The 69,698-nt window shown below is 38.9% G+C and overlaps 7 protein-coding genes and 2 long non-coding RNA genes across 13 annotated transcripts; 2 read left to right on the top strand and 7 right to left on the bottom strand.

Moving 5' to 3' along the window:
- Positions 1 to 5,873: 5,873 nt before the first annotated feature.
- On the bottom strand, positions 5,874 to 6,399 carry LOC144715073 (uncharacterized). Its single transcript, XR_013584516.1, has 3 exons — positions 6,201 to 6,399; positions 6,023 to 6,130; positions 5,874 to 5,932 (listed from the first exon to the last, which is right to left on the bottom strand). It is a non-coding gene; the product is annotated as an uncharacterized LOC144715073 (long non-coding RNA).
- A 19,454-nt stretch (positions 6,400 to 25,853) lies between these two features.
- LOC144716680 (cytochrome P450 704C1-like) lies at positions 25,854 to 28,145 on the bottom strand. Its single transcript, XM_078591883.1, has 6 exons — positions 27,705 to 28,145; positions 27,408 to 27,623; positions 27,048 to 27,323; positions 26,630 to 26,962; positions 26,336 to 26,539; positions 25,854 to 26,265 (listed from the first exon to the last, which is right to left on the bottom strand). Exons 1-6 carry the CDS (start codon positions 28,011 to 28,013, stop codon positions 26,188 to 26,190), a joined length of 1,416 nt encoding a protein of 471 aa, XP_078448009.1. The 5' UTR covers positions 28,014 to 28,145; the 3' UTR covers positions 25,854 to 26,187.
- A 14,372-nt stretch (positions 28,146 to 42,517) lies between these two features.
- On the bottom strand, positions 42,518 to 48,366 carry LOC144716676 (Peptidase family M48 family protein). 4 transcript variants are annotated; one of them, XR_013584968.1, is made up of 6 exons: positions 47,602 to 48,366; positions 46,848 to 47,520; positions 44,642 to 44,793; positions 43,770 to 44,051; positions 43,454 to 43,500; positions 42,518 to 42,752 (listed from the first exon to the last, which is right to left on the bottom strand). XR_013584968.1 is itself a non-coding variant. In XM_078591881.1 (5 exons), the coding sequence occupies exons 1-4, from the start codon at positions 47,652 to 47,654 to the stop codon at positions 43,802 to 43,804; spliced, it is 1,128 nt and encodes a 375-aa protein (XP_078448007.1). In that variant the 5' UTR covers positions 47,655 to 48,366; the 3' UTR covers positions 42,518 to 42,752; positions 43,770 to 43,801. The 4 variants fall into 4 exon arrangements, 3 of the variants coding, with proteins under 3 accessions (XP_078448007.1, XP_078448006.1, XP_078448005.1); XM_078591881.1 differs by lacking the exon at positions 43,454 to 43,500; XM_078591880.1 differs by lacking the exons at positions 42,518 to 42,752; positions 43,454 to 43,500 and adding an exon at positions 43,549 to 43,694.
- Positions 48,367 to 48,494: 128 nt separating this feature from the next.
- NEET (2 iron, 2 sulfur cluster binding protein) lies at positions 48,495 to 49,087 on the bottom strand. The gene is made up of 2 exons (XM_078591882.1): positions 48,842 to 49,087; positions 48,495 to 48,755 (listed from the first exon to the last, which is right to left on the bottom strand). Exons 1-2 carry the CDS (start codon positions 49,060 to 49,062, stop codon positions 48,656 to 48,658), a joined length of 321 nt encoding a protein of 106 aa, XP_078448008.1. The 5' UTR covers positions 49,063 to 49,087; the 3' UTR covers positions 48,495 to 48,655.
- On the bottom strand, positions 49,004 to 50,543 carry LOC144716675 (fasciclin-like arabinogalactan protein 10). Its single transcript, XM_078591878.1, has 2 exons — positions 49,347 to 50,543; positions 49,004 to 49,131 (listed from the first exon to the last, which is right to left on the bottom strand). Exons 1-2 carry the CDS (start codon positions 50,535 to 50,537, stop codon positions 49,069 to 49,071), a joined length of 1,254 nt encoding a protein of 417 aa, XP_078448004.1. The 5' UTR covers positions 50,538 to 50,543; the 3' UTR covers positions 49,004 to 49,068.
- Positions 50,544 to 50,567: 24 nt separating this feature from the next.
- On the bottom strand, positions 50,568 to 56,292 carry LOC144716674 (muscle M-line assembly protein). Its single transcript, XM_078591877.1, has 7 exons — positions 56,139 to 56,292; positions 53,928 to 54,257; positions 53,749 to 53,801; positions 53,565 to 53,602; positions 52,957 to 53,275; positions 51,304 to 51,611; positions 50,568 to 51,234 (listed from the first exon to the last, which is right to left on the bottom strand). Exons 1-7 carry the CDS (start codon positions 56,149 to 56,151, stop codon positions 50,778 to 50,780), a joined length of 1,518 nt encoding a protein of 505 aa, XP_078448003.1. The 5' UTR covers positions 56,152 to 56,292; the 3' UTR covers positions 50,568 to 50,777.
- LOC144716679 (uncharacterized) lies at positions 51,529 to 53,944 on the top strand. Its single transcript, XR_013584969.1, has 3 exons — positions 51,529 to 51,667; positions 53,609 to 53,684; positions 53,900 to 53,944. It is a non-coding gene; the product is annotated as an uncharacterized LOC144716679 (long non-coding RNA).
- A 68-nt stretch (positions 56,293 to 56,360) lies between the features above and the next one.
- On the top strand, positions 56,361 to 60,830 carry LOC144716673 (SNF1-related protein kinase catalytic subunit alpha KIN10-like). The gene is made up of 11 exons (XM_078591876.1): positions 56,361 to 56,500; positions 57,031 to 57,227; positions 57,378 to 57,562; positions 57,638 to 57,820; positions 57,881 to 58,012; positions 58,091 to 58,276; positions 59,081 to 59,170; positions 59,263 to 59,346; positions 59,407 to 59,538; positions 59,623 to 59,844; positions 60,521 to 60,830. The coding sequence occupies exons 2-11, from the start codon at positions 57,038 to 57,040 to the stop codon at positions 60,632 to 60,634; spliced, it is 1,518 nt and encodes a 505-aa protein (XP_078448002.1). The 5' UTR covers positions 56,361 to 56,500; positions 57,031 to 57,037; the 3' UTR covers positions 60,635 to 60,830.
- A 2,209-nt stretch (positions 60,831 to 63,039) lies between these two features.
- On the bottom strand, positions 63,040 to 68,812 carry LOC144716672 (protein TPX2-like). 2 transcript variants are annotated; one of them, XM_078591874.1, is made up of 18 exons: positions 68,669 to 68,812; positions 67,523 to 68,554; positions 66,978 to 67,130; positions 66,586 to 66,763; positions 66,261 to 66,369; positions 66,071 to 66,121; positions 65,854 to 65,951; positions 65,698 to 65,770; positions 65,565 to 65,627; positions 64,768 to 64,821; positions 64,601 to 64,680; positions 64,219 to 64,300; positions 63,984 to 64,022; positions 63,827 to 63,889; positions 63,642 to 63,698; positions 63,501 to 63,545; positions 63,302 to 63,351; positions 63,040 to 63,230 (listed from the first exon to the last, which is right to left on the bottom strand). In XM_078591874.1, the coding sequence occupies exons 2-18, from the start codon at positions 67,722 to 67,724 to the stop codon at positions 63,212 to 63,214; spliced, it is 1,416 nt and encodes a 471-aa protein (XP_078448000.1). In that variant the 5' UTR covers positions 67,725 to 68,554; positions 68,669 to 68,812; the 3' UTR covers positions 63,040 to 63,211. The 2 variants fall into 2 exon arrangements, with proteins under 2 accessions (XP_078448000.1, XP_078448001.1); XM_078591875.1 differs by having other exon boundaries at positions 68,631 to 68,765.
- Positions 68,813 to 69,698: the final 886 nt, after the last annotated feature.

Genomic DNA, 69,698 nt, shown 5'->3' with positions numbered 1-69,698 from the left:
ATCAATGATACATATAAAAAATACAACTTAGGAAAATAGATCATAAATTTCTGATTTTATCCATAAATGATAAATAATGCTAGTGGAAATCTAAAAAATGTGGTAAAAAGAATAACAAAAGCATAATTTTATTGATCTAATTTGGCTATCAGTTGTGTGGTTGGTAAATAGTGGAGGATCCCAACAATTGTGTGTTATATTGTTGCATTATACGTGTTACAATTGGTCTTGTTATATATAGTGGAGGATCCCAACAATGGTGTGTTATATTGTTGCATTATACGTGTTACAATTGGTCTTGTTATATGTTGTGGAGGCAACCTGAGATGGAGAAGTAATGATTTTTCACTGCTTCATGTTAGCGACACAATAATATGAATGTATAGTGAGCTTACGTCAAGTACATACCTAATGACTGTGATAAAGTTGATTACCTAGGATGTGATGGGTTGGACCCCCGTTCCATTGTCAAAAGGCAATACCAAAGATGGAAAGGGTTCTCATGTTGGGGGTGTTTGAGCTATTGCCGGCAAAACCTGAGTGAAAAAAACCACGCGTGATGTGCTTTTTGAAGCCCCTAGGGTGATTTTTGGAGGAAGAAAATATGAGAGGATAACCTATAATATGTATATATATATATATAAATGCATTTGAAGTGTCAAGTTGTTGGATGTCCCATTAGTATGATGCTGTGAGAGGAAGAAGAATGCAGAGTGTCGTAATTTTGATAAGACATACTGTTACATTTTCCTGTTCCACTGTTGAACCATCACTATTTAGTTTAATTTTGTATATATATTTACACCTTAATAGTTGAGTGTTGCGAGGGGAAAGAACAATATCCCACAAGTGATTCTGGAATAGAGTATCATACTCCTCTTTTATGGCTCCACGTCATAAGAGATGTTGAGAGACTGAGACAGATCTAGGTTCAAATGGAATAATTGGTGATGTGTAGAAATAAGGGATGAGATCTTATATGTATACCTAATATGATTTGCATAAGAATAAAATAAGTTGGGATTTTTTACAAGAACTATTCCTCTTCTTTCTTCTTAAAAAATTTAATCTTTCGAATTAAAAAAATAAAACTTGAATACATATATCTATAGACTTCTTTTTAATGATTTCAGAATAACATACTTTTTCAACTTTCACTTCCACAGAACCAATAAATGGTTAATTGCATGTGTAGAACTATGGACCATTGCCATTGTTGAACTACTCAATAAAAGATAAGTATAGAGGATTGATCTTATATAGAAGGATATCATAAATACATGATATAATTTATAATTATATTCCTTAAAATACACAAAAAATCATTCTTCTTGATCATTATTGAAAATATTTTATTCAAGGAAAAAAAGAGGAGTAAATGCTTGGGCGTAATGTTGGATATGGATGAGTGAAGCAAAATACTTATTGGTATTGAATTGGTTGATTTAGTTTTAAAGACTATGTGATTTTTTGACATTCTCCATGCAAAATGTGAATAAAAGTATTAAATTTATCATTAAGAAAGTGTTAACTTAGATCTAAGTAAAGAATACAGTATTTCTACTGAATTCTAATGTTTAAATTATTATAATATTATAGAACACTCCAAGGTTGGGTTATTATTCTTTTGTATTAAACATTATTGACAATTTTAAGTTATTGAAGTATATTTGAAAGAAATACAAATAGACGATCAGGAATAAAGTGAAAGCTGAATAGAGATGTAAAATAAATTGGTAATGATTAGTTAGATAGATATATTTTAGAGATATAAATATTGATTCATAAGATGAAATTAATAACAAGTGTTCTAACACAAATAAATATGCTCGATAAATCGTGATAAACTTTAAATGAATACACCAGTGGTCACACAAACCTCACTGTGACTTTCCCAAGGGCTGAATGACGCATTTTTTACAAGATTATTGATTAGACTCGAACCCTATCTCATATCGGAAAAAAGATATATGATGGAATAGGCTGCTAGTGGCATATCGGAAATTGAAGATTTGAGACAAAGAGGGGTCAAATTAGTTTTAACAAAGGTGCTTTAACTCTCTGAGACCTCAAATTTCATTCACAGGTTTTGGAAGGATATTTTTCACCATCCGTGTTTTAAATTCTTGATGGTAAAAATTCAGAAGTCTACTTTAGAAAAAAAATTCTTTTTGTTAGATAACTCGTCTTTATGGAACTAATCCTTTGATATGCCTTAAATGGGCTCATAAAATTAAGCTTTTGTATATCGGGCCTCCATTAAAGAACTACGTCATGGCTTGGGTTTCTTGTTCTAATCAAGATAATGGCTTGGGCTTCTATTTTTTTTCTACTTTGCATCTATTCACCTATGTCCTGTATTTCATAAAAACATTAGGAAGATGTGAGAAAATCTACTGAACTCTAAGAAGTCAAATGTGGTCACAAAACAGAAAACTAGAATTTAATAAGAACTAATTTAAATTTTATATTTAAACATTAACTGGTGAAAATGCTAGCGTAAACCTAGAGATAATAGTAAAAGTCACTTGTAAAAGTATATTCTTATTTAGTTAATTTAATGTTGTCAATATTTGACCATGACCAAGGATTTGCTCCAAGAAGAAAGCCCTTCTATTTTTCCTTACAACTTCGATCGATGATTTTCACCATTAAAACTTGGATCTCAAAATCACATTCTTTCACTCTGTGTAAAAATATTGAAGCAACTCTATGATGAGCTTTACCTGGACACGTGTCTATTTTTAGATGGGAGGATATATTTGATAAACTAGAAGGATATATATATATATATATCTCCTTGAAACTCGTAATGGATTCTCAGCTATCATCTTTGAAGTTGGATTATTTGGACCCATCACTTTTTTCTATGTTCACCAATCTACGTGTCAGATTGCCCGCCTGTCAGAAGATTCTGATTTCCAAATCTTCTCCCATAATTTTTTTTGTTTCAATGATGATATAACTTACTATTGGATTCTAAAAAAAATCCACTCAGTTTGTGATATTAGCTGTTAACGATTTTTACTAATGCACATTTTATGTACTTTAAAACAACATTTTTCTGACCTGTGTTTCACTTTCAATTTGAATTCATTGCAATGCATTCAGTCACAGATATTGTGAATAGAATAAAAGGTTTTGATCATGACATCACATGTCCCTACACACTAAAAAATCAAAAGTTAACTTATAATTAGTCTATTATAACATCTTTTTTTTTCATCATGCAAACTTTTCATAATGATTAGTGCAGCTAATCAGTCACAAACCAATGATTTGTTCCCTACCAACTGAACTAGAGGTCGTCACATGGATGGCCAAGATTAATCACAAAAAAATTATTGACAGCTAAATATCAGCTTGATAATTTCAATAATATGTATTCAAAATTAAGGTTTTTCGTTCTTTACAAATTAAATGGTAAAAAATCAAAACAATATAATACAAATTAAACATTTATCTTCTTTATAAGTTACTTTGTGATAATCCACTAGTACCATAAACATGAATATCGTTATTAAACATGATTAACCATTTAAATAGTATTTTAATACAAGTAAAAATATATGGTGGTTTGAATCCGATATGAAAGGTTTGGTAACAGATATATAGGATTCTTATAATGCAACTTAAACTAGAAAATTCACAAGATTAAATTAATAATTTGAATGGCATTACTAAGTCTCTGAATTTTATTTGAATTGTATTTATTTCTCTTTACCTACCTATCTGAATAAGGTAGGTAAAGTTGGAATCCAGATATGTATAGTTAAATAGGTACCAACCTTAAATTTATGAATGGCAAAAATCAAATCTAAAGAGGAGGGAGGGAGATAATGAATTCTACAATCTGTTCCAATAAATGTTTGATACGTGTATAATACTTTGCAAGGAACTTTATTCTCATTTAGAATCAGTCCGAAAATATCTCTCTACAAAAATATATTTAAGGCCATTTGATTTAAAATATAAGAACAAAATTTCTTATTTTAAAATATTTACCTCTCTTTCAGGTGTTGTCCACCACTCCTAGATGAAAAATAATGAAACTGAATCCTGATGTTACCTGATCCAGTTATATTGACTATTCTCTTTCAAAACACTAAAATTCACCAAAATATAGCCATAATTGTTTTTTCAGCTTAGCTAGAGGTAATTCCCTTAGTTTAGGAGAGAGTATGTGGATCAAAAATAAGTAGATACATAAAACACATTTGTTCATCATGTTTTGATGATGTAACACGACATGTCGAGATCGAGCGGCTCGTGCTATACCATAGGGGATGTATGCAAATGTGTGATGCAACATGGTTAAATGATGTGTTTGCTTGAGAATCAATGAGAAGAACGTAGGACAACCTACTGTTCTGGGGGTAGCCCTAGGAAACGACATGAGGGATCAGGGCACGGACAAGCTCCGAATGACCCAAGTGTTTGTTTAAAAGTCCGACAGGTTGGGGAACGTTCACCATCCGCAAACGTCCACGGCCATCACTGCAAGCGAAGCTGACCTGACATCGATCAAGAAAACCTAACACGAGCGGGGTGGTTATCCTATCATGTGTGTAGAGTCTCTCCTGGCAGAGGAATACCCGAAGACCGGCACTGAGGGAAGTAATAATACTAATAAAAGAAGGCGGAGAGGAAAATGACCTGCAGTCTGGGGCCCGGCCGTCAAGGCAGTCAGACTATCGGTGGCAGCAGCGGAGACAAACTTAAAGAGGGAAGGCTAGGAAGGGCATGGATGCGCCGCAACTGGCTTAGTGATGAGGACTTTCCTAGGGATGTAGTCCCTAACGATAGCACCAATCCTGAAGCGATTGGAACAATATGAGTGGTTGAAGAGGCACCCAATAGGATGACTTTATGCAAGTCGGGATATGTGGGCAGGAGCTTGCAAGGGAAAAAAACAGAAAATGCATGAAGTGTTCAGGCAGTAATCAGCTCCTTGGTATAGGGTCACCAGTCGTTCGACTAGGAAGTAACGTTCATAATCACTGGCCATTACTAGGAAGGAGTCGACGTCAATGTTTGCTCCGCTACAACAAGACGTGGACGGCATTCACAGAGAGCTGCTGCAGCGGTGACAATGTGGCCATGGGTAAAAGGCACTGGCAGAGTTGGCTGGTAGGCGGACACGGCCGATTGATCAGTCGTTCATTGAGGAGTCCGTTATTGAGGCTGAAGAGATTGCATCACCGTTCGCTGGCGCGGAGAGCTGACCACTGTGTTCGTCAACCGTAGAGGGACCCACGTGAGTGCAAAAGAACAGACGAGATGCGGCAGACCGAGTCTTGGGTCGGGATGAAGTCCGTTGACCACTGCTTTCGTCGACTGTAGGGGCGCTCGCGTGAGTGCAAAGAGCAAACGAGATGTGGCGGATTGAGTCTTGAGTTGGGATGAGGTCCAACCTTTTGGATTGCGACCTAGGAGGAGAAGTCATCGTGAATGATCCCCAGGGTGTCCACGGCAAAGTGAAAGCCAACCAGGGCACACCTACTAACACGGGTGCTGCAATCCTAGAGTGGTTGAACATCACAACGAGTTCGACGAAGGCTGTAGAAGAATAGACAGGGATCCGAGTGATAGAAGCTCATTGATCCTTCTTAAAGCTGGAGGACGAAAATGAGCGACGGCTTTGAACAGACGGAATGGAACAGAACAAACTTATGTTCCCATATCCGTCCGGGGAAAGAATCTCTGTCATTTTCGTCATTCGTCACTATTCTGTCATCACCAGAAGTACGGCATTTGTCCATTCCTTCAATCATCCATTGAAGTAAACAAAACGGAACAGACATCATAGTGACGAAAAAGGAACATCCTTGAACCCCCCCTCATGAAGACTCTTCGTCTGTCCCCGCTCTCCCCCCCCCTCTTATGTCGTCGTCTCTTCCAGCCAGTGGTCCTTCTCATCCCGTGTCCAGTCCTACAGAGAACCAGAAGAACAACATCACTGTCACGATTAGAAATCCCCAAAATCATCTTGACAAGTTTATCTCAAGAGATAAATATTTACACTAGCAACAACATTGATCTTCTCCCGGACATTCTTCAACAGTAGAGAGAGATCATCATCCCACTTTTAGAACTCTAGCTCCTTGTTATCGAGTATCTTCTCTGCCACCTGAAAAACAAACAGGGCTCAGAGACGATTTGGGAGACACCCAGAACAATGGTTTTCGAGTTCACAATACCTTCTTGCCGATCATTCTCCCTCCGGCAGTGTGCTCAAAGTAGATGTTATAGAATCCAATAGGGTAAGGACTTAGCCGATTTGGCTAATTCCTGCATAGAGCACTCCTGTGCCCTGCAGTTGCGATCTTTGCCCGTTTGCAGACTGGCAGGCAAAGGGGCGTCCCTACTGCACAAGCACTATACAACCGCTGCACAGCACCGGATGGCAACGCTCGACGGTGAGGACAAAGGGGGGGAAAAATGAGTTTTATCAAAGGATAAAATTATTTTTTTAATGGAAATCTTTTGGGGTGTGAGATAGGAACTGATGGGGAATCCAGATAGAGATAGGGAGAGATTTTAAAGAGAGAAATAAACACGCTTTGAGAGAGAAAAGTTTGATATGAGGATAGAGAGAGAGAGAGAGAGAGAAAGTAAAGACGGGGGTAGACGGAGTTGAGATGGAATTTGAAGGTGCAAATGGAAAAGATTTTTTGTGAAATTTTTAGGGGAGTATCTAGGGATATGGATCAGGTCTAGAGAGAAAAAGAACTGGCTCTAGAGAGAGAAAGTAGGGAAAATGAGTGTTTAGAGTGAGAAAGTGATGGATTTTAAGGATAAATGGAGGGATAATGATTGGAAAATATAGATCTAGGTTCCTAAAACTCAATTCAAGTCTACTGAGCCCTCAATGCTTCCTCTCAAGTCTGGATCCTTATGGTTTTCCAGGATCAGGCATTTTTCAATGCAAACAAGAGATGAGATTAAGAGGACACTTCAATAAACTTACATTAAGCAGGTTGAACAACCTGGATTCTAAAATGTACTTTGTCCTGCTGGCCAGCCACTTGATGTAGTATTTCACAAATGTGTGGAAATGAGGGGAAATGAGGAATAAAATGAGTATTTATATATTGTAAGAATTACTAAAATGCCCCTTTTGGCATTTTCTATTATATTTTCTTGCTATTTTTTCCTCTTTTTTCTCCATGGGTTGAGAGCTTCCCCTTGTGATCTTCAGTTTCATTCTTGTAAGGATTTTGAGAGCCCAATAGGTAGGTTAGGTAGTGGTTCATTTTCCTTGGATTTCTCTTTTGAAGGTCCACAACTCCACTTGATCCTTTGAAGCCCCTTTACAGAATCACTAAGCTCCCAAATATTCTCCGATTCCCTAAAAATTGTTTCTCATTCCTATAAATTTCTTCATTCTTGGAACTATAAAATACTCATCAGTAATCAAGCCACTGGACTTAAGAGAAGTCAAGGAAGTTAGTGAAAATAACTATAATGTGAAAAAATTAGAATTTCTAGCTAATGCATAAATATTTGGTTAATTGAAATAATAACATGATAAATTCAGAATTAATAATACCAAAATCATCTAAATTTTATCTAAATATCCATGCATTTATTATGCTATCCTACTCCAACTTCAAAAGATGATAACAAACAATCTAGAAGAATTTTAAGGCTGAAGTTTTGAGGGTATATCCATCTTTAACTCTATCTATGCACCATCCCTATAAATGGACTCCTATCATTATAATAAGCACCCTTGGATATTGTGTCTAACTACGGTAAGCAAGCTGATTTGCTCGTTCAAAATCTCATTTGAGTCAATTCTTGCATTCCAAGAGTGGAGGATTGAATGAGTGATGCTCAGATCAAGACCCATAAAGAAAAAGTACCACTAGGACCATTGAGCACATGATAATGATATTAGGGTGCTATTCTTCACTTATTCAATACTTGCTATCTATGGATTTGACCCTTGCTTGCCTAATGCTGGTAAGGAAAATTATAAATGTCGTTGCATAAACCGGAAGCCTCGAAATATATTTATAGCATTAATCTTTGGTTCATCATGATGATATATTTCCACTTATATGATATATTTATCTAACACTGTCTTGTTTCTCTCAAATCTCAAAGTATCTAAAATTGATTTATGAGACCTGTACTGCATATCTGATGGACGAGGAAGGTAAGAAAATATCATCTAGCCCTAAGGGATGATAATCAATGCATTTAAATATGACGATTGGAAGACACATTAAAACATAACCTAGATGGTCAATGTCACAACTTATAAAGACTTTTAGAAACATTTGGTTAAACTTTTTGATGTAATGCGACTTGCTGGGATCAAACGACTTGTGTTACACCACAAGGGGAATATGATCCGGTATGCAGATATGCGGAATGATGCTAGTGTAATAAAACCAACAAGAAAATATACGTCGAAAGCCACAGACTTAGGGTGTAAGACCCAAAAATGCCACGAGGGGTCTAGGGTAGCTGGTAGGCTCCCAATGACCCGAATAATCAGCTGGAAGATTGACAGGGTAGGGGACAATCAGTGTCCGTATGCGTCGACCATCACCAAGAAAGACATGAATCCGACTCCAAGAAAAAATTTCACTATCTCTCGAGTCGATGGCTAAACCTATGGCTCAAGAATTCCGGCCAAGAGCAAACGAGGACTGCACTTACGAAGGTAATAATATTATAAATAAAAGGGGGCTACACAGTATGACTTGTTGGCCACAAATTTCACTATCTCAGTCGAGGTTGTTGTGGTCGACTGAGTAGCCGATGGACGATAGTCGATCCCTAGGTGTGGGCGTCCGGATGGAAGCCAAACGGTCAGCCGAATGGGCGTGATTGGCGGTTGGCTCAATGGTGCACCGGCAGCTAGTATGGTGCAACCGGTCGAGGGCATCCAGGTGGAGACCAAATGATCAACTGACCAAGCACGGTCGGCGATGGATGGCACGGAGCCACACTACGAGAGAGGTGCCCTCGTGTTGTCTTGATAGGGCGATGACAAGTTGCCAAACAGCTTCTGTCTAGGAAAATCCAGCTATGCAGCAAAGGACACGGAGGGGCATTGGGCAAACTGGTCGGCGGTCATGGATGACTCGGGCGGTGGACGACTACGGCGCGGCTGTAGTTCGGATTTTGCAGCATCAACAGAGGCGATACTCACAAACAGCAGTAGCGGATGACTTTTGGCAGCAGCTGCTCGGATCGGGCAGCTGCAACGATGGCGGGCAGTGGCATTGATCGTCGGCGGCAGTGGTGCAGCGTTGGCCGCAGAAGATAGTGTTGCCCAAGGGGAAACTCTCATACGCAAGGGTATTTTCATAACTTACTCAAACTAATAAAGACTAAGAAAAATAAGATAAAATTTATTCGATGTTTTTTCACTAACTCAAATTTTCATAATAAGACTTCCTAATAGTAGCGTTAATGGGCCATACCATCCCTTATACATGGCAGGGGGTTGCCCTAATGGGCTAAGACGTGGGGAGCCCAAAACACCAGGACCCTCCATAAAATCCATAAAACCGCATAAATAAAATGAATGATAGGGACTTGTCATCAAGACTGATATTTGAAGCTCGAGCTCTACGCGTCAGCTCATGCTCCATGATCTGGCTGCCAACAAGCTCGGGCCTGGTGTTCTGGATTTTCCTCCATCACTTTTCCTATTCCTATTTTTTTTGGAATAAACAGAGACAATGAAATTGATGATCTGGAATCAAGTGTACAAGGAGAAATTTTATTTTTAAAAGATCGAGCCATACTGAGACGTCGGGCCCATAACAGAGTTTACTTAAAATCTCTCCCTTAGGGGTTTGACAAGAATTGAGATATGCCAGCAAAACTGCCACATTTGTCACTCACTCTCAAAACCCCCTCACTCTTTCTCCATATATATCTCTATGTATCTTCTCTAATTCTTTACTACTATCAGTTGATATGCCAAGAAAGGGTATAAGTCATCCCTTATTTCTTGGTTAAACAACAGCTTTATAATGTTTCCTCACAAAGTATAGATTTCGATAAGGATCTAACCACATATGTTCCATTAAATTATATTTATATAGTTTATACAAATTAAAACAAAAACTAACACCGAGAGAAGCAACATTTTCTTCTTCTTTTTAAGTGAACACAATGAAGGAAAACCTAAATGAACAGAATAACTTTATAAATATATTTTAGAGACTTTATTTAAATATTGAAATTTTAAGCAATCAAAGAATAACTGCTTAAAATAGCTTTCAGTAGTTTTTTGGCTGAGGACACTAGGGTTTTCCCCCAAGAGCACCCCAAACTTGGCATGGCAGTGCCAAAAAATGTGTGGTGGAACTCTGGTTTTGTGGTTCAATAAAAATGCAGTAACTTGAGCTATAGAATAATTTTTTTAGTACCATTTACGCCATTAGAAAGCCCTAGGTTCTAGCTCTAAAAGTCCAAGCTAGAGAAAAGTCAATTTTTGATGATAGGGACCTCTGAGAAGGCACAAATCTCTGGTGTCACTCCCTTTTGGGCCAAGGATGCACTTTTCTTCAGTTTCCTCCAAATCGTATCAACTGATTACCTTCTTCACTCAACCTGACACTCAAACAAAGTGAATAAATGCCACTGCACTCAAGGCTTTGGAAACAGAGTTTGGATAAAAATTTAAAGATCGTCACAATGTGGGAAAAAAGGGGTATAAATAAAGATCCAAGTTTGAGAAAGCTATATGTGTGGACACGAATCGACAATCCAGCTAGTCAATTTTGTTAAATCCTTTAAGGGAAAGAACATCAACCTCTCAGTTGAATTTATGCTTAAAAATAGGCCTATCCTTCGATTGGGCTTAAGCTCCTTTTGGAATCAGAATTGGGCCTGCTCCATAAAGGCTTCATTGTGCTTTAGGTCCCATCTTCTCCACCATTCATACATTAATATTCCAATTACCTAAGTTGTTTCATAGAATGAAGTGTTCGGAAAAATTACAAAACTTTGTGAATAATTTTATCTCCAACATAAATATGTAATAATTTTTGTACATATTCTTGATATGAATAGTAAAATAAATTATAAAAGCATATATTTATCATTACATATTTGATGTCATCACCTTTTACTCAAAACAATCCTGTGAGGAGAAATCATCTTTTCATCGCCTTTTACTCAAAACTGTCCACCTAAAGAGGAATTATCTTTTTCTCATTCATTCTTCATTATCCCCTTGTCATTCTAGTTCCTTAATATTACCATAGTTATAAGTCTCAAAATTGTGTATGAGTTAATTATATTTTTATGATATAGACATGTAGATATATTTTTACACATCTTTTCTTAAAAATATAGAAAAGTATAGAATGAGAAAGTGGTTGATCCTTGATAAGCTCGAAAATATGTGTTTATATGTCGTTATTTAGGGGTTTTTTTGGACTTAATCACTAAATTTATATATCCCTTATGCTTGAGTAAGGGGTCGAACCCTATGGAGGCCATAGGAAATATTCAATTTTCTTTCTAACTAGGGTTTTGAATTCGAAACCTAAATGAAATGACGTTTTAATTTCTTATTTAAATGCTAATACTTGTAAACTTTAACTAACATTCTATCCTTTTGAACTTAAATGATTTTAATGATTATCTGTTATTGAATAACAGAGATATAAAATCACTTAAGTTTATCTTTGTATTTGATTTAAAATCTTTAATTGTTTTGAATTATATATATTTTTGTAACGTTCTTTTTAATGGATTTGAAATCTATTTCTAAAATTAATTCAACTCTAAGTTTCTTTATTTCTTTAATTTCTTTTATTTACCAGGGGATATTTTACTATTTTTAAAGAATCAGAAAACTAATTTTATGCTATTTTAAAGGCATTTTTATTATATTTTTATTTCGTCTTAATTAAATCCGAATTGTAAAAATGTCCTAAATTAGCAAATCGTGAATATGATTCATGATTTGCTAACTTAAGAAGTATTCGATCGTGAAAACGGTTCACGATTTTTATGCAGTTCAATGGACAGATAGGATTCAAAATCAGAAGTTTATAATCAATTAACACTAAATGATTCTAAAACGAACTAAAATCTACGAATTAAAACTACTAAAATCGGAAATTAACGAAAAACGGCGAACGGAGCTGAACCATGGTTTTTTGAAGATTTGAACCCGAAATTAACTGCAGATTGAATTCAAATTTTGCCTAGATATTCCAGGAGTTATCAGGAAATTGATTTGAGAAAATTTCGAACAACGAATACCGAATTTTTCCTCGGATTTGGCTTGAACTTGATGAAGAACAACGGCAACGGATCTACAAAATTCTTGCCCCAGTCGAGCTCCGAATCACTCCAGGAAGGGTCTTGAGTCTTCTAGGACAGTAGGCGATCCTTCATAGGGCTTCAAAATCAAGAACGAACTATAAAATCTCGTTTTCTCCTCTTTTATCGCCGCGAAATCGGAAGAACAGCTCTTCCGATTCCATTATATTTTATCTCTTAAGCGCATTGTACGCCGAGCGTAAAACGCATTTTTTTATTGGCTAACGTGGTATCGTGTACGGGTTTTCCTCCGTGCGCACCGTACTACGTGCGCGCGCGTTGCACGGGAGAATACCTGCTCAGCGCTGTGCATGCGCTTAACTCGCTGCGTCGCACGCAGCGAGTTAGACTGCATGCGATTGGTCATCGCGGGGCTGTGTGCAGTGCACGACACGCCCCACGTGATGCGCAACACGCACGACCGTGCGTGCGTGTGTGTCACGCACCAAAGCCCGAACGGGCGTCATGATTGGCCGTCGCTCTCTTCGGTGTCTTTCCCAGCACACTGAACACCCGTTAGCGCATAAACTGGCCCAATAAGGGCCAGTTTCATAAAAAAAACATTTTAAAATGGAAAAAACCCCTAAAAAATGATTTTTAATCTTTTCTAGAGTTCATTTTATTTATTTATTTTCTTTTTATTTATAGAAATAGGTCAATTAATCATTTAATTTCATTTAAATTTATTTTAAAAACATTTAAAATTGACCAAAATATTGATTGAAAGTATTATTTAACTTGAAATTCAAGGAATTTATTATTTTAACCTAAAATGATGACAACATGCATTAAAAATCCATGTTTTATGCATTAAAAGCCCAAAAATACGATGAAATTAGCACTTATTTAGCTCCTATTTGCGTGTTATCAATCCTCAAGGTTAAGACATAATGTATGAAATGTAACTTATGACTTTAGGTGATAGAAACTAATCACATAGAGATCAAACGCCTAAATAAGAGATAGGATACAAAAAAAGAAATGGTTCAAGCCATCTAAACTTTCTTCTGAAGATTTAGATCAACTGAAATATTGATGATGATTGTAATGGTGGTTAGGCTTGATTCCCCTTAAAAGAATCAAACCTAAGAGAAGAATTAGAGCAATATATATCTTATCTTTTTTTATATTTCTCTTTACTTCGTGGGGATGGGGGAAGAGATCCTGAAGGGAAATTTAACAGAAACTCCAAGTGATTGCATACATGATTTCTTTGATCCTCAACTGAAACATATTGAGCTGCTTAAAGGTGGAGCCTCAAGACGTATACATGGAGTCTATGGCCTATCAAATATCATATTTCACCTTGATGACCTCTGTTCATACTCCACCATCATGATTGCATAGGGAAAGGAGAGGACCGTAGGGGAAAAGCACGAAGAAGGGGAAGAGCTCTGAATAAATCTGGCGTAGGTAAAAAAATTTTAGGTCCTTGCCCTATTTATACTACTGAGTATGCTTTAATGAAAACTCCCAAAGTTTAGGTATATTTTCTGATGTCCCAAAGAGCATTTATATGGAACCCTTTTGGCTCATGTATTAGTTTAGTTTATGACTACAATGACCAAATAGCCTTTAGGCTATCCAAATTAATTAACTATACCATCATATATTAATTAATGATGGATTGATTTAATCTAATCAATAGGTCAATTTTTCAGCCCGTGGGGTGCAAATGTACATCTTGTTCTCAAGAAAATACAAACAACTTCGTACACCTCTCACATCACACATGTCTTTCATCAATTACTGTGTACACATAGTTTCTCATCTACTTGAGATTCCTAGGATGACATAGAGTATCATCAATTTTAAAACCCTAATTGATGATCTGAGTTAGTACTCATCAGTTTTAAAATAATCAAAGAACTCTTCCCTAATGTTCTAATGCCTTGGCCAAGGACTTCATTCCATCTTTTTCCTTGAATTGTCTACTTATAAGCCAGGATTTGGCAATCCCATCGTTATGACTCCATAGCGTCTACAAACTTCTTTATGCTCCCAAACATAGACTATTTAGAACTCACACATTAGAAGCTCGTAGCTCCTAGTCAAAGTACAACTTTCTATCCTCAAGACATGTAAAGTCAATCAATGATGCATGGAGGATTGAGACATATGGCCGCATGAGAAATGTATTAATGATTTAATGAAGCAAAATTTTTAATTTTGCCATCAAAAAATAATTTCACTCCATATTAGGCTTGGAAACATTCTACAAAATATAGAAACTATGTAGAAAAGTCAATAAAAAATTTAATAATATAAAACAGTATTTTATAAAATTTGAAAATCAGTATGAATATAACTACAGATTAATCAATAACAAGGCCAACAATTCTGGAAAATTCATAAAATCATATCAACTACTATTTTAAACATTATAGAATATCATATCATGTAAATATAGAATTTTTATTAGATATTTAAGAGTATGCATGATATTTCTCCTGTAATTTTGTGTCTTATCAACAAGAGACCTTTATTTCTCTCTCTCTCTCTTCTCTGCCTCCATGGTGATAAATGCTATTATTAATAGTCAACACATAGGCCCCATTGCGCATTATCTCACTTCGTATCAAAGCCTCATGTACACCATGAGTGCCACTTTGGCTCACTAGTCAAACAAATCAAGCAATGTTGCTTGCCCTCAAGCAGCAGATAATGGCATTCTTGATGTGATCCTTGGTAGGCCCACTTGCACCCAGTGCCATTGTCACCAGCACATTCCATCCTGGTACAAAGACTTCCAGAACGATATTTGATGCAAGATTGTTGTCCAGACGTTGAGGAAAATTGCATATTACCACTATAATTCTATCCATTAGAATAGTGAGCTAGAATGGTTACCAGCGTGAAAGTGGGTATAGTTGACCCCACCATCCAAACAAAGGCAAGGAAGTGTGCCCCATTCAAGTATCTCTTGGAGTGGGCCCTTCCTTTCTTGGCATGACATCAAATGGGTGGGTCCGTTATTTTGTCGTCAAGATCCCCTTAGGACTTATGTGTCATTTTTGGGTTCCCAAGTGTATCTGGGCCTCGGTCAGCTAGGGTGGGCCCATCCCTAAAGCCCATATAGCAGGCTTCTCTACACTTTGCACACATGGAATGGGATGGTTTGTCCCTCACATCCACACGAATACATTGGGACACAAAGACCCATGATGACCCAGTTGAGCCACATGTTGTGTCTTGATGGCTGTCACTATTACTCAACACCATGTCCACGATGATGAGATATGATGGGGGCATGATGATGATGATGCCTAAAATTTTGAATAATTAGTGGAAACCCCTGCCTTGATGAGGGTCATGCTATGGTCACTCATTTATTGCAGACAAGGCTATTATTTTAGTCTCTGTAAATTTCAAACTGCCCAAATAAAATAAAGTTTTGAATAATATAATACACTCACATATGTATAATGGAAGTGATATCTTGTCCATAGAGTCAGGCCCTTAAAGATATATCTAATAGTTGAGTTAGGGTTAGTTGAAATAAGATGATAAGGTGACTACTAAGTGGGTATAAGTATAAAATAAAATAAGGGATGATACAATAATAATGAGATGACAGTGATTAGTTACAATGTATTTTTAGCATTATTACTTACTTTAATTCATATAAAGGTTATATGTAAGATGAGAGTGATTGAAGTACTAAGTTAAGGAAGAGTAAGATGTAACAAATCAGTGAATTGTTCATTTTATTTTAGTATAGAATAGTGATGGGGATGATAATTAGAGGAATTAATTAAGTATACATCTATTAATGGGGTGTGGTAGTATATTTTTTCAGGATAGGATTTTAAGATCTAGACATACAGAGATGGAATAACTTTTCATTTTTGGAAGATTTTAAGGAATAAGCTATGGAGAGAGCTCTAGAAGATAATGTATATTAATATGCATTAATTAGGATTTAATTATAGGTATAGGAATATATATGTAGGATGTAAATAAATAATAGAATCTGATTTATATATTTACATATTTATAAATATTTAAGAAGTATTTTTTAGTATATTTTATAAGATAAAATCTAAATAAAATAGGATAAAGATATCGGTCACAGGTAGGTGTTTGAAAAAATGCTTCAAAGAGATTGATCAAGAAACACAAATCAAAACGGAATTTCAGTGTGTATTTGGATAAAAAATAAGAAGCAAAGTGTAAATTTCTACCCGAGAGATTGAGAACCATCATCGAAAACTCTATGATTTGGACACTGAGAATGAGAGCGTTGTTCGCCACCCAATGACTTCAGTGTACATTCAGCCATCTTCCTGCTTGATGCCATGCTTTCAAGGTGCTCTAGATCTCCTAAGGCATCATTATAAGTGTTCTAAGTGGTCGGAGAGGTGTCACGCCTCTTCCCTAGTTTGTGCCACAACCAGATTGGTCTGCTGTGGGTGCTTTGGAATTATGTCAAATGATGAAGAAATTGGCAAAGAATGGATCCCTTTGTGGGTCAAGGATGGGACCTCAAATGTTGTGTATGCAATGGTCCAGCACTCGGGATCCTCTTGATATCCCTTGGATTGGGTATCATGCTCCCATCATTAAAATCCATCATCTGGTTGATGTCAACAATGGCCACGAGTGGAGATTCACATCTCTATCCTTGATCATCTGATCTTAGTAAGATAGGCAACTGCTAGGACTAAGTTGCAGCTGTGGATTCTATGTTACCAAGTTTCAGCTGTCCATTTCAGACCTGCATCATTGCCTGACATCATCTCGCTGCATTTCCCCTTCTTCCACATGATTCATCCGTCAAAGGACCCCATCTTCCTAGCCAACATTCCCAAACAATGAAGACCTGTGAAATAAAAATACATCATTAAAATCATGTAACTAAATCTCAACATTTGATTAGAAAAGTGGTAAAGTTTAGATTATATCAACATAGTGAAAAATAGGCCTGTTGTGACACAAACTTTGGATAAATTGGCTTAATGTCAGGTTACATTTTATTCGATTTTAATTTTTGTGATTATGACACATTGGAGATCATCATTATATTCTCTTGTTTTCATTGCTTAGCACAGAGAAAAAATAAAAAAATCCTTAATCCCACATCAGAAAAAGTACAAAACAACAACTACCATATAATTTTATATCGTTAAAGTGAATTGAGTAAAAAAATGACTATTACACTCTCCCACGCACATTCCCATACTGCCTTTATTATTTGTTCCCACTATGGGCCCATGGACCTTTGTTATTGGGCCTTCCTTGTGCTATTGATGCTTCCTTGCACCATTTCTGCTTGGGTAAACGTCCTCGTCAGTGGCTAGCTGGCTTGAACATTGTTCGATCACTAGCATGTGGTTGGCATGAGTGTTGTTTCACCTAGCTGACCTGGCCGCCTTGTGTTTTGGCCAAAACCCTTATTGTTTTCTCTCCTTTTTTATTAAATCCAGCCATATTAAAATTGATAATTTGAAAAAATATTTTTTGAATGAGAATTATTGGACCTGTTAATTGTGTTATAAAAAAAATGCGTGTTATAAAAAAAATGGCCCAATTAATGCACAAAATGTAAAATGATATTAAAATGAGGACAATACTAACAAAATCATGCCAAAACGAGCTTCAGGGTACATATAAATTTCATGCATCAAAATAGAGGCATCAGTACTTTCATGTTAAGGATTAACATATTCCTTTTGATCGTTCATAAGGTGTTCCCATTAAAAAATTAGCCAATTTTTTGCAAATCCCAGAACAGGGCAAGATTACCTCGACTAGGGCTTCACCATCCTTAACTATACCAGCCTAGACTGGGTGAATAGACTTATGTACCCAACTCCAAATGCCCACCAGCAGCTGCTACGGTGTGTACTATCAGCTCTCCTACAGACAGGTAGAGAAGTAATATGGGGTATTAAATTAATATAAAATTTGAAAAAAAGGAAAATCATAAAACTAATATGATAATTATCTACTCTTTCTAGCCTTTGAAAATATTTTTTCAATTTATCTAAGCACCAAATTATCATTTCTAGTAATTTTATATAAAAATCCAATATTTACAAATATATGTTACATCTTTCCAATAAAAAAGCAGGAAAATCATTCAATTTATTTTTGTGATTTTATTTGGATTTTTGTCAAAAATATGTGCTAGAAATTGTATAATTTTAGAAATTTTAAAATTACCTTAAAATATTTATTTCAACTGTGGACTCATCCCGTCCTTTCTCAAGCTCACGAATGTTGTGAAATTGAATTTATGTCTTTCTATAGATCGACCCCTTACTAACCATATATTTTTTCTACAGTATCTGAGTGTTAACATTTCATTAAATATTTTTTGTTAGGTCTAAAGGAAAACAGGGACATAAAATATTCATCTGCCAACTTCTGGCCCTCGAGCTTGGGCTTCCGTTTAGCAAGGAACCTTTGTTAGGATAAATGCATGCTGAAGTTCCAGGTTTAGGGTGTGGCACCTTGGAGGTTAACCCCAATCACACTCATGTTGGCAAGTCATGTCACCAATTGAGTTCCATCCCCAAGGATGCTGCACAGGATATACAACCCACCATGAAGTACTTTTTCTGCCTTCCTTGAAGACACTAGAGACACACTTGTTCCTAGAATGCGATTTTCCATGGGTCTTCCATCATCAATGGAGATAGATACCATGTCACACCCTCAACCACTAGATCATCCCTCTCTTAGGCATGAACCATATTAAATGTTCATCTGAGTGCTATTTGTATTTGTAGAATATTGAGCTTGAGCAGATAGTCTGTGAACAATTAGAAGCAAAAGTCATCCGGTTATTGTGCAGCCCTACTCAAGGCCCACCCTCTGGATCCATATAAAAGATTACAGGTGGCAGTTCTGCATCATTTTTTTATTCCTTACAAAATCTCTCGTTGAAACCATTTTCCCATAAGACATGGTTGTTCGGTTCGTTCTGTTCGAATCTGCGTGAATCAGGCGTTCTGTTCGGTTATCCGAACAGAACAAAATTGAATTCGCATAGAACTTCGCACAGACCCCTATGCGGTCCGTTTTGAGAGTTTGACTCAGAGAGGGAAGAACTGAGTTTGTTTTTTTAAAAAAACAAACTCAGTTCTTCCCTCTCTGAGTCAAACTCTCAGTCTCTCTTTGGCGCGTCCTTCTCTGAGTCAGAGCGACTTGCTACCTTAATCCCGTCTCTCTTTGTCTCTTTACTCTCAACCTATAGTCTCTATGGTTCCGGTTGGCAGACTCGCTGCTTTGGCGCTGGATTCGGATGAGGAGCATAGTGGAGGCAGAAATAGGAAGCAGATTTTTTTCAGATTGCTAAGTTTTCGTTAAGCTTTTTTTTATTTTGATTTCAGTTCGTGCTAATTTTGGTTGCTTTGATCTATCTCCCTTTCTCTCTATTGATTTCTCTCTCTCTGTCTTATTTTTTATCAATCCCTTGTTTTCTCTGTTGATTTGTTTCTCTCTCTATTTCGTTGTCTCTCTGTTGATCTATCTCTCTTGTACGTTTCTGTTGATTTCACTCTCCCTTTCTGTCTCTCTTTTGAACTATCTCCTGACGAGTCATAAATCAGGCATGTAAATCAACATTCATTAGGAGTTTAAGAAGTCATAAAATGAAAGAATTATGCATTTTTATGTTAAATCCCACTTTATGCAATTTTACAGTCATTATGTAAAACGTCACAATTTTAATAGGTTTTTGCGTGTATAACCATAGCATGAAATTTGATGGTTAATTATAAAGAATAAAAAAATTAGAGAAGAAAAATAATATTAATAATATAAATATAAAAAAAGGGTCCATATACGCCAAGGCGCAGCCAAGCCAGGCGCACCGCACGCGCCACCCGCAACCGCAAGCGGCACCCGCAGCCGCAAGCGGCACGCGCAGCGCAAGCCCAGCCCAAGGCCACGCATTAAGGTAGTCTAAGTAGCCTCACAATTGGCGCCCAAGGAAAGTATGCGTTTCATAATTCAATGGAGGAAGAATAGTGGACACCATATACCGCTTATAATGTTTAAAACAAGCAATATGGGATTGCGATCCCGTATCGTAGATGTGAGCGAGTCGGTCCAGAGATTCCAAGGGATAGATCGCGGCCCATCGGGCCGAGATCTAAAGAAAATGAACTAAAACTTTGAACGGGCTTCGAGCCGGCCCAGGCCCGAAGCCCGTATCAAAATGGGGCTACTTAAATAAAACTATATAATCTTGACCGTCGATCTTCTTTCAGAAGATCGAACGGTCAAGATCGTCTTTCCATTTTATTTCTTTTCTTTTCTTTTATTTCAGTTCAACAGCTCAGCGTGGGGCGCCATCATGGACGAATCGAAGGAGAACACGAGGCAGCTGAAGCTGACGTGGAGCCGCTAACGGAGCAGGGGTCTACCGGAGTTGAAGGGATCCACGACTACAATTTAATCGTAGCCGTTGGACCCTCTAAACAGAAGATCGGACGATCAGAAAGCTCTCTGATCGTCCTCTTCATTCCACCGCCGCCTCCATCGCCGGCGAAGTCAACCCGACGACGAGAAGGTAGATTTTCGCCAATTCATTGCCGGAAACTTCGCCGGAAAAGTCCCATATCGGTCAGGAAGGTCTTCGGACCACTCCTGACCTATAAAATAACCATAAGTCATGAAAAATCTATCTTTCACTGCCATACTCAAACGCTTCTTTGAAATAAAATTACGGGGGAAGATCCTCCTTTTTTCAGTTTCTTCTGTCGACGGCAGTGACAGTGCCGCGACCTGAAGGGAGAACGTGAAGAGAGTGATAGAAGAAGAGAGAATTAGGAAGATTTATCTGGAGGGAATACTTAGACCGAGAACGGAGTCTGAAGCCAATGGCGACTCCAAGATTGTAAGGAATTCCCGATCCTTCATCTTCTTCTCGTCTCTCCTTAGTCTCTCGGTCAACGGCGGTGACAGCACCGTGACCTGAAGAGAGATCAGGAAGAGATAAGAGCGGAAGAGTGGGCAGAGAGCTTACCTGAAGGACGACGCGGCCGGTGAAGAGTCTGGAGCCGTCGGCGACTCCGGGTCGGTGCAGAAATTCGGTAAGTACTTTGGTTTACGTTTATTTCAATTTCTAATTCATTTAGTTTCAAGAAAGAACGAATAATCCCATCAAACGTTTTCCTCGAAATCGAATGAAATCGATTTTGAGTAAAAACATAAAAAAACTTCCGAAAACTCTCTCAGACATTTCTTCAAGCACTTGAATGCAAGTTCTTTAAATTCGATCTTTTAAAAACCTTTTAAATATTTTTTGACCAATTAAAAATCTCTAAAAAATATAATAAAATATGGAAAGATGTTTTTCCTACTTTACCCATACCTTAATATAAAATACTTAAAAATTCTATCTCGTTCCTTCTAAAAATCCATAACAAGGGATATTTTCTCTAAGACATTTCAACAAACACTTAAAATTCAATATTGTCCTTTGTATTTTCTCATATTATTCGACCTCTAAAAATTCTAGAAAAATTTCCTAAAATCACTAATCTTCTTCCCTTGCCTATATAGAAAATTTGAGGTTGAAATAAAATCGATAGAGAGAACTTCCTTTCTAAATCATCATTCAATTCTTCTTTACCTTTCTTTAGAGATGAAAACAAACACCTAGTGGTGTGTGTTGACCATCCTACTCATTAGTGAATTCTATCTCCAAGTGCCAATCCCTGTGGAGACGACCTTGCTCATCTCTATACGATTTTGAGTAAGTTTACATATACAAAGTTTTATTTGATCGAAGCGAAAATAACAACGACAAATTAAAACCCCATTTTTGCCGTCATCATCTCCCTTTCTCTCTGTTGATTTCCCTCTTTCTCTCTGTCTAATTATTGATCAATTCCTTGTTTTCTCTGTTGAGTTCTCTCTCTCTCTCTTTCTTTGTCTCTCTGTTGATCCATCTTGAGTGTACGTTTCTGTTGATTTCTCTCCCTCTTTGTCTCTGTTGATCTATCTCCCTTTCCCTCTATTGATTTCACTCTCTCTCTTTGCCTCTTTGTCGATCTCTCTCTTTCTCTCTGTTGATTTTCCTCTCTATCCCTGTCTAATTGTTGATCACCGGGAAGTCATCTCTGGGAATCTGTAATCATTTCTGCCTTTAGATATAAAGCTCTACGCGGTGTTCTCTGTCTTCTCCATGAAGATAAGAGAAATTCCTGAATTTTCCTTGGAGGTATTTTATAAGGTGTATAGATATGTGAAAAATGAGACGGATAGGAGAATCTTTTTTGTCAATTAATTGTCATATATTTCATTCATTTTGCTTCTTTATCTATCCGGAGGAGGATGAATCTACATTTCAACATTATAGTTGTCATATATTTCATATATTTCAATTTATGACTCTGCTTGAATATTTCTACTTTATAAGAGCACATAAAACCTTGTCAGAAATTAGTTTGGCATTGGATGAATTATTTGAGAAATTTAAATTTTCAATTGTAATTTAGGATGCCTAGAGCACCTCTCGCATGCTTCTGGTCCTATGCGAGCTCTGCATCGTTTGAGGAGAGTGTTGGCCACAGCCAAAAGAAGAGAAAGAGAAAGAATGAATGCACTGCACGGATACACTTCACAGAGGTGGCACCAAAGGTTTTCACATGCAAGCGTTTGATGAAACGCAAATTTTCCATAATACCAACTGTAAATGAAGGAATATATGATTTGTTCCTTGGGGTTTTCCCCTTTTTCTTCATTATGCTGCAGGTGATGTGCTAAACCTATTTTATTTCATCTTCATTTTTCTGATTTTCAACTCCTGCATTTCCTTGCTCTTCTTGGGGAAATTTCTGTTTATTTTTCCTCTGCCCTTCTCAGAATTACTTAATTAGTTTGTATTTTCACATTCAGATAAATTCTTGGAATTTGGTTAGGAAAGTTATTTTTGTCGCAGATTGACTAATTCTAAGGAGTCATTTAAGCCAGCTCTAGATACATTCACAAGTTGTCTCGGATTAGACTTGTGAATCTCAAAGAATAACAAGTATTAGAGCTTCAAGAAAGAACATAGACTGAGACCTTCGTGTTACCACAAGATTATGTTAATTAGACCTTCATGAAATTAGATGTTAAAAAATGTACATAACTGGCATATCTGCTGTCAAAAGAATATATGTGAAAAAATGGCGTAGTTGGCATCGAAAGGCTGAAATCATATTTTCATGGTCCACAGACTTTGACATTAATTATTCAAGGATCTCTTTTTGAAACTTTGAAATCATATTTTCATGGTCTACAAACTTCGACAGTAATAGTTGAATGATCTAAGAAATTTTTAAAAGGGAGTGGATTAGTTTTAAAATAGTTTTGTGTTTTTCCCTTTTTTGTGTAACGCGGTCCATAAAGTTTTAACTCATGTTCAAATAAAGGAGTTAACACTTGTTTTTATTCAGGTTCTTGGAAATCCTTTCTCTTTTCACTGGGCCCTCAATCACAATCCTACCAAATTAAGAGTCTAGGACAATAAATTAGCTTACATAAGCACCTTTAGTTTCCTGCAAAGGTTGACCTCAGGTCAATCTATTTTCATGGACAGCTGATATCATATCTCAAGATATCAGGATGGATATTGAAAAGTGAACACTGCCTTCATGTCAATCTCAGAAGTTCTTGCACAGTAATTCTTACACTGTTCATAATAGAATTATAAATATTTAGAAAGCTTTGATGTATGTATAAGAATTATAAATCACATCATTCTCCCTCTTGCGTATTGATAAACCATAAATTGGTGTAAATTATGTTGTCTAAGGCTCCGAGTGTATACAACAGTATTTATAATTCTCCTTGCAAGCATAGAGGAATGGAAGAATACATACACAAAGAGAACGTATAAAACAAGTGGATTTCAAATTTAATATTTTTCCAGAATATTATGTTTATTTTAGTAATGAAGTCTAATTAAAGGAATTAAATAGTGCAAATTAATTCAAAATAACTGTAGGAAGTGGAATTTTAAAGTCTAATTAACCCATTTTATCATAAACTTATTGTATATGTAACTTTGTGAATTTATAATTAAATAATTTGGTAACACCAGGTTGTAGAGTAAGACGAGATGCAGATTTTTACCATTTTTTGTGGCAATGGAGATGGAGGCAAATGTGCGTTGATGAGTGATGGAGTTAGAGTTGGCATGTATGTTTGTAAACACCTAGAATATCGATGATGATAACCTAGGAAAAGGGACAATAACAGGAGTCAAACAAAGAGGAAGATCACACTTACATCGTCATCACATAACCCACAAGCCAATTAGCATTTTTCTCTTCACGACTCTTGATCTGAACATCATTCTTTAAATCTTTCATTCTTTGGATGGAAGAACTGATCCGAAGGATATATTAAATGAGAAATTTGACGGAAATATGTGTGTCTGACAAGTCAATCACACATTTCACATCACGTTACATGCCCATTAAAAACTTGTTATTAGGATCATTTGAATTACCAATATTATTTATTCAATGTTAATGTTCCTCAATTCAGTGCAACTCTGCCGCAGCTTGTATGGATTTTATTAATTTTGAGAATTTTGTGCAATTTTTGACTCTTTAAGAGAATTTGGTACACTTTGTGCGAATTTTGTTTGGTTTGTGTGAATTGTTCGAATTGTGAGAATTGTTCTAATTGTGCAAATTGTGCGAATTTTTTTCGGTTTGTGCAAATTCTTTGAACATCTGTTCTAATTTTTGCACAAAAAAGGAACAAAACAACGAACAGACCCCTGTGCGGTTTGTTTGTGCGAATTTTTTGTTCGTTTTAAAAAACAGAACAGATCGACCATATCTATTTCCCATGTTGGTAATAAAAGAATTGCTGGAGGAGATACACATGATCCCTTTTTCTTACTAGCTGGACCTAAAACCGGGAGACCATCAGATTTTGATGCATGGGCGCGACATCAAAAGATATAATTTCATTTATGAGTATAATGTCTGATGGTTGGGGCTTTGATAAACCTCATGTTCCAACCACTTCTTTGACTACATTTATATTGATAGATACATGTAACGCAGGTCTTGCAGCTCCTCGAGGACCACTCTTTCCACATCAACATCAAGAACTGATGTTTCCTACATCCCCGAATAAAATATGTCGGGCATTAGAACCCTTTGGTGGGGTTCGAACGAATTTCAAAATGGTCTGAGCGGTGAAAAAGTGGCTGCCAACCCTCACCCTTCATTAGCTTTGAAGATCGTCAGGTTTGGTTGCCTATTTTTGATAGTTTGTGGGGGGGCTATGCATCGACATGTTCGCTGTTACAAAATCCTAAAAAGGGGCATCGCCTAATATAGAGATGCACAATAATCATTTGACTGTTTAAAATTGGCTATCTCCACCTTGACAGTACTGATCCTTCCTGCCTTCTCACAATAATTTGAGTTGGAAACGAACGCTTCAGGGGTAGGTGCGGGTTTTGGACCTTGGCTGTCTCACCAGCGTTTGACGATATCGGATCGAAGCGATTATCATATTCAAAGTTTAGCGCTACTACTACAAATACAGAGACAATCTCCATCAGTATCGTATTGCAAACATTGAAAAGCGACAGCCAAACATATTGGATCTTGATTATCTCACAAGCATTACACGATATTGGACCGAAGCGATTATCTTTATCAAAGCTTTGCGCTATTACTATAACTTCAGAGACAATCCCCATCCGTATCGTATTCTGAACCTTGAAAGCTACAGCTAACCATACAAAATATTCACGCAAGAAAAACACAGGTTTATCTCTACTGTTGGATGTCAGTCTAGCTCAAGCCATCATCGTCTAAATGCATGCAGGCTAAGGCCTCCCTCAATGTGGAGCGCCAGCATGGGCTTATACGACACGGCCTTTCCCTTTTCACCAAGCTCAAAGACAAATTAGCGGACGAGCACCGCCGCGAAAATCATCATCTGTCTGTACGCGAAATCCTTCCCCAGGCACATACGGGGTCCCGCCTGGATTATTTCGTCCAAAATTTCAGGGCAAACATAAATAATCAGTTTTATTATGACATGTTTTATCTACCTGGAAGGCGGTGAACTTGTATGGGCTCTCTTGGCGATAAACGCCCTGTTCGTCGAGCCATCTTTCAGGCCGGAATTCCTCTGCGTCTTCACCCCAGATGTACTTCATCCTGCCCATGGCGTAGGGCTGGTATGAGATGGATTCCCCCTTCCAAATGTCGAGCCCATCGGGAAGCCGGTCGTCCTCAAAGCACATCTTGCCGTCCTGCAGACCGAAAACGGGAAGAGTTCAGGCCCCAAATTGGCTCAACTATCCGGATAATACACGATGAATTCTGCCTGATTTTTCTCTAACCAAGGGGACCGCTGGATAGAGCCGGAGAGTCTCAGATAGAGAAGCTCGGAGATAGTTCATCTCAGCCAGTGCGGCCTCCGTAATACCCATGGCGAAGTCCTCGAACGAATCGGCCTTGCCTACGAGGACTTCAACTTCTCGGTCAACCTTCTTCTGCACAGACGGGTGCATACAGAGCATGAAGAAGAACCAGGATAGAGTGCCCGCCGTTGTATCCTTGCCGGCGATCACGAAGTTGAGCATTATATCTCTCAAGTATTTGAGGCTCAACTCGTTGGAGTCTTCCGCCCTCTCTAGAAGAAACCGCGATAGAATGTCCTCTCCCTGCGTAATCTGCAGTCCCGTCGTCCACTCTCAGAGAGAGAGAGAGAGAGAGAGAGAGAGAGAGAGAGAGGAGATAACGAGCTCGAAGAAAGACCTTGTTCAGACCGAGGGAGATTTTCTTGTTTATTATCTTGTAGACGTATTCATCCACTCTGTAGATGTTCTTTCGCAACTTGCCCTCCGAGCCAACGTTAAGAAACCTTTCCAGCTTCCAGAAGGGATTAACATACCGCCACATGATTAGTTCGTTCGATTCGTCAAACGCCCGCACAAACTCGCGCCCTTCTTTGTCAGAACCATGCACGCAGTTGAGCTCGATACCAAACGCCACCTCAAAAATTGAGTCCATTGTTGATCTCATGAACAGATCCTGAGAACAAACGACGGGGATTTCTCCTTTAATAATTGTTCATAAAATTAAAAAAAGAAAAAAAGAAAAGACAACGAGGCGTGCCTGAACGTCTAACACCTCGCCGGAGGTGGTAGCGCCTGAGACAACCTCAGCAATCTTGGCAGCGTTTTTCTTGAAATTTTTGCTGCTGTAGTCCTTCAAGAACCTCGTAGAGAACTGTCGACTCGACAGCTTCCTCTGATGGAGCCACTTGCCTGCGTCGACGGTGAAAATCCCGTCCCCAAAGAGATCCTCCATGACATCGTAGTTGTAAGAACCCTAATTTTTCTTCCCTCGTCAGCACTCAGCAGCTATACAACGCAACTAAAGAGAACATCCAGTCTTCAGATAGTCTCTCACCTTCCCGTAAATATGGAACTTGGAGGACAGGATGTGCTCTACAACGGCGGGATCGCAGGTGTAGATCTCGTAGCAGTTAAGTCCCATGAGGATGCGAAATGTCTTGTGGCGGCGAGAGATCTCCGTAAGATGGTCGTATATCCGATGGTAGCGCAAAACAAGCCCAAGTACCGAGCCTACAGTGGGAGGGTATTTATAATAACTTCGTCGGCGCCACCATCTCCGGCTCCAGAGAGCGACGAAGGTCGCGAGCACCGCCGCTACTGCGATGGAGGACGTCAGTACGAGCGATTCAGTGACTTTCTCCATTAGCTAAGCGTAGATCGTGAGTGGAGAAGGGAAGGCCAGTCGGCGTTCATACCCTCAGAAACGCTTGCCCTGCGGTGGCTTAGAGCTTATCCCTTACCCGCTAACGAACAAGCTCCTTGGACTGATGCCAGTCGTGATGATCATGTGGGCTTCATCCATGGCCGTATAATGATTCAAATCGACGACTATGAATATCAAAATAAGTCTTTGGTTTTAAAAATATTCATACACAGGGTACACCATGAAAATTTTTAAAAGAGTTTCCTTGCGTGTCGTAGGGAAGGAAAAAATATCAAACATAAATGAGGCGCATGTCCTGTGGCGACGTCGCCAAAGTTGTTCCGTGCCATTTTCTCTTACTGGGTTAAAAAGTTAAATGGGGGGACCCGAAATGTTCCGCAGCATGCTAAAGTACAGTCATTATACTTGAGCAACGAAGAAAGTGACAAAACCTAGCCCACAGGAAGAAACTTGACCAACTTGTATACAAACTGTGGTGACAGTGCTTAGGGACAAGGATATCTGAGAAGATTGCAAGCTCATATTTCCTGTATTTTCTGAACATTAGTGAAAATCGAAGTTTACAGAGTGGTATCAGAAGTCGGGGTCTGTTGCATCCTTACTCGACCCTAGGAATGAATTGTTCGTCAGAATTCGTACAGGAAATATGTGTAATCATAAATTCTTTCTTTCAAAAGAATCGAATGAAATATTCATGAATGCAGCACACGCATTTGATGTGTAATCAATCAATATGTGTAATCATAAATACAACTTCATGTGCTTATCCCTATATCTGACCTAAGAGATATTTGAATCTCATGATTAGAAACTCATGCATCTTAGTCAAAACATAGTCCTTCATGTACAATATGTCATTGGTGTCTCGGGTTAATAGATCAGTTATACGATCGTGCCATGAATCAACCTAATTGCTGTTTCGGTATAATATCAGTCAAAGATTCATACAGGTCTCTTCAATCTACCCTTTCTCTAAGTAGTACGTACCATCTATTCCTAGTGCCTCCACACTAATGGTCACAGGATCTGACTCACTTATCATATAAATAGAATCATATAGCGTTTTATCCGGATAGCCAGATGTGTATCATGAGCATCCATCGAGTAGGAGTATTCAGAATGTATACTTAAACAATGGTAATCAGTATATGATGATCTCATCACAATAATGGTAATTCACTGTCACTGAATGTACCCCTATTTCATCTGGATCCCCATACAAATGATTACATTATTAACCTTACTCGTGATATGAGGAGACCCGATAGAGTTGTTCTACCTAGATATTTTGATGTCTTTCTCCAATATTTTGAACTATAATATTTTGAGAATTTATTAAATATCTGAGTTAATCTATTTTTTGTTATATATTCAAATTTTATTTCTCTATCTATCATGTTTGATAACTACCATAATTACATTTTCTATAGTCTTACATCAAAATAATATAATTTCTAATCTGACATTTGATCTATTTTGAAATATGTATTTCTTCTATTATCTTATTACTTATCATAATATATGATTTATGTAATACCTTGGCCATTTATTATTAACATGTGAGATCGTAATCTGATTCTATCCTAGATGCTTCCTAGTTTTTAACTTTTATTATGAATATTAAGACAGATTATAAATTACTTTTACTTCCCTATATATTGGAATATTAATAAAACCATAAAAGTCTTCCCCCCTATGTGTAAGATGATTTAGTTTGCAATACCCATTACAGATCTTAAATATTAAAGTGTCCTCATTTATCTTTAAATATGGAGAAAAATATTTGTTTTTGAAACTTGAGAATATAATACTGTGTCATAAAAAAATTTGATGAAAAAATGAACCATATTGAGAAATTCAGATGTTTGGCATGGCATGAGTTGGAAATTCACAGGTTCTTGGAAACAAACAACGATGAGCATTTTATACTGAGAATATTAAATATGATGACCTTCATAAGTTTAATTGTTTTTGGAAGAGTGAGTAAGGAAATCAATTAATTTTTTATCCTCTGAGAGAAACCTAGAAAGACGTAAGAGTGTTTATCAATAATAAAAGAGATAAAATTTAATATGTCTCTGTAAATCTTAATATGATTTCCTTGTCAAAATTACTTTTAGATTATAATGCATTATTAAAATAATATTTCACTACAAAAAAATAGTAGAAACCTTGTGACAACCATTTCCCAACTATGCATCCAATTAATAATCTCATAATCAGGGGCCTTCATTAAGTTTTCATTGATATTTGAGTTATATAAAGAATAATAGTAAACATTTACTCATTGGAATGAGACTACATAGCAATGTGTAAGGTCATCTCGATTGGTAATGTTAATCACAAATTTATTTGTATTTAAGTGGTGATTAAGGTTTTAAGAAGTGATATTTCTACAATCACATCTAGAGAGAAGATATAAGTGTTGAGATAAGAGGGTGATAATTTATATTTGTACAAACTATGAAGATTAATATGAAATATGGAATAAAGATATTGTATACTTAAACAGATAATTTGAAATAAATGTATAAAAAATGGAGTGTAGGAAAGAATGGAGTGTAGGGAAATAAAAATATATAAAGAATGATGAAAAAAACATTTTAAATCTTAATTTTTGTGTTTTCTTCTAGTGGTATATGTGGCACTCTTGGATTCAAAAATTCACGGAAGATAAGGTGATTTTGCAAAACAAAAAAAGAATCTCTCAGGACTTTCAACCCCCAATGGCAAACAAGGAAGCATCAATGTCGATGATGAGGAGATAGAAAAATGGAGTCTCCAAAAGGCATATTGAGCTGAAGTTTTAAGGGATACTTTGTCCTCACCCTTTTTTTTCATCCATGCCCTCTGATATATAAAGGCATGGACCCTTCTCAAATTTATCCTTAAACTCACTTCGTAGTCATCTAGGCTGATTGAAAGCTAGTGAATTATGACATCCAACAAACTTGTTCTTGGTGTCCTTGGTGTGTGGGAGAATGCAGCAAAGAAGCGGGGGAGATTACATGCACTTAAAAATCCTCGTGACCCTGGCAGAAGGTAACGATCTACGATAAGTATCCTCACATGACATTGATTCTTCTCAACACTTATCCTTAACCTATATTGATTTCCCTATCCAATAGCATCTCTATATGCTCTAATCATATCTTACCAACTTTATGTTGACGTCTTGTTGTTATCTTACTCAACATTCACCTTGTACTGTCTGCTACAATCATCTTATTACAGTCTAACCTAGCACTTTTTTGTCACTTAACTCTTTATTTTATATGTAACTCGTCTCGTCATGCTCATAACTATTTTAAGAATATTAAATCCCTAATCACCATTCCATGTGGAAATGATCTGTACTCATCACTAGATCCATTTTCCTTAGTGCACATTTATATTTACATTGATTAAACTCAAAAATACCAACCAAGAAATTAAAGCCAAATTTTTTTGCTTATAAATCTGCAGTACATAATATGTGTCCTTACATTCAAATAAATCATAAACCTTATTCCTCTAGTGTTAAACGTGTGGTGTGGTGATGTCTCTTGTGAAAAAAATGTCAATTCATTATCCCATCTCTTCCAATAATTTCCCAAAATTTATTAGATAAATTGGAAAAATAATATATCACTATACTGGCTTCTACGATGAAAAATAAGGTTCAGGGCAAGAATATGTGTTCGCTTCCATCTAGATTGTGTGATAGACTTTCAGCTTGTACTACTCACTTCTAAATATTCACTACAACCTGATAACTCAGATTTTGGGGGTGTATCAGTGATAAAATAATCACTAATTATAGTCATTTAGTTAGGTAATGTGAATTCAAAAAACAATAGTTATAAACCTTACTTGACTGGGGAGAGTAAGAGTCGATCCTCCAAGAGCAAAGTAATAGTTAGAGAATTTTCAGTTTAAAATATATATATATATATATATTTTGGTAGATTTTTACTTATAATTTATTACCTATAAATCAAAGTAACTAGATTTACTAAAGATATAATTAAGAAATTTTATCTGTATTAAAATTAATCCTAAAATAAAAAAATAGATAAATAATGTTTTTTGGAAATTTTTAAGGATTGTGTGGAATTATTTGAAATTTAAAATAATATAAAATAAAATAAACTGTCTAAATGTATGAGCCATTGGAACGGTCTAGAAGTTGGCTAGCTGCTCCAAGACTAACCTGCAGACAAAGATGAACAGATAGGGATGAGGGGAAGAAATAGTGATCAAACCTCTTTGTCACACCCTCCAAGGCCCAAGATGATCAAGATTCTTCCACTTCTCCAGAAACTCTTGTTTTGGAACATTCCTGCTCTACCCAACTCTCACTTAAGGTAAGAGGACTCAAGAATAGTTGCACATAGCCACTAAATCTTGGGTTTAGATTGAAACAATAGTGAGTATTACATTGGATCGTGATAGTTTTATATACGGAAGAGAGGGAAATGATGACCCTTGGATCTCCCAAGGTTTTGAATAGTCCAGATCTTTTCAGAAGCCACAATCCTGGTGAAGAGGTGTCCTCCAATCAGGTTTGATTCCTTTGATTTCTCCTTATTATGGTCACTCACTTGGCTTGCCTTTTTTAAGATTTAGCCTTAATGAGATTAAAGACTCATTAAATTCATGCAAGTTGTAACTCTGGGCCACTCCTGGAGCTCTGACCGTGGTTGGGCCTTCTTGAACATCTTTTCTTTAGCCTAATAATGCTCAAATAAGACCTAAAGCTGATGTTTAAATGAAAGCCCTATATGTTGGAAATAGGGATTAAAAATTTCTCAAATTATCAGGAAGTACCAAAACAAAGGTTCTAATAACTTTGAATAAGAAATGAGTGTCTTGTTAATATTTTTTGTTTGAATTTAGTTCATATTATTAAGATATATCTTCATTAACCTCGTAAAATTTTATTTGTAAAGAATATAAAACTTAGCTTTGTTCTCACCTGTTAAGTCAATATAATGGAGCATTTTTGCTAGTAAAAAAGTATACACATTATTATAGTCTCTCTACAGTAATTGTATTTTCCTATCAGCTTTTTTTATGTCCTTCTCGTGTACCCTTTAAATAGGAAATATTTAGACTCAAAGTTCAAATATAACTAGTTACTCTATAATGATCTCATCATAATTTACTTAATCATTTCATGTATTCATGATCTTCATTTATAATCCCTTCATGTGCATTATAATGAATACATAACAATAAATATTGGATGTTATATGGCATGTGTGGTTGGTTTATAGGCCATATATGTTTCTAACATATCCAACTTTACACCATCCTTTAAGTGGATCAGCATGAGGACTGATAGAAGGTTATATTAAGTTGTCATCCACTTTGGATTGCACATGTTCCTGTTTTATATGGCTTCATATCCAATGATCTTTTAGATCTGAACATGTATAGAAGGTGGATGTTTAAGCATGTGCACAATATTGTGGATAACATGAATTTTTTTATCATCAAGGAGAAACTCACACTTCTTTATTAGGTCTAACATTATTGCAATGGGTATTGTATGCTTCAAATTCAAGCATTTTTTATAATACATCAACATCTTATTCATTATTATGTGCACGCTTTTAAGCATCCTTATTCATTGCTCATTATTACTCTCGGGAAACATTAAGAAGGATGTTCATGTGCATAAATAGCAAAATATATTTGATTTCATAAAATCTTTTGTGCACCTAAAATAATAGGTGTGTTATAAACCAAAAATAGTGGTGAATTATCCAATTAAAATCCCTTATCGTTGCTAATTTTAGCTTATATAATAAAATTCATAAAACCTTAAATTAAGGTGTATAGTGATAAGTATGTATAGTGATAAGTGATAAGGCAATTCAATTAGTGATCTACTTGAATAATTTAACCCTAATTAGGGTTAATTTCATCTTCAATGAAGTCAAATTACCCTAATAAGATGAAGAATTCAGAAAAGGAGGGTAGAAGAGATGGGAAATATAGAAGAAGTAAGGATCTATAAATTGGCTTCTTTGATCCAATAAAAAGGATCATGGGAGTCATGTACAGCGATTAAGAGAAAATTTTGGTTTTAGTTTATTTTGGTGAGACTGGCATCTAACTGAACTAACTTCTATCTCATAACTAAAATTCAATCTTTCCTAGAAATTATCCCCTTTTTTATTAAATGTTTTTCACTCTTAATTTTTCAAGTGGAATAGTTGGATCAATTCAATACTCACTCATCTTAATTCTAGTAAGGGCTTTTACATGCCACTCAAGCAAAGCGATTTAGAATTTCAAACCAAGATCGAGAAGAATAAACAAAAATTTCACTAACTAATAATCCCAATTACACAAAAATTCAAATACAAATATTATGAAGTAAAATAATACCAAATGTAGTTGATCCAAGCTGGTTCTTCTCTCTGTCTTGAAGCTGTGAAAGAGCCCCTTCCAGAGTGACCTCTTCAACTCAAACTTCGGATTTTATACTTGGGTTAAGTGGTAAAAATTACCGTTTTACCCCTTATAAATAATTGATTTTATTCATCGATGTAGGCTTTATCTGAATGATCCAACTATATCGATAGAAAGAGGAGGGGGATATGAGCTAGTCTATAAATTTTGAGCTCAATCTGACTTCAAGAATAAGAGTAATAAATGAATATTGACCAATCAGAACGTTGGATCAAATTTTGTTTTTTTATTCAAATTTCACTTTATAAAAAAAATGAACAAAATATGTGTGGACTTGCACTTACCCGCGTACTTTTACCTGGGGCAACCAATCCGGTGGCATCGCGACATCTCCTGTGCGTACATCTGTGTATGCACCTGGTGCATCGGCAGTGCACTTACCGCCCAAAAGAGGTTCTTCCGCTGATCACATTGAAGGTGTCAGATTCCTTTTCGACGGCCAAGATTCAGCCTTGTGGCGTCGCTAACTCAATTTCTTGACATTTTGCACAAAAGTCCCAGCTATAATTGAGCACACAAATGGACGCTACCCAAAAATAAATGGAGATATTGCCCTCCAATTCCCTAAGAAAAACCATATAAAAATCCAGATTAATTATACAAGACTCTACTGGTATACTTATTGGATTTTTACACCTGCAACGTGTGACTGAGAGCTGTTTTAAGGGAAGATTTGCAACCAAAATTTAAAAATAGTCCCACTGACTTTAAAAATTACTTTAAACTCCTATTTTCCTTATAATTATATCCTTTTTCTATTTAAAAATTCATTTCTTCCTCAAATATATTCCCAAAAATTCAATAAAATTCCATAAAAGTCAAGAAAATTTGTTAATTAACATTAATTAATACGTCCCTACATTAATTAACTTTAAAATAATTTCTAAACCTGTCATTTCCATTTGAATAGAGTTATTACAAGTTTAAATAATTTCCGTAAAATTCATGAATTAACAGAAAATTAGGCAAAAAATCAGAAATTACTTGGAATATTAATTAAAATGTAAATATATGATAACAAGCCTATTTTAAAGACTTTTAATGGATAAAATTGTGCTAATTATTCGAATTAAGCGCAGAATTTAGGGTGGTATCAGTGTGGTAGTTGTATGTGACAGTGAAAGAGGTTAGTAGCATCACTAAAACCTTCAAGTTGAGTATCATAGATGGACTATCATATTAAAAGATCCAACATATAAGCCTTGATGGAGTAGCTTACTTTGTTTGCATTAAAATAATCGATTACTATCTTGTCTAACACTTTTCTCTTCTCTGATGCCCCTTCAATCATTTCAAATTTTGATTTCCATGTCCTTGTTATAAGATAAAGTATGATAATGAATTGTTTATGGTGAAGCTCCATCTAAAATCAAATTTTTTATGTCTAAATATATCTTCTTTAAATAAATTTTGAACATCATTGGTGAAACCAATTCACTCATCATTGTCCACATAAATTAGGCTAGCCACCTCTTGAAGTTATGTCAAAGTGTACACTAAATAATTATGAATCACGTATAAAATTGAAGAAAAGTTTATAAAATACAATACCAAGCTCCTTCAAGCCTTGTTACCTAGAGATAAACTCAAGTTTTGAGTAAAAATTATGTCATTGAGAATTTGAGTTTTATCAATAAACTTCATAACGGACACTCATAAATAATTTAATTAGCTAGTGATGAGTACAGGTCGGCTAGACAAGGAATGAATATTAGGGAAAGTATGATCTCAATTTGGTGAAGCAAAGATGGGAGGATTTATGTAATATGGTAGTGAATGCATGATGAGAGTAGATAATAAGTTGATAAAAGGCTAATTAGGGTTTTACGAATTTGGGATTAAGATAGATGAGAATGGGGAGTGAGATGGGATCGTAACAGCGGTGCGATAAGTGGCGTAATTACGAGTGGACACGACGACAAAGATAGTGAGAATGAGGTAGAAGGATGGTAGAAATGAGAGACATAGTGATATGTGTTTGTTTAAATAGGAAGGAGAGAGATGTGTAACAAGATCACCAATGTGTAGGTAGCACGTGAAATGAAGGTAAATCAAGGATGGATAGAGTGGACAAGGATGGAGTGGATGAAGGATGGTAATGGATGAAGATGATGGATGGGGAAGATGGATAAACTAAGTGTGTTGGAAATGATTCAATGTAAAGAAAAAGGCTAACCTTAGATCCCTATATTTTGTTGGGATCACGACATCTTCCTGTTGCATATTAACCTCCACACTTCTTCTTTGAACCTCCCCAAGCACTAGAGACACCAAGGAGCACTTGATGGAACTTCAAAACTTTATTTTATTTCAATCAGCCTCACTAGGATGAAGTGAGCTTAAAGATATTTTTTACATAGATCAGGGGCTCAATTCATATATCCAACTGTATGGATGGATGGAGGATGAAAGGATGCAGCTCGATCCGAGTTATGGATCATCGGATATCAAGCCTAGAAGTTGGTTGGTTTCTAGTCATCAATTTAATTCATATATTTTTCTCTCCTTGTCCTCATTGGCATCGTCACGTCAATCGATTAGGCTGAGATTCCTCCTTGTCTTCTGTTATCAACGGCTCTTGTCGCGCCACGTGTAACCCTAGGAAAGAGACAAAAAGGAATAATGATTGATGTAACACGACCTGCCGGGATCGAGCGGCTCGCGTAAACATCACAAGGAGTGGAGGGCAGAGCGGTGGGGCGACGGCACGAGGCGGACGCTTCGACAGTGGTTGCAAAGTGGGCCCGACTTCGTTCTGCTATGGAGCGGCAGAGTTAGGCATCGCCGGTGGGGAGCGGCGGCTGTATATCCTACTGCGATCATCTACTTGCAGCGGTAAACTAGCGGCGGCGTGTCATCCAACGGCCGTCTCCTCTGAAGCTTCTCTAGGAGACCGGAGTGACAGGAAGTAGCTACGGACGGCACAGCGGCATAAGGCGGCTGCCTCTACATTTTATCATCGGACTACGAAGGCTCTAACTAACTACGAAGGCTGTAACTAAGAGGGATGTAACTAGCTATGAGACGTATCGGCGGCGACGGGTCATCCGACGGCTACTCTTCTCGAAACTACTCTAAGGGGCTAGAAGGCGCGTACGGCGCTGATAGGTATGGTGGGGCAGGTAGGCGCGGGTAAGGAAATCTAAAACGTGCATGGTATGGATGGGAAGGCGACGCACGATGATCTAGGATGACGGGGGCAGGCGATGGGAGTCGGGTCGGCTAAGGGCGGACGTGGCAGTGGAGGATAGTGGAGATGACCGAGGCAGCCGAGGAGGCAGAGGGTGGCGCAGGCGGCAAGGGACAGCGACTGGACGATGATGCTTGCGGCTGTAGCAGCCACTATCCGCCGTAGGTCGCTGGGCTCAGACGGGCGGCAGGAGGCGACAAGGGTCGTCGTTGGTGGCCGACGCGACCGGAAATGGCCAAAAATATCCATTGGATGTCGATGAGGGCAGCTGAGGGGCCTCATAAACGTCGAGGAAGCCAAGGTGGCCAGAGGCAGATCCCGATGGCCGGAGACGGTGGTCGTCGGCTCCGAGGCGAACGAGGGCCGGTGGCGACCAGAAGAGGAAGTCCCTATGAAGCCACAGTGGCGGACATGGCGGCACCGGCGAAGTTGGCGCCGGAGCTCCGGCGAGGTCGACGGGAACGGGAGAGAACCCTAACGACCTTTCTTGGATGGCATTTCCGTAATTTCCCTCAACTTCGAAAATACACTAAAATCTCTCAAAAATTTTAGGAAAAACGCCTAAAAACCCAAAAGAACAAAGGGCTACATTTTGGCAAAGCTTTCAATCTCGATTTTCAAGTCTGGTCTCTTCATACATGGGGCACCCTTCCTTTTATAGGGAAGGAGGGAGCCAAATCAATTATGGAAGATGAAACAACCCACAAACAAATAGAAAACAAACAAACAAAAAAAAAACAAGGAAGATAACTCAAGGCTTGATGGTCCCCCATCAATGATACTTTATTATTTAACTATGTATTTCCAATAGCTTTTGTCGCATCTGACATGGCGCCACCTCAGCGCATACCACGTCAAAAATTTTCCCTTCTAAACTAATAGAAATATAACATGTATGCGCCATGTGTGCATATGCGCTCCACATGTACACGTGGCCCTTTGTGTCGATGTCACGTTGTAGACCATCATTGTTGATTGTGATGGAAATATATGCGGTTGACAATCCAATCACGCATTCCATATCTTGTTTCATGTTCATTAATAGAACATGGTCATTATCGTGCACAAGTGATGCTTATGATGAAGTCTATGAAGACATGGTCGGATTTAGTGAATTATAATGAGATTGTAATATGGAGATCACTAGTCTTTAAGCATATGTTATAAATATTCATATTCGAAGGATATACGAGAAGGACATCACAGTATCTGGATAGAATAATACTATCTAGCCTTACTCATATGAGGAGTATAGCCGATCTCGTAGCCGTAAGTGTGGAGATACTAAGGATAGAAAGTAGGTGCTCTTTAGTGGAAAGAGTTTATTAAATTGATCTATATAAATTCCTGAATGTTATAATACCAAATTTTCATCACGTTGATTCATGTCATGGTTGTGTAAGTGGTTCTTAGGCCTGAGACACCAAAGATGTACTATGGAGGGGCATTTGTGCTTTGACTATGATGTATGTGTCCCTAATCATGGGATTCTATATAGTCTTAGTTCAGGTGCATCAAGAAGTTCATGAAGACAATCGGGTATCAAGATGGGATCGTCCACCTTCGGTATAAGAGATGACAGCGCGAGGAAGACGATGCGATGAAGTCCTTGGTCAAGGTAGTAAAATATCGGAGAAGAGTTCTCCAATGATTTCCGAACGCATCAGTATTAAGACCGATTAGGGTTTGATAGTTTACCATGCCTTAAGACATCATAGTAGAGTCAAATGGATGAGAGATTATACATACATGATAACCGATGATGAACAAGTTCCATGAGTGAGTTGATACACACTTCTTTGTATCTTCTAGAGCACGAGGTGTAGCTTGGCACCCAACGTGTTGGAGACTCAAAGTATCAATTGGGTTGAATCGATATAATGTTAATTAATCTATATGATTATATAGTTAATTAATTTGGAAGTCCAATAAAGGTTATTGGGCCATTCGAGTCCAACATAGGTCTAGAGGATCACACGCAAATATTTTTGGACGTCAGAAAATTTAGGAGTTTTATGAAAAATACCCACTTAGTATAAATAGGGGAATGCTCTATACGAAATTCACCCAGCCCAAAATTGTTCAGGGCCCTTCCACTTATTTTCCTTTCTCCCCACATTTCCTCTTCATTCATGATGCAATTTGAACGACGTAATGACGATGATGGAGAGTGGACAGAGCTCATCAACGAGGAGGAGGAGATGTCACGTGCTGAGGATAACAAACTTCTAGAGGCTGCACACTTGAGTAACTCCACGCTACTCATTCACGGATCAAAGGAATCACGGATGTGATACATACCGAGGTAATTCATTTCATAGTTTTATCGATGCCATTCTAAAATGTTTTGATTTTTTCATCCATATCTAGGCCTGTAGAATCCAACATACTATTCTAATGAGAGAGATAGAGGAGAGAGAAATAATAATATTTTTATCATCCCTTTACTGGTATGCAAAATGCATTTATTGCTAACAAATAGCTTCTTTTTCTGATTGCTCCATGTCACCTTTGCCAAAAAGAGTAAAATATATTATTAAAATTAATATATTATAAAATAAATGCCCGAAAAATAAAATTAATGTAATGTCAACTTAGAAAGATCTTATCTTTCTAAATTTAATGTTGAAAATTTCCAAAAAAATCATATTCTGAATCATAAAATTTTTTCTTTCAGAATCTGCTTTCATAAAAATCTCCCAAAATACAAAAAAATCAGAATATCATTCTAAAAATGAACTTATCATTTTAAGCTTGATAACATTTATATAAAATTAATTCAATGCAAATAAACATGTAAATATGGTCATATAAAGTGATAAGCCAAAAATAAGAGTAATTTATGTAATTTTATAATCCCTTGTAATTTTTTATTTTAGCTTACACAATAAAATTTATACTGACAAGTATGACAATCGCTAAGGGGAGCTAGTAAGGTATTCAATCAGTGATATTCTTAAATATCAATAATTGGAAATGAAGATCTTCAATAAAGATCAAATTACCCTAATTAGGTTAATAATTTAGAAAGGGGGGTAGAAAATATGGGAAGAGTAGAAGAATGAGGTCTAGATAGACTTCTTTGATCTAATAAGAAAATATAAAAGGGGTCAATTAGAGGGTTTAAGAAGGAGATTTTATTTTAATTTGTTAAGGGGAACTGGGTATCAAAATTCACTAGCTACTCTATCATAAACACAATCTAATTTATCCTAGAAATTAATTTTTTATGATTTTATTAATTTGCAAATGGAATAGCTAGGTAAATTTCACAATCTCTCTTCTCAATCCCAATAAGGGCTTGTGCATTCTGTTCAAGCCTAGCGATTTAGAAATTCAGATCAAGATTGAGAAGAACGATAAAGAAATTTACTAACAAATCATCCAAATTACACTAAAAACTCAAAAAAATGACTTACAAAGTACCGAATAGGTTTGATCTAGGCTGGCTCTCCTCTCTGTCTTACAGCTGAAGCCACTCGAAATCTATCTTGGAACTTTTGCCCTTAAGTCCCTGAAAAGCTTTCCGTGCACAAATTGATGTCACTCAAAAGTATTTATGTAAATGCCCAAAAATATATATTTAAATATCCTCAATACCCTGGTTAGTGTATAGCTTCATCATCTTCGTTGAGTCAATCTTTTCTCATACTAAGTCTGGACGATCTCATCTTCACTAGGCAATCATATATGCCGGCTTCTTAATATATGCGAGCTAAAACTTATTTGAATCTCAAGGTTAGAGACTCAAAACTCAGCCGTCCACCCACAATGTGTCCTTTGTGTCTCACAGCAACGGATCACTATAAACAACTGTGACATAAATCAACCTAATTGACACTTAAATATAATATCATTCAGGGATCCATACAAATCAATTTAGTGAACTCTTTCACCAAACAACATCCACTATATGTCCTTAGTGTCTTCAAACTAACAACCACGGGATCAACCGCACTTATAGTAAAAGAAGGATCAGATAGTCCCCATCTCGATAAGTTGGATAGATGTTTAATTCTATGAGGATAATTTGATGCCCATCTCGATAATCCATCGAATATGAATATTTAAAATACATATTTAAATACAAACAATAATTATACTATGATTTAAACATAATTCAATGGGTCATTGCATGAATTCATGGACTTTGTTATAAACATTACATTGGAATCAAAATAAACTAGTATTTTGTTCAATGAACTTAAGTTAAAACATGGTGGTGTGATTTGACTTGACAGCCACATAATATCCATTAGTCCATAGTTTGTAAATCAAGTGTTATCATGTATACTATAATATTTTTTAATAGTTAAATGAAATAGAAGGTGACATATACGTTGTCTTTACTCAACTGAATTCATCAAAAGCTGATTAGAGTTGGAGAGCAAGGATAGAGATTTCTAGCCAATATATTTTGTTGGTAAGACAAACTTTTGATGTTAAAACTTGGAACTAGAAGTTGAAATAAAGCCATAAATTTGGGATATATACGACTAATTCAAAAAAGATCACTTAAAGAAACTGAATCACCTTTTATCTACTTCATAAAAATATTTAAGAATGTCAAGAGCTGTCTCAAATTTCCTCCACTCTCTCTTTCATATTCCTCTCATCTACATTGTAAATCTAATTAATCAAAGCATATAAGATTCGACCATTAGAAGGTAAAATGATAATGAGGCAAAGAGACTGCTGCACAGAGACAACTAAGAAAAAAAGCAGTAAAAGGTCTGATGGACCAAATTCATTTTGTGATACTAAGTCAATCCCCCTGGAGGCATATCAGAATGACAAGATATGTGAGAAAGAGCAAATCATAGAGAGAAAATTAGGCAAAAATTAAGAGCTTCTTATAGTACGATAGGCCTATTTTACTTAATTTAATCCTGATTCCAGTCCTCAAGCCAGTTTGACCTATCATACACATGAGCAGCCAAGTGGCTGAAATTTTGGACCGAATAGAGCATTGATTTAACAGGTACTTTTATTGCTTTCCTTGCATTATATCTAGATGCAATTTAAATAATCCATTGATGTTTTTTCTTCCTTCTGGGATTCAACACCTGCAAAATGCAAACCCAATGTATTATTTATATTAGGTTGAATACATTAATTAGTAGAATAAGAGCTCTACTTGGGATTTGATAAAGGTAAAGTTAGAAACACTTGAAGGACTCAGCTGAAGATGATCAAATTTGAGAGTTATTCCGTCATTGGATAGAGATAGAGAGTTTGAGAACACAGCGTCAGTAGATTAAATTAGAGTGATGAAGACTTAACAGAATTGAATTAAAATTATTAGTCTCCAAGACCAAGCTTTTGACCATTTGCAGCATCTACTCCTTAGGAACTTGCATCAATCATTTGTCAATCTATCAACTGTTGATGAGTCCATCCATCTTCACTTAATAGATCACATTATATAAACGGCTTAGAATGAGAAAAGTGTGATCGGTAAGTTCCAATCCTCAATCCCCACAAAATCTTTGTCAGAGACATAGTACTTTAAGATGGCGTCAAATATTCTGGCAGCCCACTAATGCTTCAGAAATATCCTACTTAAATTTATACCAGAAGTACATTCATTGGGCCATCGATTGTCTTAACAGAAAGAAAAATAGTGTAAGCTAGACGGGCACATTTTCTTGGTAGACTATCTCTATTTTCCTAGTTAAGAATATAAACATCAAAAGATTACATATACTGGCAACTAGATATTCCATGCCTTAATTTACCAAAACAGGCATGCAAAAAAAAAACTTACGCAAGAGGATAAAGTTATCATTCACTTGAATTCCATGCCTCCGGACACTATCAAGACGTGCCAGAATTATTACTTTTCGAAGAACAGATGCGTCAGAAAATAACAATTCAAATATATACAATAAGTGAGAGCCAGCAAATAACAATGCAAATATATACACAAGTGAGAGCCAGAAAATAACAATGCAAATATATACACAAGTGAGAGCCAGAAAATAACTTCTTCAGGAGGAACGCCATACCTTTTATTAGAACAAAATGAGAAATTAATGACATCAAAAGAGTATAGGGAATCATAGGCTCACAGGATAGCGCACCTTGAAAAAACCAGCTAGGAAGAAGCACATCATCAAAGGAAGCCCTCCACGCCGCGGCCGGCTATGGCGTCCTGGTATATAACGAGAGCTTCGCCCATGACCTGGGCTCTAGACAGAAGCTCAGCTCTCTTCTTGCTTGACGGATGAGTGGAGACGTAGTCCCTCAATGACGAGTCTCCGGTGATCTTTCCCAGCTTCTCATAGACCATCGGCGCCACCCGCGGGTCGTACCCTGCCGCCGCCATAACTAGCAGCCCTATGTAGTCTGCCTCCATCTCCATTCTACCAGCACAACTCAGCAGTATTAAGAAATAAAGGAAAACGAAGATAAAAAATAATTAAAAATGAAAAAAGAGTAAACAGAAAAAGAAAAAAAAAGAAACGGAAAAGGAAAAGGAAAACTGAAATTAAAAAAAAAATTAGTTCAAATAAAAGTAAGAGCAAGCTAAAAATATATGAAAAAAGAGATGGGGAAAAAGAAAGCTTAAATTAAACGTAGAGTATTAATAAACAGAAGTAAAAAAAATAGGGAAAGAGGAAAAATTAAAGAAAAAAGAAAGATAAATAAGGAAAACATAGAAAAGAAGGAAAACTGAAAAGAAGAAAAAAATAACTAAAAAGAGATAGAAAGAGAAAAATAGAGAAAAAATACAATTTAAAGAAAAAAAAACATAAAATAGAAAAGGAAAAAAGAAAAAAAAGGAAAATTTGAGTGCAAAGGAAGAAAAAACAGAGGAAAATGAGACAAAGACAAAGAAAAATAGAAAGAGAGAAAAAGAAGAAAAGTAGACGAAAGAGAAAGTAAGAAAAGGAAGAAAAAAAGAAAAAATAAAGGACGAGAAAAAAGATTGCATGAATAATAAAAAGGATACCTGCGAGAGAAGGGAAGCTTGAGCAGAAGATTGGACATGGCGTTGATGAGGTCGGGCAGCGCAAAAAATTGGTACAGGATCAGCTGGAGCACTGCAACCCAGAGGTTCTTCGTGATCCCCTCCGCCGCATGCCGAGCAACTGCATGCCCAACCTGCAACACACGCAGACACGATCTAGATAGATAGATAACATAGCTATAGGCATGCATATATGGCTGGATGCACGCAGATACAACTGAGGGACAGATAAATAGATCATGTGTCCCCAGTTAGAGAAATAAATAGAGAGATAGATGGAGGCATTGATCAGCTAGACGGGTTAAAGATAGATCATATGACTCCACATAGACGAATAAATTGAAAGATAAATGGAGGCATAAATCAGCTAGATGGGGTATAGATAGGTAGATAGATAGATCGTTTAATTCAAAAAAAAAGATAAATAGATCATGAGACCAGATGATTAAATAAATAGAGAGATAGATGGACGCATAGATCAGCTTGACGGGATATAGATAGATAAATCATATGACAACACAGACAAATAAATAGAGAGATAGATAGACGCAAACATCAGCTAGACAGACTTCAAATAGATAGATAGCATTCACAGATGGACAAATAAATAGAGAAATAGATGGACGCATAGATCAGCAAGACGGACTTCAAATAGATAGATAGCATTCACAGATGGACAAACAAATAGAGAAATAGATGGACGCATAGATCAGCAAGACGGACTTCAAATAGATAGCTAGAATTCACATATGGACAAATAAGTAGAGAAATAGATGGACGCATAGACCAGCTAGACAGACTACACATAGATAGACCATAAGGCCAGATAGACTAATAAATAGAGAGATAGCTAGATCCCATGAATGTATCGATCGAGACATAGATGGTCATAAGATGGGCATAGATCCGCTGGAAAGACTACCCATAGATAGATCAAATGACCAGATGGACAAATAAATAGAGAGATAGATGGACGCGTATATCAGATAGATCATCTGACCCCAGATAGAAAAATAAACAGAGAGATAGATGAAGGCATAGATCAGCTAGACGGACAACACATAGATAAATCATATGACCCCAGATAGACAAATAAACAGAGAAATAGATAGAACCCACGTTTCCGTCAAAAGAAAAAAAAGACCCATGTTTCCGTCAAAAGAAAAAAGGAACCCATGTTTCTTTCAAAAAAAAAAAAATAGAACCCATGTTTCTTTCCCAAAAAAAATAGAACCCATGTTTCTGTCAAAAAAAAGATAGAACCCATGATTCTTTCAAGTAAAAAAATTTGATAGAACCCATGTTTCTTTCATAAATAAAAAGATAGAACCCATGTTTCTTTCAAATAAAAAGATATAACCCATGTTTCTTTAAAAAAAAAAAGATAGAACCCATGTTTCTTTCCAAAAAAAAATAGAACCCATGTTTATTTCAAATAAAAAAAATTGATAGAACCCATGTTTCTTTCATAAATAAAAAGATAGAACCCATGTTTCTTTCAAATAAAAAGATATAACCCATGTTTCTTTAAAAAAAAAAAAAGATAGAACGCATGTTTCTTTCCAAAAAAAAATAGAACCCATGTTTATTTCAAATAAAAAAAATTGATAGAACCCATGTTTCTTTCATAAATAAAAAGATAGAACCCATGTTTCTTTCAAATAAAAAAAAAGATAGAACCCATGTTTATTTCAAATAAAAAAAAAGATAGAACCCATGTTGCTTTCCTAAATAAAAAGATAGAAACCATGTTTCTTTCAAATAAAAAAAAAGATAGAACCCCCATGTTTCTTTCAAATAAAAAAAAGATAGAACCCCCATGTTTCTTTCAAATAAAAAAAAGATAGAACCCCCATGTTTCTTTCAAATAAAAAGATATAACCCATGTTTCTTTAAAAAAAAAAAAGATAGAACCCATGCTTCTTTCCAAAAAAAAATAGAACCCATGTTTATTTCAAATAAAAAAAATTGATAGAACCCATGTTTCTTTCATAAATAAAAAGATAGAACCCATGTTTCTTTCAAATAAAAAAAAAGATAGAACCCATGTTGCTTTCAAAAAAAAAAAGAGAAAAATCCATGTCTTTCAAAAAAAAAAAGTTAAAACCCATGTTTCTTTCAAAAAATAAATAAATAAAACCCATGAATGGATCTAATTGAATCATGGATTGAGAAAAGACGGGCATACCTCGTGGCTGATGACGGTGGCGATCTCCGCGTCGGATCGGAAATGGTCGAGAAGGCCGGTGAAAACAACGATTTTCCCCCCGGGAAGACACATAGCATTAGTCACCGGATTCCTCGCCACGACCACCTCCCACTTCAACCCCTGCAGATGCTCCGTCGCCGACCGCACCCCCCGCGCCTTCCCCTCCCGCCGGCTCCGCCGCACCCACCCTTCGTCCAGCACCTCCTCCCCCTCCCCCCTCCAATCACCGTCCGCCACGTACCCCAAAGACGGGTCCGCGTCGCGCCACACCGGCTCGTCCGTGGCGAGCCCGCGCTGCAGCGCGTTGACCACCTGTCTGGCAATCAGCCGGACTCGGACGCTGTCGGGGTGGGTCGGGGGGAGAAGCTGGTCTTTCAGAGCGGCCTTGAGCTGCTCGAACTGGCTCTCTCCCAGCTGCCTCTCCAGCCTCGGCGAGAGCAGGACCACGTGGGTGCGCTTCGTGTACGGCACGGCCTCCACGTTGCCGTAGTAGACGGTCGCCGTGGCCGCGCCGCCCACGGCCACGGCTACGACCACGGTCCGCGGGTTCTCGAACCACCGGTGCGCCCGCCGGCGCCGGAAGTGCTCCACCTGGTCTCGGCCCACGTAGAAGAATCTCCGCCCTTCGATCGGTGCCGATATCGCCGGCGACCTGAGACGATGAACGGGTCTGATGTTAGCTTTTTTGTTTATTTTTTTGATCGGTGAAGAGAGCTTCGATCGACCGTCTTACCCTTGCCATGGCGCTGATTTGATGCCCCGGAGGACCCTCCTGAAAGAGTTCATCGTCGCTTTACCCAAATCTCAGTCATGCGGCTATGGAAAAGCCGGATTTAGAGAAGGATATGGCTCGGACGGATGACGGATGACGGTGTGGGATGGACGGAGCGGAAAGTTTTTGAAATAATGAATTGATTGAATGTTTTTTTCATAATTTTATCGGCCATCAGGAGTGAGTGATCGTGTTTTAATCTCATGGCGCCGCGCGGATGATCGCAGCGATCAAAGCCCTTGCGCTGTATACCAGCATGATTTGGAATTTCGAACAAAGTCGAATGGTTAACAGAATAGAAATTTAAAGGGCGTGACAATCAGGAGGGAGTGATCATGATTTTAATCTCGTGGCGTCGCGAGGTTGATCGCGACGATCAAAGCCCTTGCGCAATATCCCAACATCATTTGGAATTTTGAGCAAAATCGAATTGTTTAGGGAAAGAAAATTCCGACAGCGTGACCATCAGGAGGGAGTGATCATGATTTTCATCTCATGGCGTCGCGAGGTTGATCGCGACGATCAAAGCCCTGGCGCAATATCCCAACATCATTTGGAAATTTGAACAAAATCGAATGGTTTAGAGAAAGAAATTTTCAACCGGGCAACCATCGGGAGAGAGTGAATATAATCTTAATCTCATGGCGCCGCGAGAGTGATCGCGGTGATCAAAGCCCTTGCGCAATATCCCAACATCATTTGAAATTTTGAAAAGAATCGAATGATTAAAAAAAAATCAACAGGATAGCATCAGGAGGGAGTGATCATGATTTTATTCTCACGGCGTCGCGAGGTTGATCGCGACGATCAAAGCCCTTGCGCAATATCCCAACATCATTTGGAAATTGGAAATATCGACGAAATACAAAGAACACGTAGAACTATAAAATAAATTAGACATCCGCCAGTTCCGATCTCCATCCACAATGATCAAAACACAGTAAACGATAAACAAATACAAGAAGCACCGAAAATCAAGACGAACAGGGGAGAGTCGGGATTCTTCCAATCTCGACTACTTCTTGACGAGGAGCGGCCCGACGTTATCGCCGGTTTCCTTGTTGTGCTTCACGTGAGTGCCGTCGCAGAGAGGAAACGATCCAGAGCGCCAGCATCTGTCTCGTTTCCAGACAGATTCAGGCTAAACTGGCCGGAGATTCAAACGATCCGATAAGAAAAAACTCGGATCCGAATCGGGTACCTGCAGTAGGCGGTGAGAGGCTTCTCGAGCTCCCCCGCTAAGACCGTATCCACGACCTTCGCCTCCTCTTTCCTTATCGCCGGATTGATGGTCTCCGCGCGCACCGCCGCGACTCGACGGCGGCGCGCCAGGCTCGGCCGCGGCGCGGTCGAGCTCGGCGAGCGGCTCGACGGGCCGTACGAGAGGCGCGCGCCGACGCCGGTCGCCGCCACCAACGCCATCTCAAGCTACAAATTCCATCTCCTATCTCCTATCCGGTTATAGAGGGGATGTGTGGACTGGCACGCCCTCTGCTCGTGAGAGCGGAGAAGATGTCAAAGCCACGTGGCAGCAGGGGTGAGGGCCAGGCCCAAAAGAGGCCCGTTACCCAAAATTCGACCATTTTTTTTCAAAAAAAAGGTACCGTTACTCCCCGAGGCTAAATTCAAAGAACAGGCTCGCGGACAGAGAAGGAGAATCAAGGCAGAAAGAAGCAAGAAATGAAGGCGATGAAGAGAGAGATTACCGGGACGGAGAGTGAATTAACGGTCGCTTCGCCTGTCGTGTCCTCGCTGCTGTCTGCTTCCTCTCCAGGCGCGTCGGCAGGGGACGGGCCGGGCGGCTCCGGTGACAGTGACGGTGACAGTGACGGTGACGGCGACTGAGCAGGAGAGATAACCGGAGAAGGAGAGGAGGTGGGGCCCGCCGCGGACGGCGACGGTGCCTTCCTGAAGAGCTCCGAAGGAAGGAGAACGCTGTCGACAGTGAGAAGACAGAACGGCGCTTCGTCCACCACCGTGCTGGCCACTCTCGACGTGTCCGTTCCCGCGTTGAGCGTCACGTCATCGCCGCGAGCCGTCGCCGTCAGCTCGTACCTCCCCGTTCCGTCTGAGGCCAGCGTCCTGATCGGCCGGCCTTTGGAAACCTTCAGAGACGCCTTCGGAAGGTAGTCTGGCGAAGCGTGGTACTCCAACAGCTTTGCCACGTCAGCGCGGCTGAGCTGGCCGAGGTCCGGCACGCCGGCCGCCTTGAACGCCCCGTCGTTGGGCGCGAACACTGTGAGACCGCTGGACATGGCGGTCTGGTACGCCGCGAGAACGCCGTAGGAGGTCACGAGGCTGGAGAAGGTCTTGCACCCGGCCTGCTGCAGGAGCACGGTAAGGTTGGCGTCGGACTGCGCGCCGGCGTCTAGAAGGCCGGGAAAGACGATTGGCGCGCTAATCTCGAGCACGGAGATGCTGTAAGGCATCTGCTTCACGGATCTCGAGAAATACGCGTCGATCTTGGAGCCGGCAACTGCGGACGCGAATCCGACTCTCCCGTCCTTGAGATCGGTCACATTGACGAATCCGAGGCTCCCGGTGACCGCGCCGGTGGTCTGAAGCAGCGTTGTGATAGTCGCGGCGCCGCGAGAGAGATCGTGGAGCTTCTGCGAGTCGAAGTAGTCGAGGAGAGTGTGAAGACGGAGCGCGGACTTGATAGCCACGAGAGAGCGCTTCGCGGCGAGAGCGGCCATGGCGGAGTTCGCCAGAACGAGGCAAGTCACCGTCTCTCTTCCATTGATCTCGTCCGCGACTCTCGTCTGAGAGAGGAAATCGTTGTAGATGCTGTAGTCGGGGAAGCCGGAGAGGATCGTCGTGATGTTGTGAGCCTCCGCAGTGCTCCCCAAGAACAGCGCAGCGAAGAGGAAGACCGGCATTAGAGCTCCGCAGTCCATGGCGAGGAAGACGAAGTAGTTCCTGTCGTCTGATTGAACAGAGATCTTCTATAAAAGAGGGGGGAAAAAGAAGGGGAAAACCGTTTTTAACCCTGGTCAGACGAACCCTGGTTAGTCTTAACCAGAGATGGATAACGCGGAGGGCGGAGATTTCTCCACGTCATCGGCGGTTAGAAACAAACCCGCCAAAGATGATATAAAATGGCGGGAAAAGTGGAAGTTTGAAATTCGGTCTCTAGTCTACTCGTCATCGACATCGACGAGCCTACCTCGCACCCATCGCCGCCGCGTCTCCGCCGGAGGCGACGGCGCGTCGCCGGATCTCGAAGAGAAGTCCGCGAAGGTCTCTTCGGAAGAACTGGCGGGGAGATCGGACGGCGGGATCGGCTCGCCGCCGGTCAGGAGATCGCCGAGCTCGAGATCGAGGTCGAGATCGTCGGCTTCTTCGCTCGGAAGATCGGAGATGAGCGTTTTGGAAGGCGTACCGTTGACGCGCTGCTGAACGGAGTGGTAGGATTGGCTTCCGTTTGGATTCTCAGGCGGCGTCGGCAGCGGCGGCTGTCCGGCTCGTTCCAACGCCTGCGTCGCCTCCGCGATCAGCCTCCTCGTCTCGAGGAGGGAGGCCCGAGCGAGAGGGCTTTTCAGCGCGACGATCTCCAGAGCCTTCGCTGCCTTCTCCGCCTCCGCGATCAAAAGCCTGGTAAGAAATCCCGAATCAGTCATAGATTATTAATTGGCGCAGACTTGATTAGTGTTAATTACTAGCCTGGCTCTCTCGGTGGCATCGCGCTTCTTCTCCTCCATCGAAGCCCTCTGCTCCCTGATCTTCCTGATCATCTCCAGCTTGGATTTGGCCATCGGATCTTTGTAGGAAGGAGTGTTGATCTTCTTCGGCTTCGGGACAAGCGGCTTCAGCGGTTTCGCCTCTTTTTCTGGTTCCTTTGACTGCGAAGACCTCTTCCTCGGAACTCTCGGCTCGCCGTCGCTGGCCGGGCTCCTCCTCGGCCGCCGCTCAACCCCGACCGGAATGCCGTGGTACTTGGCCAACCCGCTGCAGACTCGAACGCGATAGTCCTGCCAAAGACCAGTTATCCATCACAAAGTCTGTCAAGCCGCTTCCCAGACGACCGGTACGCGTCTTCCGTCAAAGAATTTGCAATTTCGTTCCGTCGTCCATTACGGAGGTAAATGACTGGGACTCGGTAACGGAACTAAACGGGAGGCTCGACGCCTTCCGTTTCCTTTCCCGAGGTCAAGACGGAAGACGGTAAGTAACTCAACGAATGAGAGTCCATCATCCGTCCTAAACCGTTCCCCTGAACCTCAGTACGGAAGACGCATGGCGTTCATAGACGGAAAAGCTCAAAAGGCATACAGTCCCACAGTCTATGCAAGTAGTACATGTTACTGCTTCGCAGTTAGGTTCCGTCATCCAATACAGACAGGACGGAGCTAAATTAACGGCGCCTCCATGTAGGGAACGGCAGCCGTCATCCGTCACATCGCACGCCACGGTGATGGCAATGTGACGGATGACGTGACGGTGACAAAATTAGGGGCCTGTGACGGTGACGGAGGGTCTCAGACAAGTGATGTGACGGGATGGCCGTCATGGATGACAGCTGTAATGGATTTTTAAAAATGACCCAAAAAAAACTTTAAAATCATTGGATTTAAGCTTTTTGACGGCCAAGATTTCGCTGCGAGGTGTTGCTAACTCGATTTGCAGAAAAGCCCCTGCATTAATTTTTGAGCGCAAAAGGATGCCGTCCAAAGATAATTAGAGATATGCCCCACCAATTCTCTCTCCTCCACATGGTTTTTTTCCCATCCAGTGACAGGGACATGATGGGGATGCCGGAAACCATGATGGTGACGTGAACATGCCGGATTTTTCCGAAATCCTCAGACGTGTGACGGGACGTTGACGTGACGAAACTGTCATCACGTCACCATCCGTCACGGATCGTCATCCGTCCCGTCACGTCCACGGCGCCACGTCCTGGACGTCCCGTTCCCTAGCGGTTCGGTGACAAAACAGCACAGGAGGCACAACACCTCCCATTTCCTGTTCCGAGGGCAGGACGGATGACAGCAAGGAACTCAACGGAAGAGAATTCCTCATCCGTCTCCGACTGATTACCGTAATCTGAGGACAGATGATGTCAATGATGAAAAGCGTCATCTGTCTTAGATCTGAAGTATGTGCCTTCAGTCAAATGGTAGACGGCCAACGGACGAAGAACGGTATGGTCCACCTGTTACGGAATTGGGGAGACAACAGATGGGAGGCCAACATCCGTCTCGCGCCCTTACCGTCATCGGATGACGATAGGGGGAAGGATGATAAAGCGCCGATCCGTTGTTGATCCTAAAGAAGGTAGTTAGTATAAGAGTTGGAATGGGGGAGGGGACTGACCGGATCAGACCATTTGGCGGAGATGGCCTCGGAGATTTTCCTCCTCTGTTCGGGAGATTTGGGGGCCCTTTTGCTTCCCTTGGGCCGGGGCATCTTCTTCCTGCTCTCCACGCTCTCTGCCCATTCCTTCTTGAGTTGCTCGTCCAGAGTCTCGTAAGAGTCCCACTGCAGCTCCTCCTCCCCACCATACCCCTTCCTTGACGCCTCCGCAATTACGTTCTGCCACTCGAAGAAGCAGCTCTCCTGCACCATCAACATCTCCCGCCGCCGCTGCCATCCTTCTCGCACTCCCGCCCCGATTTTCATCCTCGTCTCCTCACTGATCATCACCAATTCTTACTTAGAATTCAAGAACATCTCTATCAAAACCCATCAAAAAAAAAACCATCCCAATCGAAGAACAACTTCATCAAAACTTATCAGAATTGAACTCTTCCAATCGAAAAGCATCTTGTCCAAAAAACAATCTCTAAACGAACAACATCTCAATTAAAACTCCTCAAGAAAAATTAAAAAACTCCCATTCTCAGTAGAGGAATGTCTAGATCAAAACCCATTAAAAAAAAAGATTCCCAATCGACGAAGAACAACTTGATCAAAGAGTTTACCTTTGAGCGTGGCCGATATTAACCAGCTTCATCTTCACCTGCAGACACAGCTCACCCGTCGTTCAATTTGAGAATCCCATGGCCGGGCAAGTTCAACAAACACAAAGCAACCTCCCCCAGGTCACAGCATTCCCTCTTCTCTTTTTCATTTTATGCATTTTTTTAATAATTCTTACATCATCACCTTGGGGTTCTGCATCGCCTGCTTCGTCCGCTCCCGGATCTTCGCAAGGGTTTCTGCACAGCAGCTGGAACACAGTTAAAAAAATAATAATAATAATAATTCTTTCAGAAAATAATAATAATAATAATCGATTTTCTGTAAGGACAAGTAGTGAAGCGATCAAGGGGAGCTCCACACACCAGGGCTGTGCTTCCTTCCCTTGTTCCAAGGTACGTTCCCCTTGTTCGCTTTCGAGATCCTCTCGCGCCGCGTTTTTTCCCTGTCGTCCATCTCAGGGTCATCGTCAGCCGTCGATTGGCTCGGATCTGAGCCAAGACGTAGTCTTGGTTCAAATCTTGAGCCATGATCGTTGACGGTTGAGTTTCTGCGTTCGAGAGTGGCTATCGCCTTCACCACGGTTGCTCTCTGCCCTCTTCTGTAGAGCTTGATCTGATGAGTTCTACTGAAGAAGAGCTGCGCCGATGGCCCTTGCAGATGACCCCAGAATGATGACTGCGCGGATGCAATATCTGCAATAAATTGTTTTTTTTTTCAAATGTTATCATCCATCGTGGATTTTGATTCCAAATACTATCTGCAATAAACCCTTTTTTTCCGAGAATAAGAGTTTGCAAGCCAGAAAAAACTTTGCGGTAAATTGTAAACTTCATCCAAATCCAGAAAAAATTCTGCGGTGAACAGTTAGTTTCGACGATCACCAAACGTGATTTTTCATTCTGTTATGCACTTAGTGTAACAGGAATTTCTTTCTTTTTTGAAAAGTGAGTGTGCCAGCAGAGTTCATGCAAACCCAGAAAAATATCTGCAGTAAATTGTAAGCCTAACGTGATTTTTTATTTTGTTACCAACTTCGTCATAGAGATTTTTTTCGAAAATAAATCGAATGCAAAGTGATTTTTTATTTCGTCAACTTTGTCATATAGTCTTTTTTAAAAGAAATCCTATGCAAGATGATTTTTTTTTATTTTGCCAACTTCGACATCAAGACCTTTTTTTGGAAAGAAGAGTTTTTTTTTAATAGAAAAAAAGCTTATTTTTTGGAAAGAAGAGTACGCGAGCAGAGTTTTCCATCCAAATCCGGAAAAATCTCTGAAGGAAATTATAAGCTTCGAAATGGTTTTTTAATTTGTTTTGAAGTTTGTCCTGGATGAAAATAAATGAAAATGATAGCGCTGAGTTCGTCAAAATCCAGATGAGCTACCAAAACCTAGCACTGGTTATTTTCTTGTGAAATATTATCGAGGGCTTCAACAATTTTTTGTGACAAAAAAAATCGTCCTTTCTATTTTTCATCGCAGGGAAATCGTCGTTCGTCAATAATATCGTAACATGGAGGATGAATGGAGCGGAGCAAAGCTTGAAAAAATGTAAGAAAATCTGCCGAGAATCAAATTACAATAACTTAAAAACTTCTCGAAAACCTATTTTTCGAAGCGAACAAAAAAAATCAAGCAGCAAGCCAACAGCAACAAATTGAAAATGCAAGATTGAAGAACAATGACTTGACAACAAAAATGCAAGATTCGAATTTGAAATCGATTGATAGATAGAAGAAAAAGAGAAAAGAACAGTCTTAAGCCTAAACAAGAGATTAGAAAATCAAGCTAGCGATCAAAGAAACCAGAGAAAAAAAGCAAATTTCCACAGATGCAGGCAGCGTAATGAATCGAGTAATACAAAGGAAGCATCGAATCTCAAGAAGGATGACTTGACGACGACGAAAACATAATATTCAAATTCGAATCCGAAATCCGAGACAGAGAGAGAAAGAACAGATTCAAACCTAAAGTAAACATGACAGAATCTAGCTTCCTCTTTCAAAAAAATTAGAGAAAGAATCAAGCTAGCGAACAAAGAAACCAGAGAAATAAGCAAACTTCCACGGATGTAGGCAGCATAATGCGTGATGCAATACAAAGAAAGCAATCGAATACCGAGATAACGAATCCACATGATTCGAATTCGAAATTCGATCGATAAAAAGAAAAAAGAACAGTTTCAAACCTAAAGAAGAAGTGAGAAAATCAAGGTAACAAACGAAAAAACCAGAGAAACAAGCAAATTTCCACGGATGCAGGAAGCATAATGCGTCAAGGAGTTCAAAGGAAGCATCGAATCTCAAGACAACGAAACCGCAGGATTCGAATTCGAAAATCCGTGGTTAGAGAGAGAAAGAACAGCTTCAAACCTAAAGAGGACATGAGAAAATCGAGCTAACGAACAAATTACCACGGAAACAAGCGCACCATAAAAACAAGCAAATTTTCACGGATGCAGGAAGCATAATGCGCCGAGGAATACAAATGAAGCATCGAATCTCAAAACGACAAAACCGGAAGATACGAATTCGACAACCGGTCGATACAGAGAGTGAAAGAACAGATTCAAACCTAAAGAAGACATGAGAAGAATCGGCGATGAAGTCAATCCCCGCAGAGGACGTGACGAGAGAGCCTGCTCATGCTCCCGCTCCAAATCCCTCGCTCCTACACAAAATCTCCAGACAAGAAGAAGAGAAGAAGAAGCCTCGGGTGGATAATGAAAGACTGAGCAGCCGAGAACCAGCCATAGGGCTTTATGGGCTTTTAAATAATTAATAGGCCGGGCCGGCCCATTATCACTGGAAGTGGGCCCGCGGTTTTCTCTCCCACGGACTCTTTCTCCTTTTTCGCAGCGCGCACTCTCCCTCTTCTTGCCCTCTCTCAAAACTCTTGGCGGTGGGCGGATGAGCTGATCGCTGCCAATCGCGAAGGTGAGTTCTTCCGATCGGCCCCCGTCTTGATTTCTCGATTCTTATGATGTGAATTCGCCCCTGCCCGGGGGGATTCTCGATTTCCTCGTTTGGAGGCTTCGGATTACCCTTTTTTTTTAGGATAGATGTTTTTTTTGGGATTTTCGCCGTGTTTAATGGAGATGGAGTTCGAATAATGTGATCATTTGCTTCTGAAATTCGGTAATTCCTTGGGGTTGCCTTGCTTCTAGGCTTCCAATTAAACGCGTTTTGATTTTTTTAAATTTTTAATCAGTTTATGGACATCGTACTATGATGATGTTATCTCGGATGCGATGAACCTCCCGCGTTCTTATCCGCGGAGTTCTTGGGATGGTTTTAACAAAAAATTCATTTAGTTTTCAGCAAAGTGTTTGGATTAGGTAATCTTCTCCATGCTACTTGTATAGAGTCTGCCTCGTGATTCCATCCTAACATCATCTGGTGAAAATAATTACGTTTTGGAGAAAATTGTCTTTATGGGTGATCTTGCAAAATATTTTTTTGTTCAGGAATAAAATGGATGGGCCGACTGGGAAAGGAGGGGGCGGCGCGGATTCAATATTAATTAACTACAGGCTCGGGAAAACTCTTGGTATCGGCTCATTTGGAAAAGTGAAAATCGCAGAGCATATAAGAACTGGGCACAAGGTCGCCATCAAGATCTTGAATCGCCGAAAAATTAGGAGCTTGGAAATGGAAGAAAAAGGTCAACATCGTATTCCATCGTTACCATCTGGACTAATTACGTTTTTTTATCAGTTTTACGTGGATTTGGCTTTTTCTGTCTCGGGGATTAACTTCAGTTTAGTGAAATAATTGGGAAAACGCAATTTTACAATCTTTTATTTTTGTGCAGTTAGACGGGAAATTAAAATACTTAGGTTGTTCATGCATCCTCATATCATACGCCTTTATGAGGTGGTTGAGACGCACACAGACATCTACGTTGTGATGGAGTATGTGAAATTCGGAGAGCTTTTTGACTATATTGTTGAAAAAGGCAGATTGCAAGAAGAAGAGGCTCGCCATTTCTTTCAACAAGTAGCCGTTCTATCATCTCCATAAAGAATTTTGAAACTTCTTGATTAATTTAGCTGGAAAATTCGACATTTGCAGATAATATCTGGGGTTGAGTACTGCCACAGAAACATGGTGGTGCACCGAGATCTGAAGCCTGAGAATTTGCTTCTTGATGCCAAGAAAAACGTCAAGATCGCTGATTTCGGGCTGAGTAACGTTATGAGGGATGGCCATTTTCTCAAGACAAGCTGCGGCAGCCCTAATTATGCTGCTCCGGAGGTAAAATTCGATGTTTCTTTCCATAAAAGAAGTGAAGATGGACTTTATTTAAATATTCAGGTGATCTCTGGTAAACTTTATGCTGGCCCCGAGGTCGATGTATGGAGCTGTGGCGTTATACTGTACGCACTTCTATGTGGGACGCTTCCTTTTGATGACGAGAACATCCCTAATCTATTCAAGAAAATTAAGGTTTCTATGTGAATCAACGTCTCTGTTTTGATTGATTTTTTTATAGTATTATTCCTCATTTGGGTTTAATTTTTTCAGAGTGGGATTTATACGTTGCCTAGTCATCTGTCTGGGGGAGCAAGGGATTTGATTCCGAGAATGCTCGTGGTTGACCCGATGAAGAGGATGACTATCCCCGAAATTCGACAGCACCCTTGGTTTCAGGCTCATCTTCCTCGATACTTGGCAGTACCTCCTCCAGATTCTGCTCAGCAAGCAAAGAAGGTAATATTAAAAAAAATTGTACCGTTTGGGTCACAATTTTCTGTTTATTGTAATTCTTCTCTTCTTAGCTCCCATGGGTTGCGATTTTTTTTTCATTTTTCTTTTCGAAGCTCTGATGGGTTGCCGGGTTCCTAAGTTTTTTCTCTTTTTTTTTTCATTACTTGGATGGGTAAGTAAATTGTTTAGTTTCTTGTTTTTTTTATTTCTTAGCTCCGATAGGTTGCCAAGTTTCGAATTTTTCTTGTTCTTTTTCTTTTCTTCTTTCTGATGGTTGAGTGAATTTTGTAGTTTTTTGTTATTTACATTTTTTAGCTCTGATGGGTATTGAGTTTCTGTCTTTCTTGTTCCTTTTTCTCTGAGCTCTGATGGGTAGCGAATTCTCTATTTTTCTTGTTTTTCTTTTATTAGCTCCTATCGCAACCAACTTTCTATTTTCTGGTTCTTTCTCTTCTCTTAGCGCAGATGAGGACCCAATCTTTTACTTTTTGTCTTTTTTTATTTTTCCTGGCTTCAATTGATGGCGAATTTTTTACTTCTCCTGTTTTTTTTATTTTATTTTCTCTGATTGACAGCGAATGTTCAATTGTTCATGTTATATTTCTTTTCATAGCTCTGAGGAATATCCAATTTTCTTATTTTTTTTGTTTATTATTTTCTTTGCTCTGATGGGTAGCGAATATTCACATTCTCTTATAATTTTTCTTTTGTTAACTCTTTTGGGTCCACCTCTTATGTTTGCTTGACATTCTCTGAGCAATTTTTTGTATTTAATCTTGCTGAGCTCTCCTTCGGTGGGTTCTTTAGATTGATGAAGAGGTTCTTTTAGAAGTAATCAGCATGGGGTTCGATCGCAACCTTCTGGTGGATGCTCTCCGCAACCGGATCCAGAATGATGTACGACGCTAAGAAACACAGCATTCTTTTCATTAATTTAAGCTTAAACCAGTCATTAGACCGCTAATCACCTTACATTACATCCAAATCAGGCCACAGTTGCATACTATCTACTCTTGGATAACCGGCTACGAGCTTCTAATGGTTACCTCGGCGTTGATTTTGAAGAATCAACGGTACCCTCTTTCTTATATTTACTGAGAAGAAATACTTTATTAAATTAATTTTATTTTTAGGAAGCGGGTTTATCTGGGCTGCAGTCACCTTCATCACCAGCAGTCAACCATCGATTGCCGTACATAGATTATCAAGGAATGGGGCTCCGCCCACATTATCCCATGGAAAGGAAATGGGCTCTTGGCCTCCAGGTCAACAATTTTCCTATATTTTTTAAATTTTTGTCCTTTTTTTTCTATTAAGTTTGACCCTTTTTGTTGTTGACTCGCCGGTAGTCACGTGCCCACCCACGTGAGATTATGACGGCGGTTCTCAAGGCCCTTCAAGAGCTGAACGTTGAGTGGAAGAAGACCGGCCACTACAACTTCAAGTGTAGGTGGCTGCCTGGATTCCCCAACCGCCTCAATTCAAATCTCGGCTTCGGCGACAACTCTCAGATAGTCAGTGAGGAGACTTCCCCAGCTTCTGCCCCCAACGTCGTCAAATTCGAAGTCCAGGTTTTCTCTAATTACCCGTATTTAGGGCTTAGAGAAGAATTCGTCATCCATGGGTTTCTTGGATGAAAAATAATGACAATGACAAGATCATTATCGGTATTTGGATGATGAGGACTACGATGATGATGATTCTGGCAGACCAGATGATGATGACAATGATATGATGACAAAGACGAATCGGACGATGAACAATTCGTCATTGTTATCCATGGTCGGACCATATGAATGGTATGAATTACGATGACTAAAGAATGGTGAATCGATGTGTTCGATCACTCTATTGGATCCTCAATCTCAATAGCTGATCAATTGACTTTTCTACAAACAATCCAGTCCATGATCACGAAGCATTGGATCATTTGACAATCTCGATCAAGCCAGATTGATCAATTAAGAATTGATCCAATATGTAATCAGATCTTCACATTGATAATTCGTTGGCAGAGCGATAATCAGATTTGTAGGTCCCACGAAGAAGAAAAGACTCATAGGTGATGCCGAACTAGGCTTGGTTGATGAAGTAAAATTCGTCATCATCATTGTAAACCATGTTTAGCTTTGTACAATCTAGATGACGATTTGTCGTCCACCGATTATCATTGTTTTTATGCTGAAACCTACCCTTAATTCCATATTAGTGCTGTAATTATTACCTCACTAGTTCTTCTAATGACAGCTTTATAAGACACGGGAGGACAAGTACCTTCTGGATCTGCAGAGGGTAAATGGGCCCCAACTTCTGTTCTTGGATCTCGCCGCCGCGTTCCTGGCCCAGCTCAAAGTCTTATGACCTTCCCCGCTGGTCTGTGAATACTTAACTTATTCTCCACCTGTAAAAGCCGCCTCTTTGTTTCTTGTTTCTTTATTCCCCTGCTGCGGTCAATGGATCAGCGAGCGGGTTTAATGATGCTCCTGCTGTAGCAGAACCGTTTGTGCCCTAAATTTCTCTTTTAACCTAAAAATTGTTCTTGCTTGATCTTTACAAATTTTGTAATATTCGTTCCGATGATTGATAAAACCCATCAAAAAGTCAGCCTAAGAAACTTCATCCGGTGGCTGATAGTCGGAAAAAGCTAATCAACCAAACAGGAAAGTATTGCTCCTGATCATTGTTAAGAACCCATCAACCAAACGAAGGAACTCCTTTTTGTTTAAAGAAAAATCTTGTTTGATATTCAATAATTTTTAATTATTATTTCTGATGATTGGCAATAGCTCAAATTTGGCCCATGAATGTGGGAAAGCTTATCAACCCAACAGGAAGACAGCTCTTGATTGATCTGCACAAGTTTTGTAATATTAATTTTGATGCTTGCAAAGAACCCACAACAAAACTTCTACCCTATAGACTTTTCGACCAAACAAACGAACAGTTATTGCTTGATTTAAGAAAAGATAAATCTTGGTTGATATTCAATATTTTGGATATATTTCTGACGATTGTAAAAGCACATCAAAAACTTGGGCCAAGAATGTGAGAAATCTTATCGACCCAACAGGAAAATAGCAGTAGTTTGATCTGCGCAAGTTTTGTAAAATTACTTTGGGTGACTGCTAGGAACCCAAAATAAATGTTTTTTCAGGTGACTGCCTTCAATAACTTTTCAGAAAAAAAGGAACCCAAAATAAAAGTCAACCTGAGTGACTTTCAAGCAAACAAAGTAAAACTTCTCTTGCTTGATGTTCAATATTATTGAATTATTATATCCGATGATTGGTGAAAGCTCATTAGAAAGTAGATCCAACTGGGAAACAGCGCTTTCTTGATCTGCCCGAATTTTGTATTATTATTTTTAGTGATTGGCAAATACCTATAAAAAGTCAATTCAAGAGACTTCATTCGCCAGCTGCGAGTCTGAGAAAACCTATCAACCCAATCAAAAACAGATCTTGCTGGATCTGCACAAGCTTTGTAATATTGGCCATCAAAAAGTCAACCTCAGAGACTTCATCGGAGAATACATAACAGCTCAACAAACAAAAACAATGCTTGGCTTGATCTTCACAAAATTTGTAATTAGACATCAAATGATGTGTTAAAACCAATCAAAAGGTCAACAAGATAAACTTTATCGTAGGGCAGAGAATTTGATGAGGCATTTTGATTCAATCCTCAACCAATCTAGGGGTAGTCTAATTATGTTAGCACACAATCGTATTTTAGTCATTTGGACATTATATATTTCTTTTAATAAAGATGTCCTCCCTTGGGAGGGAAGCCAAGGAGAATAAAGTCACTTCTCTCTCCTCTCTATGTCTAAGTACCCTCTCTTATGCAATCCCAGTGTCCTGCGATCATTTTTACCTCACCACATCTTCAGGTGGTTCATCTCCAGTCAATCCCTCCCTCATATGTTCGACCTCTCTTCTGATCACTCCCATTTCTCTCTACCCCAGAAAGCTTTCCTCAGATCATTCATGTTTCTCCTCTCCACCCGGAAACCTCTCCTCTTTAAACCCCCTTCCCAATACAAGCCTACATCAAGGTTTGTATCTATAGTGCAGGGATGCGGATGGGACGATTTTTCGTCCCAGGACAAAAAAACGTCCCGTCCAAGGATACAGACAAATTTGGGGACAAAATTTGTCCTGGGGACCACAGGACGGGACGGTTTTCGTCCCGTGGGACGAAAAAACCATCCGTCCGGAGGTCTTGGACGATGGATGGACGAATCTGGAAGGAAAACCGCCAGATTCACTTCCGACGGTCGAGATGTTGCCATGTGGCCTCGCAATGACAATTTGCATCAAAGTCCCTGTATTTTTACGTGCTTGCAAATGGATGCCACTCAGAAATAATTGTACAGATGTCCATTTGCAATCTATCTCCTCATTAATTCCCTAAAAAAATCGAAAAAATATATATTAATATATTAAAAATACAAAATGGGTTTTTTTTGTTCGGGACAAATTTCAGTACAAAAATTCGTCCTGGGAGGACTGGATGGGACGAAAAACCGACCCAGTATGACTAAACGGGATGGTTTTTTTATCGTTGGACGAAAAAACCGTCCCATCCTTCGTCCCTGAACTTACTCTGGACGTCGGAAGGGACGAAACTCGCCACGTCCCGTCCATCGTCCACGTCAGGGACGATCAGGAACTATATTTGTATCACATATCAATCCAGCAAACCAAATAATGTTACTTGATCTTCACAACACTTGCAATGCTACTTTTGATGAATGCAAGAAATTCAAGAAAAATCAACCCCAGGGACTTCATCCATTGAAATTTTGTAATATAACATGGGATGATTGTTATTTACAACTTGGCCTCCTAAATTGTCGGTGGATCAAAAAACCCATGAAATTCAGCCTAAGGACTTGAACCATGGCTGAGTATCTGGGACGGTCAACGAGAGACCTCAGCGGATGCTACCATTCCTGCACATAGTCAGCGGTCAGCAGGCCAAAATCGAATATTGTTGATGGTGATTTGGGATTAAGAAGCTTACGTGCATAGATATGACCTGGACCGAAAGTCAATGCTCGGTTGCCGCCACGTCTACAGAGAATTTTTTTAAAAAAAACTGGTTTAATCATTTCTTGTGAGTTCCATTCAAAGTTAGATAATGGAGTTTTCCACTAGTAAAAATAAATTTCATTTTTTATCATTTTTTGTGATTTGATATGAGAGATAATTCTGATTTTCACCTTGCAATCATGTCGCTTGTCTTTGTAAATGTTCTCTTTAGAGCCCTGGAATTGAGGAATTCTTTTCAGAGGCTTGCAATGTCATATGATGAAGCGTTTCTTTAAAATCATCAAGAAATAAGAAAATTATGAAATACATACCAACGAACAGGTTAACCCAGAAGCTGGACTCGGATGGTCATCGGATATCAATGACAGCTGAAATAAGAAAATACATTTCGGTGAAATTTTTAAAAAATTTTGAGGAAAGTAATAAAGTTGTAGATTTGATCGAAATGACATCTCAATTCATAAATTGGGTATTTAAGATACAAAGGAGCCGTCACCTTGTCAGAGAAGTCTATAGGTAGAGCTTGGTACCATTGCTTCTCTGTTCCGGAATTGAACTCCTACAATAATTTCAAAATAATATCATTTTTTTCATTAATAATTAATATTCAGTGTCTCACAGAGTTGAGAAAGTAATATGAAGCCGACACCCACCAGAGGTTTCGTTTTTTCCTTCTTAGAACGAGAGAGTACCTATATTCATCAACCAAACATAAAAATCATTTTAGTTTTTTCATTCTTAAAAGTGGACAGTACCTATATTCATCAACCATACATAAAAAAATACTTTGGGGTAGAGACGTCAGAGAATAAATATTAAAAGTTTCACAATAATCTTAATGAATGATTGTAATTAAGATACCCAAATAATCATAAATGAAAAACACACCTTCTCACTAAGAAGACGTGCTTCAACATTAAACAACTCTGTTTTACACTGTCCTCGTCGAAGGTTATCACCAAGATATTTCCTGAAAGGGTCAATTTGTCTGAGTAGACGAAGGTTTTGGGCTAAAACCTCAGCAAACAAGTATACAGAACTCATCATGCAGACATCTAGATAATAACATTTGAACCTTTTTAAAACACAGAAATAATAGACTTGTTTAATGAGTAAAAACACAATCCAAAATTTTGGTCCTTCAAAGATTTATGAAAGAAATTTAGAAAAACAGACAGTTTTATCCAAGTTATGAAAGGAGACAAGAGAGATAACATTTTGACAAAAAAGGTCATTAATAGTAAAGCAATACCCATCGATTCAAACTTACATATGAGAAACAGAAGGGTTTGGTTGCAGTCTGTCATGTGCAGAAGCATGTGGCTGAGGCCAGATAGCACCATTTTTAATCTGTACAAATTATGGTGCAATTGAATAAGTAATAAAAATAAATGTAAGAAGTTCCGAATTATCGCAGGCAAAGTTTCTGTGATTCACCTGAATAGATGATGCATGATGTATAGCCCTTTCAGATGTCTTCAAATGAAATTCCTACGCATCAATTCAGCAAAAAAAATTTAGAAACTGGCAAAATTCGTGTAGCACACGATTACAAAAAGGCATCATAAAAAACAGAAAAACAATTTATACAAGGATTGATGAGTTGACAGTGGAGATGTTATAATGCATACCTGTCAACAATGTGTAGTAAGGTCCAGAGTCGATGATGACAATGACGAATTGTCAATCTTATTGTCATCTTCATCCATCCGTAGATGACAAATCGTCATTGTCATTCGTTGAAGTAAACATGAATGACAATAGCAATGAAATTAAGAGATGATGATTATAAGTTGTCATCATCTGCGGAAGAGGGGAGATTTTCAGAGTAGGGACAGGATTCAATGAAGATAGTTGAGTGGACGATGACAATGAAGAATCATCATCATCATCTGGTTTCCAGGAGTCGCATCATCATCCCTCTGTACATGGCAAATCAGGATTGTCTTTTGTTCATAGGAAACATGAATGGCGATGAAGATTACAAAATTTGTGGACAATGATGACAAGTCATCATCCTTCCACCGAACAAAGGAGGTTTTCCAGAGTACGATTCAGCATCAGCAAAAACGATGTTGAGTGGGCAATGACAACGCCGGTGAAATTGTACTCAATCATATGGTTTCCATCCAACTATCTGTTTAAGTCGTCATTGTCATTCGATCAGGCGACTCATGGATTATAGTGACGATGACGAGTTAGTCATCATCTGCCAACACTAATTTATTGTATACCTGGAACTGTGGCAAACCAGGCGTACTCCTCTGATGCAGGGGCAGTGTTGGCGCTTCAAGGATCTACAAAAATAAAGGATTATTGATATTGAAAAATGAGATTGACGATAGGTCAAGAACTGCAGAAGCTGACCTTTCTATTAAGCGGCCGCGCCTTGAATATTGTACTTGTGGGAGCCTGTGACTCTTCTTTGCTTTTACTAGGCCTGATAAACAGGAAGAATAAGCATAAATATTTTCTCCAAATTCAGAGTCTTTAAATCACCTATTTCAAATTATACATAAACACCTTGATCTCAGCGCTCTTCGTGCAGTTCCAAGGTCAGGCTCCTTTGGGATGGTGATCTTTGGCCTACGGATTCCTGGATTCCCCTCATTCTGCTCTTTCTAAAACAGAAAATCAAAAAATTAGTAATTTGGTACAAATAACTTTACAGTACGAAAGAAAAACCTGGAAATGTTCTCAAAAAATACATCAGAAAGTTTGTATTAGAAAAGGAGATAACCTTCTGAGAATTCTTGTGCACCAGATGCATTGGTTGCTTCAAATCATGTACCTGATACTCAAAAGAGTTAAACGATGAGAAAATTTGATAAAGATGTGGTTCTCAGAACAACTATTTTCCATAAGAATTGCTGATAAATAACTGGTGAGAATATGACGAAATATTACGAAAAATATGAAAACTACAGCACCTTTCTAGAATGTCCGCCATCTAGTTTCTGTCTCTTTGTCGCCTGATTTGTACCATCACATTCATCCAGGCAGCTACTGTCACTATTTTGAGTTGATGAATTTTTCGACCTGAATATTAAAATATACTCCAGATCAACATAAAAATAGAAAATGATTTTCTATTATTATCTTCTCTTTTTTGTTATTTTGGAAAGGGTTACACCGAGATAAACAATTAACATAAAAGTCAAGAAATCAGAGAATAGCATTATTAGAACAGAATCATTGCAAAAAACCAATTAAATAAACAATAACTTCAACTAATCGTAGCAGTACACTATTTACCGAGCAAGATTCTGTTTTGTGGACTTGATATTCTTAGGAACATTCGATTTTGCCAGGTGACTCGCTGTGGGCTTCATCAAAGTCGATCGCCCTGCAACCGGTAATTTAGCGGGAGTCTTCGCATTGAACTTTGAGGAATATTTGGAAATTTTGGAGGACTCGAATTCAAGGACGCCATCTGCATGAAATAAAATTAAAATTTCTTATTACTATCCTTGAAAAAATAACCAAGAAAGTATGAACAAGTAATTTAAAAGATATTTTGAAAAAATCCATCCAATATTGAACAGAAATATTAGATCTTTGGGAATAAAACGAAAGTAAATAATGCATCAGCCAAGTTATTGGAAACAAAAGGGATCAAACATAAAATGTCTTTCCCCAGAGATTACCTCCTTCAGATTCTTCAACTGTATGAAGCTCTAGGCAGAATCCATCCTCTGAGAACGAAGCATCCGATGTATTAACGACATTATTGCAATCTGGAGGAATATGTTGATCTTCCGCCAGATTAACCAATCCAAGGTCAATCTTGGAGATAAATGCTGAAAAAATGATCAAACCAAGGTTATCGACCACAAAAGAAACGATAAAATCCTCTTAAAAAGTTCCACTGTAGTTTACATTAACCAAAAGAAATTTCAATAAACATGGAACAATTTAAAATATAAACCAAACTTGATTCCACCTATAACAGTAGAGAAATAAATAAATCGCAGAATGTGAATCCAATCCGTTCACTGCAAACAATTACGGTCCGTAATCTTAAGGCAAGGAGCTCAAAATCTCATCATCCTCTTCTTGAAAAAACCATTACTATTGATTGCGATTCCATGAAATAGACTTCTACCATCGATTTCAACAGCGGAATTCGATTCCGAAGAGTAGATTATAACCATTGATCGAAATAAAAGAGACAAAGCAAGAATCGACATACGCGATGGAGGGTAGCCGCCCTTGGTCTCGAACCAGAGCTCAGCCGCGCGGGCCTCCAACAGAGATTCTGGTCTGCAGAAATCAAAGTACTTCGACGCCTCAAACTCGTACTCAAAATCCACCTCAACGCCGACGAAATCCACCGCGCCAACTCCCACATCTTCATCACAGACATCCTCCATTTCTTCCTCCATCTCCGCCATTAGAACAGACAATGCAGCTCCACAAGGGCTCTTTTCTACCCAGCCCTCGATGAACAGTTGCTATTTTCAGCTAACCCAGAGAGAAAAACCGATGAAAATTAAGGGTTTTTCGTTCTATCGGTAGATGGGCGGAGAGAGCAAGCAGACTGTGTACTGCTACAAGAAGAAGGAATTTGAATGCCGCAACCCAACAAATAGCAAGAGCGGATACTGCAAGACGAGAATACCCCCACTGTTCAATCGAAATGGGTGCTGCGGGAATGGATAGAACGGTCCCAACAACGATCCCCTGAACCAAATTATCGCACTTTCCAACAGAGAAAACACGATGAAGGGGGGACCTCCACTGCTAAAAAAGGCCGAGTCTTTATACCCTTAAACCCCCCAAATTAGAGCAGGATTCTCCGCCTCGATCTCCAGAGTTCAAATTTGAAATGGGTCGCTGCTTAATCTTCAAAAATCTCAAGACCCATCTCAGTTTCTGGTTCTAATCCCAGGGAAACGCAAGTGGAGGGGGCAAGGCGGGTTCTTCAGCTTCAAATTTGAAATGGGTTCGTGTTTAATCTTCAAAACTAGAAACCCAACTCGGTTACTCGCACTAATCACGGAGAAAAGCAGTGAAACCGCTTGAAAGATGGATTAAACCCGCCGGATTAGTGCAAACGAAGGGGCGGATTCTTTAGCTCTTCAAATTTGAAATGGGTTCGTGTTTAATCTTCAAAACATAATACCCAACTCAGATTCCTGCACTAATCACGGAGAAAATCAATGAAACCGCTTAAAAAGCTGGATTAAACCGCTAGATATGCGTCTAACTCGCCGCGTTTAATCTGCAAAATCCCAAAACCCAACTCAGTTTCTTGCTTAAACCACAGAGAAGAGCGGATTAAGACTCATAATCAGTACCCAAATCTCCGTCCCGAGTGTTGAAATTCAAGACCCACCTTAGTTTCAGGCCTGAATCACTTCAACAGAGTGAGAATTAACTGCGCAGGGGCGATTCCCGTGAAAAAGGAGGTGGCTTTAATGGCGACCCGGCTACGGTGAAAGAAGCAGGCGCACTGACGCAGACATGAACAAAAGTTTAGAGGCGCCTGACGACTTAGTGGGTTTTATTGTGCGTGGGGCCCACCATACTTCTTCTATATAGTACTGTTTTCCTGCCTGGGAGGGTGAGTGTTTTCCTCATTGATGAGACACTGCTTACAGTGTGAAGCAGATGTTCCCTGTTGGGTTTTTTTCAGCTGTCCCAACATTAGTACTAGGGTTTGTGGATAGACAATTTCTCTATTTATGAGTGTCATACTAATCTTCTCTATATCGTCTGTGGATGGATAACAGACTACTTTCAGTCATCCTTCTCATAAAGATTTTGGTCATCAGATTAGGATGGATGACTGATGACAGATTAGGTTTTGTTCCCGCTCTGTTTGTCCTCCAACTTCTTCTTTTTCTTAATAATTGTTCTTATACATTAGAGTACTATATTCATATAAATGTCCCCTATGTCCATCTCATCCACCATCATTGGACTGAAAATATATGATAGTTGTAATAAATTGGATCTGGTCCACTGAGGCTTGGTCTGGGCTAATTGGATCTGGTCCACTAAGATTGTCAGTCCAATGAAACTACTATATTATTTTTTCCCATTTTCACATTAATTAAATATGCACATTTTTCCTTGTGTCAAAGCTAATATATTATGTAAAACCATTATATTGACTGGTTTATGAATTTACAATGCCTGTATTCAGTGGCAAAGCCAATGCTGGTGATGGTGGAGAGCAGTGGTGGTGGATTTACAGAGAGGGTCAGACTGAAAGATACATTGATTTATAAATATAAATATAGACCCTCCTGTCCACGCCCTTGTGTTCTGTTACTTAATTCGTCATCCGCACTTCCCAAAAAGGTTAGTCTAAGACCCCAACCTATGGACCATAACTACAGAGCACAACAAAGGCATGAGAG

This window comes from Wolffia australiana, chromosome 2 (assembly GCF_029677425.1).
Source record: "Wolffia australiana isolate 7733 chromosome 2, ASM2967742v1".
In the NCBI taxonomy this organism is placed as follows: Eukaryota; Viridiplantae; Streptophyta; class Magnoliopsida; order Alismatales; family Araceae; genus Wolffia; species Wolffia australiana.
Note: the sequence above shows the minus strand (reverse complement) of the source record. Positions and strands in the feature narration are given on the sequence as shown.

Coding starts and splice junctions, on each gene's coding strand:
- LOC144716680 (XM_078591883.1), bottom strand. CDS start 28,013: ATGGAGAAAGTCACTGAATCGCTCGTACTGACGTCCTCCATCGCAGTA. Junction 26,540..26,629: donor TCTATCCAGCGGTCCCCTTG/GTTAGAGAAAAA, acceptor TTCGGTCTGCAG/GACGGCAAGATGTGCTTTGA. Junction 26,266..26,335: donor ACAAGTTCACCGCCTTCCAG/GTAGATAAAACA, acceptor GAAATAATCCAG/GCGGGACCCCGTATGTGCCT.
- LOC144716676 (XM_078591881.1), bottom strand. CDS start 47,654: ATGAACTCTTTCAGGAGGGTCCTCCGGGGCATCAAATCAGCGCCATGG. Junction 44,794..46,847: donor CCACCGTCATCAGCCACGAG/GTATGCCCGTCT, acceptor CGTGTGTTGCAG/GTTGGGCATGCAGTTGCTCG. Junction 44,052..44,641: donor AAGCTTCCCTTCTCTCGCAG/GTATCCTTTTTA, acceptor TTGTGCTGGTAG/AATGGAGATGGAGGCAGACT.
- NEET (XM_078591882.1), bottom strand. CDS start 49,062: ATGGCGTTGGTGGCGGCGACCGGCGTCGGCGCGCGCCTCTCGTACGGC. Junction 48,756..48,841: donor CCTCTCACCGCCTACTGCAG/GTACCCGATTCG, acceptor GAAACGAGACAG/ATGCTGGCGCTCTGGATCGT.
- LOC144716675 (XM_078591878.1), bottom strand. CDS start 50,537: ATGGACTGCGGAGCTCTAATGCCGGTCTTCCTCTTCGCTGCGCTGTTC. Junction 49,132..49,346: donor TTAATTCACTCTCCGTCCCG/GTAATCTCTCTC, acceptor TCTCACGAGCAG/AGGGCGTGCCAGTCCACACA.
- LOC144716674 (XM_078591877.1), bottom strand. Junction 53,802..53,927: donor GGGAAGGAAGCACAGCCCTG/GTGTGTGGAGCT, acceptor GCTGCTGTGCAG/AAACCCTTGCGAAGATCCGG. Junction 53,603..53,748: donor AGGCGATGCAGAACCCCAAG/GTGATGATGTAA, acceptor CTGTGTCTGCAG/GTGAAGATGAAGCTGGTTAA.
- LOC144716673 (XM_078591876.1), top strand. CDS start 57,038: ATGGATGGGCCGACTGGGAAAGGAGGGGGCGGCGCGGATTCAATATTA. Junction 58,277..59,080: donor CTGCTCAGCAAGCAAAGAAG/GTAATATTAAAA, acceptor TGGGTTCTTTAG/ATTGATGAAGAGGTTCTTTT. Junction 59,171..59,262: donor GCAACCGGATCCAGAATGAT/GTACGACGCTAA, acceptor CATCCAAATCAG/GCCACAGTTGCATACTATCT.
- LOC144716672 (XM_078591874.1), bottom strand. CDS start 67,724: ATGGCGGAGATGGAGGAAGAAATGGAGGATGTCTGTGATGAAGATGTG. Junction 64,301..64,600: donor AACCCTTCTGTTTCTCATAT/GTAAGTTTGAAT, acceptor TGACCCTTTCAG/GAAATATCTTGGTGATAACC. Junction 64,023..64,218: donor CACGTCTTCTTAGTGAGAAG/GTGTGTTTTTCA, acceptor TGATGAATATAG/GTACTCTCTCGTTCTAAGAA.